This window comes from Strix uralensis, chromosome 7 (assembly GCF_047716275.1).
Source record: "Strix uralensis isolate ZFMK-TIS-50842 chromosome 7, bStrUra1, whole genome shotgun sequence".
NCBI classification, from domain to species: domain Eukaryota; kingdom Metazoa; phylum Chordata; class Aves; order Strigiformes; family Strigidae; genus Strix; species Strix uralensis.
This window is the reverse complement of record NC_133978.1, coordinates 23,732,878-23,804,966: the sequence shown is the minus strand read 5'-3', so window position 1 is coordinate 23,804,966 and position 72,089 is coordinate 23,732,878. Positions and strand designations below refer to the sequence as shown.

The 72,089-nt window shown below is 41.7% G+C and overlaps 2 protein-coding genes across 4 annotated transcripts; one reads left to right on the top strand and one right to left on the bottom strand.

The window, feature by feature from the left end:
- The first annotated feature begins 39,581 nt into the window (after positions 1–39,581).
- ANKRD1 (ankyrin repeat domain 1) lies at positions 39,582–47,766 on the top strand. The gene is made up of 9 exons (XM_074874908.1): positions 39,582–40,010; positions 41,626–41,805; positions 43,585–43,722; positions 43,813–43,920; positions 44,590–44,688; positions 45,814–45,912; positions 46,057–46,155; positions 46,321–46,419; positions 47,641–47,766. Exons 1-9 carry the CDS (start codon positions 39,984–39,986, stop codon positions 47,749–47,751), a joined length of 960 nt encoding a protein of 319 aa, XP_074731009.1. The 5' UTR covers positions 39,582–39,983; the 3' UTR covers positions 47,752–47,766.
- A 3,125-nt stretch (positions 47,767–50,891) lies between these two features.
- Positions 50,892–69,837, bottom strand: RPP30 (ribonuclease P/MRP subunit p30). 3 transcript variants are annotated; one of them, XM_074874909.1, is made up of 11 exons: positions 69,708–69,837; positions 68,678–68,733; positions 68,302–68,358; positions 67,860–67,934; positions 67,238–67,309; positions 60,732–60,821; positions 58,502–58,618; positions 54,944–54,973; positions 54,481–54,518; positions 53,286–53,404; positions 50,892–51,347 (listed from the first exon to the last, which is right to left on the bottom strand). In XM_074874909.1, exons 1-11 carry the CDS (start codon positions 69,787–69,789, stop codon positions 51,238–51,240), a joined length of 846 nt encoding a protein of 281 aa, XP_074731010.1. In that variant the 5' UTR covers positions 69,790–69,837; the 3' UTR covers positions 50,892–51,237. The 3 variants fall into 3 exon arrangements, with proteins under 3 accessions (XP_074731010.1, XP_074731011.1, XP_074731012.1); XM_074874910.1 differs by having other exon boundaries at positions 53,286–53,365; XM_074874911.1 differs by lacking the exons at positions 50,892–51,347; positions 53,286–53,404 and having other exon boundaries at positions 54,487–54,598.
- Positions 69,838–72,089: the final 2,252 nt, after the last annotated feature.

Below are 72,089 nucleotides of genomic sequence, written 5' to 3'. Positions count from 1 at the left end.
AGCACTATGCATCAGCCCAGTCCTAATGAGCATTTGTTACAACACTGGGCAGGAGCATTTCAATAAAAGCATATTCTCTAGCCAGGCTATGACATGGGCAAGTGCCAGAGCTATGCAGTTAAAAGGCAGCTCTTATGCACCTCGAATTCTGGGAGAAAAAAAGAAACAGCTAACATTGCCATTCCCTTCTTATTACTGTTTAAAGGCAAGTCAGGAGGAGAGGAAGAAAGACACTTTCATCCCAAAGTGCTTTTCTAAAGTGATGTCATCTGAATATGGAGGATTAAATCCTCTGCTGACATAGACTGACATAAATCAATTGCCTTAAGACATTGTAGCTGCATTAGATCTGGCCCAGAGCTTCTTCAGTCTTCTTTTGGTCATCAGATAATGTATCATTAGTTACTTTTGACATCACTAGGACTCCTTCATTTCATTCCCAGGAGGCAAAACCTGATATGGAGTTACACAACTGTATAGGCATCCTCCATGTGATTTACTACTTTGTGATCACTGAACACTCGATGTATGAGCTCTGTCATTCTGTTAGTTTTGGCAGAGTGAGCTGCCATAAAACTCAATAGCTGAGACAAATTTTATAATTATGGAATTAAAATCAGGAGGGAAACCTTCCACAGTGTCAACAGGAACCAGTCCAAGGTAATAGCTTTGGTGTTTGGTTTTTCTTTAAGATGTACCTCAACTGCATGGTTCTTACCTTTGGGTTTGATTTTTTTTTTTTTAAAGCTAAATAGACTCACACTGCAAGGGCTGTTTGCAGAGTGCTGGTAATGTCAAGGATGTGTCTGATCACTATGCTGGGAGCATACTAGATGGCAAGGGGTTTATGCATCTCAAAATGCCCCAGAAGAACTAGCAACTTACAGCCCAAGAGGGCAGAAATCATCCATTTAGTAGAGCTATGTAGTAAATTCTGTAGACATGACATGGGATATCCATCACCAGGGGTTTCCAAGGAGAAGAAGATAGGGAGAATGTGAGCACCAGCAAGCATATAATCAGTGGGGTTTAAGAATGTAGTCTCTCCTGCTTTGCAGAGGAAGAATAGTCTAGATTCCTCATGATCCTTTCTATCTCAGTTGTTTGTTGTTTTTAAATGGATCAGGCCTAATTTATTCCCTTAATCCACAGCTGAGGAGCTACAGGCTCCTCAACAGTAAATCACAATTCCTTTTGTGGTGGTTTTCTGGATTGGTAATTACATGTGGAAGAAAAACAAGCCTCATGAATTATACATAGTTATTGGTTTGATTTCAAAAGCTCTTGACACTGAGGGTATAAGTAATCTAATTAGTCTTTTGTACAACAAACCTTTCCTTTCTTCTAATGAGGATAGGGCATTTTAATTATTGTGTTACTAAACCAGACCGAAAATTAAGTAAAACCTGATGTAGCTGGTTGGCAATGTTAACGTGGTATTTCCATTTAATGTAAGCACATTAATGGTTAAGTTTGGGTAACATGTTCTGCATGCTCTCTCACAATTTCCGCCTCCTCTTCCACAGCCAGAGCCATGAAACAAAGTGCCTTTCTGTTAAGCAGGGCAGCAAGCATCCAGGAGACCTTGTGCACTTGCAGGAGTCTGTTGTCTCCAAAGGACCTTTCTTCTGTAGTTCCCTAGAGGGAAAATAGTGGTGATGTATCAGGCTAATCTTCATACTAGTCATCTGCCTTTCCTGCCTGTGAAGGATATATACCACCAGACACTATTGTAGTCACAAAGAGAACTTGATAACATCTCACTGACCTTTGACTGTAGTTCTTGCATCCTTTTCCGATATAAATAGTTCACTATAGTTGATGGTTGGCAGGTTTTTCTTCACTTAAATATACAGTGGAACAAAAAGACCACCCTCCCCTTGTCCTTACAGTTAATACTTTCAGGGAACCTCTTATTTTTCTTTGAGGTCATAACTTATTAATAATCTGAAAATACAAATTTTGTTTCTGCTGCCTACAGCAGAGAATGCATCTTGTGTCATCCTCAGCTTTGGAACTCCTTTGTGTCCCCACCAGGTGCAAAGCAGCTTCAGTGTTGTTTTCTACCACTAAGTAGAAAGGAAAATAGATTGGTTGGCAATCATTTATAACAACTCTCTAACAAGATGAGCCCAGGGACTATTATTTCATAAAATTAGGGAGCTGTGAAGTTAAGGGCTGGTCTAGCAAAAAATTTGTGCTATGAGTTTACAACTCTAAACCATGGGTTTCAAAGCCTCTTGCTCAGGGTCCTGAATTTTAAAAGACCTTATGCAGTTTGGCACAGTCCAGAGTGCTTGGGAAAACTGACATTTTATGTGCTTTCAATCTAAATGAGCAAAGGAGAGGGGGGTTAAAGCTGAAGGAAGAAGCTATGTTTTGGGTTTGGTGGATTAGGAAGACTGTGAGGGCAGGACAGACTCTCAGGTGGACCAAAGCAGGCAGAGGAGATCACAGCTTAACATGCAACTGGATCTGCTGTGAGCAGGTAGCAGGTAGCCTAAGGACAGAGCTGATGATGTAGTTAGAATTTAAGTTACCCAGAACAGTGAAGTTATTTTCTTTGACTATCAATGCTGTTGTGCAACAGTTCCATATGGCAGCTTAGCATTCACCCTCCCTTTAACATCAATGGTAAGGCGCTTCTGAAGGGGCTTTCATATAATACTGAGAGCATTTTAGAACTTTAAGGGATAAATCTAAACAAACAGGAAACCCTCATGCAAAGCTGATAATTTTGGAATTTATAGAACAGAAAATCTGTTCAAAAGTTTCCTCTTTCTGTTTTACCCATTTTTTTTAATAAATGCTAAAATATTCTGATGTGATATACTTCATAGTTTTCCTAACTAAAATTCTGTGTCAGCCCAAGTTGTGATTTTAACCTTCTTCCTGAACTGGCAATGCTAAAAATTAAGTATTTCAGTGAATTTATTATGTCAAATATTCCACACCTACAATTCAATATTGAAAGAAGTCTGTAGTTTCCTCACATTATCTTGTTTCGCAGTAATTATCGGAATACAAGAAGAATTATTGAATCACTTGGTTTACAAATTTGGCAGCCACACCAATGAATGCATAAAGCCTTGTTGTTAAATAAAAGTTAGCACTGATTAAAGCAAACAACCCTTTTCACCACTAAAAACTACATATACATGAACTCTCTCACACATACACTTCTCTGTTGTCCTAAAAGCACTGAGAAGAGTGCTTTGGGAAGCACATAGCAAGTGAGCTGGGACTGCTTTAAGGGTTGCACAGATGTGCAAGCTGGGGACTAAGGCTGTGGACTTCCATGAGATACCAAATATTACTGTACCACTGTACGAAAACTGGAAGAAACTACAGCTTGGATTCCTGTGTATGAAAACTTCAAGGAACCAACATCTGACCTGAACCCAGTACCTGGGCCACATCTTCAGCCAGAATCAGAGCAAAAAAATCCAGAATATAGTTCAATATGCTTGATCCTGCTGTCCCCCAGATCCAGAATGGATGCACATTCAAGCCACAAAGGAATCTGAACTGACTAGCATCTCTTTGGGCAGTCATCCTAACACACTGGCAGAAAGAAGATGGTTTGAATTTCTGACCTCTCCTATCTTCCAGGGCCCCATAGACATTGTAAAGCTGGTTCTGGACCAGTCAGCACCAATGCTGCATGCAACTGTTTCTGTGTTTACTTTTCTTCATCTAACCTGCAGCTCTTGTTCAGCTTCCTACACTACAGGATGGCTTAATCTGCTACAGCGATGGGCATAAAGGGTGTAGAGAGGGCAGGGAAATGTGCCGTCTTGCCCTTAGCAGAACAGCACTGTCAGCCTCCATTGACCACTGAAAGTTTCAAACAGGCATTTCTATCCCTGCCAATCTGCCCTGCATGCTTGAGGAGAGATGATTTTGCCAGTGTTTACAGGGAGCTCCTCACCCTCTTTCAATCCTTCCTTCAAGCCTCTCTTTTGCTTTTGCAGCAACACAAAGCTGAAGCTGTTTAGCACCTGGAAGCCACTGCCATTGCCCCCCATGCAGTGGCTGCTGCCCACCATCCTGCAGGCCCTGGCTGTTCATCTCCCTCACCATCACCCATCTGCATGCCTGGAGAGGCCATTCCACCTCCTTGCAGCAGGGACCAGCTTTATTCTCTGGACCTGGGCAGTGCTTGGTGCAGCAGGAACCTGGGCAGCAATACCAGCTCTGGGAATGGTAATGCCAGCCCCATCTGAGGGAAATCAAAATCTTTTATGGACCAGACTCTTAATGTGCAGAAAAAGAGCTATCTTTAGTCAAGTGGGGGTCAGTGGAGGTTGTTTGAATTCATCATACTTGGGACAAAGATTTCAAACCTGTTCAAAGGCCACAAGACCTACTTCTGCCTGGAGTTCTGCAACTGAAGTTGAAGTTAAGTACATTTCAGTAAATATTTTGTTGAAAAATTCCTCTGTTGGGAAGAGAAAATAGAGAAAGCTTTCATGAATTCAGTTCAGATTTAACGTGTAATGGTGCCAAAGAAGAAAAAACGGGAAAGTCAAGATCCTTTAATACTTAGCTGACCTTTGTTTTGAGAATTGCCAAATGGACACTAAAACAAAGCAAACTTTCTGCTTTTGAGCCAAGTGAAACAGTCACATGTAATATCTCTTCCTTAATTTACCGAGAAAACAAATCCAATAGAATTTCACTTTGAGTCAACCCAAAGTTTTTTGTGGATATTCCAGCTTAGCCACTGATCCAAAAGCCCCTGCTTATTTAGGCAGCTCTAATTGCAACTCACTCCCTCCGCTTGTTTCTAGAAGTAGATCTCTGAGGAGGATTTTGTTGATACTCAAAAGGGAATGTTTCATAGGCTAAGTTGTAGGAGAAACTGCATCAGTTAAAGCAAAAAACACACCTCCGTGTGCTATTTAAGAATGTAAACTAAAGTTATCTTTTAGGTCACCCTAGTTGTAGAACCTGTTTCAGCTACCTGGGCCTTCAGGAGACTATTCCTCTACTGCCAATGACATTTGTAGACCTGAATGAGGATTAAATGAATAATCATTTATCAATAATAGAAAAGAGCCTTCCAAGTAGGGTTGACACCTTTCTTGCACAAAATATTATTTTTCTGTAATTGGTGAAAAGGGAGGTAAATCATTGTTTCCACAACCCAAATTTTATTGGCAGAAATAATATTTGTCAAGAAATTGTATGAAATCCTATATCCTTAAATCTATCCTTTCAGAATTAAGATGCTAATTTATTTAAACTCCAAAATTTATTGGTTTGTCTGAATTTTACCCTGATAACTTAATAAAGTCTACTTGTATAAACCATGCACTTGTTTAAATGTGAGGCTACAAGAACAATTTCGGAATAGCAAGAGCTGCCTAACATTAAAAATAAGTTTGAAGAGCAAGAGAATTTATCAGTCGCTGTGATAAGAAATGCTGCTGGTGCTGTCATGCATTACTGAGGCATTTTACTGCAAATCAAATTGGGATGAGTGGTAATTATTCTGACTTTGGAAAACAAAGAAGATGATTTTAACAGCCGATTCAGATCCTATTCTCACTCCAACTTGTAAGACTAGAAAGGATTTGACAATAAATCAATAATCCTACTTAGATGAGACACCTGTTGAACTGGTAATTTTATTGCAGCTTCTGTGTCTTCTGACCCTAATCCTTTTTCATGATTTTGTTGCCAGCAGTAAACAGATAAACTAATTGGCACCAATAAAGAAAAGTTTACCTTTAACTGTGAATGTCCAACAGCAACTAAGTGCACTTGACTATATGACAATTTTCAGACAAATGAAAAAATAGCCTTTGGAATGGAGAAGTCAACTCTTCTGCTTCTATTTCTACCTCTCAAAATATTTTTACTTGTGCATCTAGAGCTGGATTGTGTGAAAGAATGGAAGAAATTTTGCATTAAAAAGGGGAGGAAATGCTTGAAAAGCTCAGATCTAAAAGAAAACTAGAGTGACCATTACTGAAGTTTCCTATTTAAATCTTCCTGCTCCTACCACAGAAATTCACTACACACACATTTGTTCCCTGTAGCTCTTTTATTGTACTCTCAGCTATATCAGCTGGTGCTTGGGTGAGCAAACCTGTTATTTTGAGGTGGCAGCCTTCCTCATTTGCTGAAGTTAACATGGTTTGAATGCATTCCCTTTCCCTCTGCATCCTCTGGCTTTGGTTTTAGGGGGTGAGGAGGAAGAAGAGTATGTCAGTTGGGCTGCCGTAAATTGGTTTAAGAAGTTACCTGAAGTATTGCTCTTTTCTCTGCCTTTCACTTTTTTGCCTCAGGTTCAAACATAGTATTTAAAAAATAGAAGACACATGACAACACAAGCTATATTTTGTATTATGTATTACCAACAGATGAACTCCCAGCTGTCACAAACAAGTAACACTAAACAAGTAACACTTAGCATCATCTTTCCCAATGAAACTACTCATGATTACAGTTTTAGTATTTGTTTTCTAATCAGATTCTGAAATATTTATTTAAAAGTCACTTTTTGGTAACCATTCCTGGCATTAAGCACAGATGCAAGGATAGCTGCACAAAACCAAGAACAATGTAGCCCTGAATTTACGTAGTAGTGGGTTTCAGAAGTGAGTGACTGGTCACAGAAGCCTGCTTTGCGTCTTGCCTCTCACTTCAGTTTCAGGGGGTGTCAACACAAGCCTGCAATGCCATGATGTACTTTAGAATGAGTTTACAGCCATGTTATTTTTAGGGAATTGCTGTTGGGTATTAAGTGAATTTCCTACTCCAGCCAGTACTGCTTGCTTTATTTAAGGGAAGGGGCTGCTGTGAGCTCCAGTTCCAGTTCTCTGCCTGTGCTGTTCCACGTGCACCCCCAACTTCTGTTGTCTGTTTTAATGCCCTGCAATTTGTTTATAAATTTGAGATCTACCTAATTATTCTGAATTACTCATTAAGAAGTTTATATACCTTTCACAATTAGTGCAGGGGCAAGAGTCTTGGAATGAAAATACAGAATGAAACATGGAAACGCTGTTGGAGGACACTCAGCTTTTTTGTCAGGACAGCCTGGGAAAAGCAGCAACTATTTTTTTTTCTAGTCTAGGGACTGTTGCCTTCAAATAGCTACAGATGCCATGCATGAAGTTTTATCTTACATGGAACTGGAAGAGAAACTCTGCATCTTTACTGTCAGCATGGGCCACGACCCTGCAAACAGGTAAGTACTCATACTCCCAGAGCAGCCAGTGCAGATGAAGCTAGGCAAAGCTACAGTCCTTCCATGACAAACTAGCACTCATATGGCTCCACTCTCCTCTATCATGCCATGATAGAATGCCTGGCACAAATTTTTTTCTGGCAGCCTTTATATTGCAACCATCACAGGTAGAAGGCAGAGTGAACTCTGCCTTCTCAGCAGCCCAGTAACTAAAATTCAGGGGGTAGTGATAATATAGTCCCATTCTTGCTTGGAGGTAAATGTTGCCTGCAGGTAGTTGCATTATTCTTTTGAGACTGTTGCAATGACTGTGGCTTTGTGGACTGGAAGACAATTACTTCCCTTGCTGAAGGGTAAGCCCTTTCCTCTCATCCTTTTGCACACTGCCAAACTACATAAGAGCAGTAAGCAACAGATCATCAGCACAAATCCATTAGAACAAGTTTACATCTATAATTTTATGCTTTACTTGTTGATGACTTACTGGAAGGGTGGACTGCTAAGACAACATGCAGATCACCATGATAAAATGTAGTTACTTATTTGTATTACTTTAGTACCTGAAAGCCTCAGCCAAGAATTCCTGTTGCAGTGCCCAAGGCCTTATTTGAGGGATTCACCCAGCTGTCAGCTAAGTGTTATTCCTTAGTGAAGGTAAGCATGGTTATTATGTGCATCAGGTTCAAGTGAGAGTAAATTCAAGAGGCTGGGACTATATGTAGCTATAGATGCATTAATGGATTGGTGCAGCAGAGGGTTGCAAGATTGCACAGAAAAAAGTGTTTACAGGGAAGCAAAGGGCAGAGTCAAGGGAGTCATCACAACAGTGAGATGAGATTTAATTACTTTGGCAAAGCATGCTTTTTAGGTGGTTTCTTAGCTTATGCTCCCTCTTCTCCACTAACACATATAATAAGGAATGAAGTAGATGTATAGTGTAATCATGGTAGAAAAATATTTCATTTCCAGGACTATGTCAAATTCTTCATTGTTTCCTTTTTCTTTTAATTTTCCACTGTGATTGTTCTTGCCTGCTCATCTCTCAAGTTTGTACAGTATCTCAAGTGGAACACCTGCTTATCACTCACATTATCTTTCCGTCATTTGAGTCGGAAGAACAGCTCAAAACAGAAAAAAGTCTTTTCAGTTTTAGTTTATGGAAGGAATACCCCCAGCTGGGAAAATCTCACTTTCCTAAGAAGGGATCACTTTGGAGTACACCACCTCAGCAGATAGCCAGGCATGCATCAGTGGATTAAACCACCTTCCTCAGTTATCTGTACTTGCTGGAATCTTGTATGAACATTTAAACAAAGAATGAATGCCAAACCTCATATGTAAATAACATTAGATGCTTTACATTTCTCATCATATCTTTAAAAGTATTTTTAATTGATAGAAGTACTTCCAATTGTTCATATTTTTTTGTATTTTATGTTTATTGCAATACTTTTCCTTGGCAGGAAAGCAACTGTTATTTGCACAGAAAGACAAAGCTATTAGAAGCTATTTATCCATATGAGCATTTATCTAGGTATTCGTATGGCCCCTGGCTACATGAATGTGCTCTTATACAATAGGATTTAGTAATCTGGAAACAGATTTAATGAGTGCCAACCAAGGGGTCCCTAAGGAAACCTCCACGCATGACAAATCAACTATACAAATCAAAAATAGAAACACAGTATAACGTTAATAGAGTTTTATGGGGGAAAAAACAACCCTCTGTTTTGTTACATAAATCCCTGAAGAGTGTAGGAACAGAGGAAAATGCTGGATAAATGGGCATAAAATTTCTGTCCTGGAATAATTCAGTGACTCTGAAACTCACCTGAGACACCACATACCTGGGTTCACAACCTTACCGTGTCCTATTCTGACAAGAGCTTTCAACCTGTTTCCATTTGGGAGAGAAAATGTCCTAATCAGTAGCTATTTCCTGCTCTGCTTTTGTATTCTGGTAGTGGCAAGAATTTAAGGAAGAGCAAGTTTCCACGACAAGATAGAGTCTGTTTTAGTGAATCAATGTCTTTTTATTGAAAGCTGATATACCAAAAAAATCCTTATCAGTTCTACTCCCAGTGACACTAGGGGACTTTGGAGCCAGGGTGTGCAGAGGAAGGCTCTGCTTGCCAGGCACCCTGCATCAGCCCGAGGCTGGCAGTGCAGCCCCTTCTGCAGGAGGGTGTCTCTGCTTTGCAGAAAGTGCCTGTGAGAGAACAGCCAAGCAGCTTTGGGATCCAGCTTAGAGACAGTGGCAGGAGCAGGCCCAAAGAAAACTTCTCAGGATGATCTAAACAGAAAAACAGCATGAAAAGAAGATATGTAATATGAATCCATCCTAGTGGATATTTAAGATCTGAGGGACTGCAGGAGAGAAAAAGCACCTACTTCTTTATTTGTAAGTAATAGACTCATGTTACTTGAGATTCTGCAATTTGGATTTAGGTTTGAGAGAAACAGGGGTGGAGAGAAGATAACATTAAGACTGAATTGTAGCAGAGCAAGGTTTGAAAAAGGATGAATAGCTGGGTGGCTGCTATATGAAATTTACTGTAAGCAGAGGGGAAAATGGAAAGCAATCAAAGTGAAATTGCCACATGTGCAGCAGCAGAACCTAAAGCATGAGCAATAGAGGCACAAGGAGGAGAATAAACTTATGTTGGGTGAACTTGGAGTTATTGGAAATTGGAAAACTAGAGTCTTCAGGGAAGGATTAGCCTCAGGATTTTAAAATGAGAGCAGAAGAAAATGAGAAATTATTTGCAGTAGAAGGAGAGAAATTGAAGCACCTTCTCTTTTACAGAAATAAAGAAGGAAAGCAAGGAGTAGGAAAAATCAAGGAGTAACACACATTTACATTAATGATAAAGTCTTAAAGAAAAAAAGATCATCAAAACAGAATAAGAGCAGCCTGCAGATCATTTTCTGTGAAGATTTTAAGATCTGACATGACCTCTCACTCTTTCCTTTGGACTACTGATGGTTCCCAAGCTCCTGCCAGCCTTGAATGGGGCATGTCATTATCATAAAAAAATCCATGTCATCACCATAAAAATTACTTTTCACTTGACCTGAAAACAAACAGGACTGGTTTTTACTGGGATTGGTCTTGCAGTGCCTCAAAGGTTGACAGCAAGAAGTCTTGTCCCATCTTACTGTCCTGGTTTAGCCAGGATAGGGTTAAGTTTCCCCAGCAGTGGGGGGGGAGCTCTAGCCGGGTTATTCAGATACCATGCGGAGGTCACATCCTGGCAGGTCACATTTTCCTGGCGGGGAGCGCGCGGTGCACTCGTGGTTTTGTACATCGTGCTTCAAACTGCTGTATTTGGTAGCTATTTTGCTCTGTTCATTGCTATCACTATTACTGTTATTGTTATTGCTGTTGTTTGTTGTGTTGCTATTGCATTGTTGTATTAAACCTTTCCTTATTTCAGTCTTGGGGCTTTGTATTTCACTCCCTTTGTGGGGGAGGGGTAGCGGCCACGTGGTCTCAGACCCCGGGGGGGGGCTAAACCACCACACTTACTCAGGGACCAACAATTTGGGACAAGCATGTAAAAGTTTTTATCATCACTCCGATGAGTGTCACAATTTTAATACACAGCTTATTCACATAATAGCAAGGGACCTTTATTACAAGATCACCAGCAATTACTGCTGGAGTCAAAAAGGGGGTCCATAAGCCACACATTAGTGCACACTTGAAGCCTGATGTTGGCTGCTGTATACTCAGCAACAGTTCAACACCACTGAATTGAAGGAGTCAGACTGTCGCATCAGTACAGTAAAGCAACAAGATTTGTCCAGGTGGATATTGACCTTTAGGATGAGAAAATCTAACCCAGCATCATGGGACATATGTAAACTTAAGCTAACCATTACTGTGTTCTCAGTCACAGAAAGACTGTAGGCATCCAGACAAAAGCAATGCCACAAGAAGGATTGCACCATGACAACATGAGTTCTCAGAGCACCAAGTAACTGCATCACACTTGTATTTTCTGTCATAACCCTGAACATCTCTTTTCCTATGTTCTGTATGTGGCAAGTATAAATGCACAAATTCAGTTCATTATGGGATGTCTCTGATACAAGACAAATAATTTCAAAACATTTCCTCCTATAATAATCCACCAGAATATTTTCCACATTGCAAATCCTTGTATCGTCTAAGCTCTGAAGCCTGTCTCTTGAGAATGAGAAAAATTCCCAGGAATGTTTGTCCCGAGATGGATATTGGCACGCAAAGTTTCAGCCCAAGCAGTTGCTTATAGTTTTCTTAAAATTAATGTTAAGAGGTACCTTATAACTGCTATTTCACCACTAATCCTCTGCGAGCCAGTTGGCACAAGTTCAGCACTTTCTTACCATATCTTTACCATCCACAGAAAGTACCTCTATGCCATTCGTTTCTCCTACCTATCACATCTGGTCTATGCCAGGTTTCAAACCCCCCATAATATCATGAGGTTAAAGAATGGAAAGAACAAGATGAGTTGTTCTGACTAAAGAAATAGGGACAGGCCAAATCTGTGATGAAGACTTTAAGGTAAATATTTTCATAGCCAGTTGTTCACTGTTTCAAATGACTCATCCTTAAGAAGATGAATCACTAGGTGTTACAAACAGGTTGAAGGGAACCTAAAACACAATTTTTGCATCATGAGTAGCAAGTTGACTTCTCTGATAGTTACTGTGCCCACTCTCTTCTTCATCGCCGCTCCCATTTTAGACACCTTCTAACCATAGTCTTCACAGGCAACTGTTCTCCTCTCCACTTTTACCACACTCGAGCCTCATTTAAAAGTGCATGGGTGAGTTCTTTCAGGAAAGAACACCACATGGGAAACCACATTGCTCATCCCAAGGTAATACTTGGAAGCGTGCTTTGTACAGTTGATGCCCTTGACCCAGATCCTTTCCATGTCCACCCAAGATCAAGATACCCCTGAGAAATCTTACTTAGCATCCAAGAACAATTTCAGAGCTGGATCAACTCTCATATTCTGGGTTTTTTTACTGAATTTCTAAGAGGACTGAAGCAGACTGCTTAATGCCCTAGTAACGAAAGGGCATTGATCCATGGAAATCTCTTCAGCACTGTTCTGTCTAGATCCCTATATCCAGCTTATCAGCTGAGCGCCTTCCAGCCTGGCATTAGAAAACACAGCTAAGATCTGTCACATGCTGTTTGTTCCCATCTCCCCCCCCGCCCCAGCATGTGCAGTAGAGTGCTTTTTTGGTAGGTTTTTTGCCCTGAGAACATACACACTGTATGTTTGTGTTATAGGTTGGAGGATGCATGCCTTGTTCTTGCTATTTGTTTTGTTGAAAGCTGCAGTGATTTCTAGATTGTGGAATAGTGTGTTTCACTGTCTTGGAGACTGTCCCAGGAAAGATTCATCTCCTTTGCAAACTTGCACATGAAAGTGCACTTACTGACCATGAGAGGAGGCTTGACTGACAACTCACCAGGATGCCAGTGTAGCAGTGGGCAATAGGTTAATTGAAAGAGTCTAAGACTGAAATCCCTGTCCAGTGCTACTGTTGCTAAAGGTGCTACAGGCACAGCTGCTCTGTGGCAGGACACAGGAGCTACCTCTGTGACAGCTCTGCTGGTGCCTCCAGTGCTGTGGGACAGTGTAGATGCACAGAGCCAGATGAGCTTCACAACTGAAGCAATATCCATGCAGGGCAGCTCCCAGATCAGCTGGTGTGCTGCTTGCAGCCCTCCAACAGCTCCACTACTTTTGGATTCCAGGTCATGCTGCACAGAGCTGCCCCATATAAAGTCCAGAGCATAGTCAGTGATAGCTGAGCATGTGTGTGAGTTAACTGTGCACTCTTGCATGAAGCAGACATACCCTTTGAGGACAAAATAAGGGTATCTGCATCTGTTCCCATCACAAAACATGACCCCCATTCAATTTCTGAAACACTCAGAGGAGGAACTACTAGGAGTTTTGCATGTTACAATGAGGGTCTGCAGAAGCATTGCCATGTAAAATGTGGGTGCAGCAAGAGGATCACTGCCACCCTCAGCAAGCTGGTGTTGGAGAGGTCTCACTTGCTATACAGTGCATTGAGATATTTTATTCATGAGGGGCCCATTTAATAGGATTGTTGCTGTACCAGATGACAAGGTCGAATAACTTCTCATCCCCAGACATTGCTAACTGAGCTCTGTTACCGTTTAGTGCTGCTTGGTGAAAGCCTGAGCCATTTTCTCCAGCAGGCTATTAACAGGAGTTCCTCTTCCTCTTTCACTGCTGGTTGGGATGCAGGGCCCTCCTGCCCATGCTCTTCTCTCCTGAAAAGCTCTGCAGAGCCCAGCAGGGACAGAACTTCAATTTTTCTGCACCAGGAAGCTAACACCAGCAGACCTCACCCACTCCCCAACACTGAGAAACAAGAGCATTTTCAGCACAACAGCTAAAATCCTCTTTCCTCCTCAACTCCTCAGCTTTCATAATTTTTTCCTTGCATTGAGGTAATAACAAAGTTTTCCACTTGCCAAAGTGTTTTCAAATTAAACTGAACTGTCTCTCCCCTCCCAAAGCCATCCATGAAGTCTTTCTACTTCACACAGCAGCACCACAGGGCACCAGCTCAGCTCTGCTCTTTTAAGATACCCTTTAAGGCATCTTCCTGCAGATGATTGAATCTGAACTCCAGATGTCTGCAGGCACAACCTACAGTGGCAGATAATTAAACTACCAAGCAATACTGTACGGGTTTGAGTACAGACCTGCAGGATTTCCTGGCCTAAAGCCAAAGCTGTGTAGGCCCTGTCAAAGATGAAAGCAGAAGTTTATGCGCTCAGTGGTCAAAGCTGAGGTTGGAATCAGAGACCGTTTAAAAAGTAAAAGTCCAGTTTCTAGTAGGGAAACAAGTAAGAGGAATACCACCACCATGTTGCCATGAAATGAGTATGTTCCCAGTAGGCATACTCAAGAGGCAAGTACCTACCCAAGACACAGACCACTAAGAATCAGTCCCATAACCCCCCAGCTACCCTTTTTCAGAAGTGAGATAACCAATTCACTCTCTACAAGCCTCCAAGATGTACAACCAGTTGCACCAATAGATGCTCTCTCCCCCAGAGCCTCTGGGCAAATTTACTTAATAAGTAAAAGCAAAACAGATTCCTTTCCCTCTCTTTCCTCTTGTTCTACCTGTTAGAAGGTACAGAAGGTACGCCACAAGAGTTTCTCTGACGTCTCTTCACCCCCAAATCCTGAAAGCAGGTCATGACTTCGATGAAGTCCCACCAGGACCTTAGAACTGCACCTGATCTTCCTACCAAGGGAGCTATCAAAGATGCTACACACAATGCAAACTTGTTTGTAGGCCAGTGGTTTGCCTTCAGGAAGGCAGACACCTAAAGGACTGCAGTCAGACCAAGATGGCTCATTTCAGAGGGACATGCTGGTCTGTCAAATTAGCTTCCTCCGAGCAGAGTACATCAGCTGGCATGAACATCTGCCAGCCTGCACAAGAAACAAACATCCAGAGCAGCATTTTTTGTTCTCCTCTGCAGCTTAAGCACACTCCTGCAGATATTTCTTACCTCTCATTATTCACAAGGATCCCTGACCAGTTACATCATTATTTCTGCAGCCTGTCACATTCCTTTCTCCCTCACCATCCCTCCCTTTGCACTCACCATTATGGAAGCACTGGACTTCCTTGCTTATCTCATAAGTGCTTCCAGTTCAATCCCCTGCTCATCTTGCTGCATCTACTCCAATGCCTTGTAAATGGCCTTTTCCTGATTGTTTTATGTAAGCAAATCACCAGATCATTCTTACGGAAGCTCCTACAGATATGCCATGTTTGGAAATGATGATAGAGATGTAGCTGAATGAAAATGGGTTGAGGGGGTTCACCATTTCCTGAGGTCATTTATGTAACAGAGTTCAATATCCCACTCTGCTACAGAGTTTTCCATTGCAAGACCTCAAAGCAGTGATTTTGAGTTAGAAACAGCTGTGAGGTGAGAACTCAGTTAAGGTAACAGAAAGCCTCATCTTCCTATTTCTGCCACAGCCTCACCCTGCAACCTCTAGGAAGACTCTGAACTTTTTAGTTTTCTTGTTCAGCTCTGCTTTACATGTGCCACCCCAGAAAAATGGCAGAGAGTTAGTGTTAGCAGCAGAGGATGCTTTCTTTTCACGAGGCATGTTGAACATAAGCCTTAGAGCAGTAAAGGCAGATCCTCCCCTTCACACTTATTTCAGGATCCAATACCTGATCAGTCTAAGGCTGTGTTTAATGTGAGTTTTTACTCTAACAAAACAACTCTAAAGCCATCTACCACTTGTTACCAGTGCTGCCAAGCTGAGTCACTTTTATTACTATCTTAAAGGGTAGGTGGAAGATCATGTGAATCTTTACTGCTTCAATAAAAAGGAATTTTATTACAAGCTGCTGTTGCCTTTTTGTTCTCTGTTCAGCATATGTGGCAATGCCATCTGATGTATTCACAATTAATTTATTCATTTCTGGAAAAGAGGTATTTTATTTTATAGCCTTGACACAGACACATTGCATTTCTGTGAAGAAAACTGATGCACAGGATAAAACGAAACAGCTTCCAGCACTGGTCTTCTAAAGTCATTGATTTTAATTGGAACTTCCTTCCACAGAGCTGCCTTCAGAAGCACCAGCAAGAGGAGATCTCCATCCTGGAATTGCACATGCTCTTCCTCTGCAATGTTTGCTGGGCAGGCACTGAAACATGGGTCCACAACTGCCATATCTCAGACCTGCCAGGAGAGCTGGCATATGAACAGAGCAGATGTAGCTTGGACAGAGTAAATTAAAAATTGTACTTTCTCTGTAGAGAAGGAAGAGTGAAGAGAAGGCACTCATGTCTCACTTCACAAGACCCCCTGCTCCCAGCATACACCAGTCTAGACCTGGCTGTCATCCTATTCTGATTCAGACTCTCAACCTCCTCTGCTCTGCAATAGATCAGCTTAGAATAAGCAACCCTATGAACAAGGACACCTTCAGATGATCATGCTGTGTTAGACATTACATGTCTCTATGTGAACAAGTCTATGCAGAAGAGAGAATGGAAGATGACAAGAGAGGGAGGAGGGAAAGATTCCTGCAGAGGGAGATGACATTGAACTCCTAATGGTTCTTGCCCAATTCTCTTCAGAGAGAAATACATCCCTCAGTACAATACTTGTATGGTTGCATACAGTATTTCAGCTCATCTTTTGCCTTTTTTAAATTCAAGTTAGCAGGTAAATACATGCTTACAGGACAATAACCTGATCCTAGACTAAGGCAGCCTGTGTTAGGGCTGGATTCAGCCACACCACACCTGCCAAGGTGCCCTCAGAGCCATGCTCCTCACATGCCAGCATCGAGGGAGAAGATGCCTGGGGCAGACAGTGAGTCTAGACTCTCCTGCCCTAGGGTATGTGCAACCCTACCAAGGCCATGCTGAGACTGCTTAATCCTGTTAAAGCATAAATTTGGAGTACATGATACTCATTTAAAAAAATAGCTTGCTTTGTTCCTGAGATCTAAACCCCATGGCAGCAGACACTGTGGGATAGCCCACGATTATTGATCTCTGCAGGCAGGGCTTGCCATTCCCAGTTTCACCACCTGGAGAAATCCCACAGCCCTGATCTTTGCTCCCATATGAAGACACAGGTCTAGGATCCTTACACAGCACAAGTGCCAGAGCTAAAGCACGTGTATTTCTAAAGGTGATTTGCAGATACAAGAGCCCAGCTAGTCCTCCAGCTGCTGCCTTATGGGCAGCACACAGAGCACACACAGAACCTGTACAGAGCCAACAGCCAGTTGTCACTGACCCCACACTGGCCTTCTCACTATTAAAGTGCCAAACAGACAAAAATAGGCATGTTGTCTTTTACCCCCCCATGCTGGATGTTCCTAAATCTCTCACTGCTAACTTTGGACGCACACATAAAAGTTACAGCACGCAACCTTCAGACTGGGGAAGAATTAAAAAAAATTTGGCTGGTTGTGTAAGTCAGCAAATAAGTCTGGTCAGGAACAGTAACCATTTATCAAAAGGTGGGAAAAAGGTCCAGGAAGATGGGCTGTGCAAACTCTTCCAGGTTTCTGGGCATGAAAGGCACAGGAATTCCATAGTACATGGAGCAGTTTTGCAGCATCCAGCTCAAGCACGGGATTCAAGATTTCCAGTGGTTTTAGCTATCCCCAACATTAATAAGTTTAACACATTAAATCAAATATCTGAAACATGAAGAAATTTTCCCCTTCTAAAACTGCTTATTTTTAAGATACTTGTGCTGCAGTGCAGCACACTGAGTTCATTAGATACCACCTTACTAAGGAAGTGATGAAATCAGCATTGTTACTTTTATTCATTCCACCTATAATGAGTTGAAGCAATTCCTCCCACTCTCATGCCATTCAGAAAGACACAGCCATGTGTATCCAGGTAACCACTGCTGGCACTGCAGAGCTCGCTGCAGATGCGTGCCCAGGGACACATCTCCCTGGAGCTCATGAAAGGACCAAGAAAGAAGGGGCCAACCCTTCTGAAGTGGTAACACACCTGAACATACAGAAGCCAACATGCTTGTCTGCCTGTCTTCCCCAGAGAAGCCTGGTGAGGGTGTCCAGATATTGGACTGCTTTGTGTATATATGGAGCTAGGCAACAAAAAAACCCAGCAAGAGAAGCAGGAGGACAACAGCAGCAAGGGGAAACACAGATATATGCATGTAAACAATAATCAAATGTTTTCACTCCTTCACATTTTCTGTCTTGTTTCTCCGCATCCCCAAGTACTAGAGCATCATCTCCCTGTCTTCTGATAGCAAAAAGTCTGCCCCCCAGTAATAATCATAAAACCTGTCATTTCAACAGACTACCAGCTGATCCTCCTTCCCTCCCCCCTCAATCAACTAAGCTGTCATTCTCCCCTCCCCCTTGATGCTTGCCTCAGGTAACTCCCCTTTAGATCTTCACTAGAAGTATTAATTCACTGTGCTGCAGAAGAATCACCGCAGATCTTTCCATGCTGTCTGCATTCACTAACAATTTATGTAAAGCAGAAGTCTCCCATTCTTTATACACAGAAATTTGTTTTACAAAAAGTGGTGTTGTCTAAACCAAAACATGAATATAATATTCTTTGCCACCAAAAAATAGCATTACACAACACTTTCTCCAAATAACCGGTTGTGAGTGTTTTTTCAGAGCCTGCATAGTCTTATTTCTTAAGAAGGTGCTTTATATGCTCTCTGAGGCAGTGTTCATACTATCCCACATATCCTTGCTGTTGCTATGGAAATCATTCCTCTGTAAGCTGATGTGCAAATGCAGGTCTCATTGCTGAGTACAGAGGCTAAAGGTGTGCACAAGTCAAACTATTTGCTGTGCATTATTCCTCTGCAGCCTCGCTGCTGCTGGGGGACAGGGGGAGGAACAATTAGTGTCTGTAATGAGAGCACCTGTAACAAGGAGCTCTGGAGAGAGTTAGCAGGGTATTAGCAATACTAGATAGTCACAGAAAGGGTCTGGCTGAGAACTGCAGCCAAGCACAATTTAGTCATCCAGCTCACCTGCTCTGGATGTAATGGAAGTGACAGGATTCAGACACAGGAGGTACAAAGCATCATTCATGGCTTTTTCAAACATTTGAGGGGGAAAGTAAGTCACAATGCACCATCGTGGAAACAAGGCAGACAGTATCCTTCCCTGTCTATAGATCTGTAGCTACTTGGAAAGGTCAATGATCAAATTAGGCTTTTGACAAGGACCTGCTGTTGGCTACAGAGAGACAGAGACTACAGAACTGCCTGGAGAGCCATCCACTCTAGTGAAGCCACAAGACCAAAATGGAGAAACACCTACAAAAACCAAACTCCTTTGCATCCACTGTGTTTGGCAACTCTTCTAAACATGGTTTTTGCACTCCTTGAGACCTATGAATAAGTACTAAGGTGAATATTGGAGCACTCCCAGTCAAAACAGAGCTTGATATCAGCAGGCACTTTTCAGTAACCACCTCTGCCCTCCCACAGTGTGACAGAAACAGAGGAATCTGCTGCCTCCAGGACTAAGCAACCCTTTCCCATCAGTGGAGATGAAGCCCTTAGAGCGGAGGCTGTGGGTAGCCAGCTGCAGAGCTCCTCCATGCCCCACTCCAGCCAGACACAAGCACCTCTCTGCATGTGGGAGTTCACGTGAACATTTCAGCTTCCAGAGCAGACATGAACATCCCCCACTCATTTCTTTCACCCTGCCCTGGAATACCTGATAGTACTTTTCATAGATGTACTGCAGCAAGTAGTATGTCTCAGGGCAGCTCTCATGCCTTGCTGGTTTCCTAGTTCAGTATCCTACAGCCCTTCTGCAGCCTGGGCGGGGAACTGGCATCAGGGAGGGAACAAGGGGTATAAGGCACTCAGATTTATAGGGGGTTTTTAAGGGGGGCGATGGGTTTTTTTGACAAATATGAGAATGGCCATCTGAAAGTTCAGTTGTTTTTTTCTTCAAATGAGGAACTAGAGGCTGCAGCAGAGAAAGGCAGATTCATCAAAAAAACAAAGATGGGATTTTTTTTCCTCCACCCCATTGAAAAAACTGTTCCTGCAAAAGATTAGCAAGTGGTCCATCACACAAGCTGAAGGATTCAATTCATATCTTATCCCCTTTCTCACTGTTCCACAAGAAACACAGGTATCAAACCCATCCTCTCTTCTTAACTGCCTTCTGTCCTAGACCTTAAGAAACTCTTAAAAGTAGCTTGGAGTTACAGTCACAGAAGTTAATGAAGCTTTTACCTGACTTTTTTTTTTTTTTTTTATCAGTCACCCTGGGGAAAGGCAGCTAGTTGAAGAACAGATTCCAAACACCCAAACAAAATCTGAACATCTACAAAACATCTCAGATCACATGGGCAATAATCTCAAAGCACAAGCCCTTTGAGGCACCATTGTATGTGGCAACTAAACACAAAACACAGTAAACAGGCTACAGCATATTACTGTAAACAAAGCAAGCAGATCTCCCTCAACTGTAGTCCAAAATAAAGGTAGCACTTACTTCAGTTCAGGGCTAGAAAAGGGACCACTATCACCCAAAGTTGCTCCACTCCAGCTTGCTTTTCTATGTGGGACCAGTCTGCTCTCCTCTTCTCTCTTATTAGCTACCTGCCAGGAGGTCAGCCAGTCAGTGGTCCCTCAAAACACCTGCTAGTTCATCACAGCTTGTTAGCAGAGTGCAGGGATGGCTGGGATTTAACACAAAAGAACACAGTTAATGATTCTTTATAAAGTTTGTTGTAATTCTAACTATCCATAAGCTGTAATGGGCATTTTTATATTTCTGATTGTTATATATCATTGTTATCTTTCTGATTAAAAGCAACTGCATTCAGACTTGATCAATACCATGCTAGCATTCTAACAAATTGTTACATTATTTTATGAAAATACAATAATATGCAAATGGCAGTGTTTCCCATTGCTTTAAGAAGATATGGTAGGAATGTGAATAAATTACATTAAATCATGCTGTCATAGAGAAGTATCTTGTGATTTATAAGTACCTACCATATGTAAATTAACACCACACAATTCTGCAGCCCTGTGGATAGATGTCTTTTGTGTCATGGTATAAACACACATACTATGCCTCAAAAGCTTCCAAACGTGGGTGGGAGTTGGAGAATACAAATGGCATAAGAAACTAAAGGGTTTTATTTCAGGAACAGCTTAGTATGCTAGAATATAGTATCAGAGATCATAGGTTATAGATTAGAGATCCACTTTCACTGTCTTGTTAGAAAGGATGTAAAAGAAACAGTGAAGCAATAGCAGAGGAATAGCAGAGAGCAATGCATACATTTGTATTTATTGTAATTAATCACCATTTCTTTTATTTTTAGTATAATGGTATTCACAATGAATCGTAATATGAGCGTAAATTTAAGAAAAGTAATTGTGAATGGATTTGGTACAATCTGTTTATGACATTCATAAGTGCAGAAACAATGCCATTACCAGAGTGACTGGGAAGGATTCTTCTCAAGTACATGAAAGCCAAAACCTCAGATCCTCTATAAATTTAAACTCTGAACAAGTTCTTGGATTTGCTAATCCATTAGGGTTATTTCTTCCTTCCCAGCTGCATCATTTAATGTAAACTCCTTGTTTCTTCACATGCAGTTCAGAAGGTCAGTTTGAGCTAAAACACTCCTTAAAAATATTTAATACTGTTCTGTAAAAGGTGTAAGTGAATTTAGCAATCCAGATCGATCAAGTGATAGATTGGCTTCAATAGTTTTCTAAGATCATTTCTTCAACAACAAAAACCCAATCTAAAACCCAGGTCAAACTCAGAGACCAGATTCTTGCAAATGTTAAGAAACCTTACACTTTGCAGGGATGGCTTCATTATGAAATGATATATTAAACTAGTACATGAAGGGAGGATGCACATCAGAGAGAGGAGAAGAGGTGGTAATGACTCAAAGTTGTGCTAACTTTTAGTTTTCCCTTGGGACAGACACTATTTTCCTGCTTTGCATCAGAAAAAATTATTTCAGCTATGGCAAAATTACCCAAAAAGGACTTTTACCTCTCATCTCTCAATCACAATTGCACCTTAATTTATGTGTGTGATGACAAAAGGGGACACAAAATATACATGCCAGTGCCAAATTCTAGAAATAAACTGCAGGGAAGAAGGAGGGCTTGTCAGGCATTTGAGAAGCAGGATCCTGTACATCACCCTCCGCATGAGGTGCACCCTAAGATATCAAAAGCTCTCAGCTCCTATTAACTCCCGCGGGAGTCTAGTGGCTCAGCACCAGGCAAAGGATTTCTGCATTTTCAGGAGGCCATTTCCCTTCTTGATAACAAAGATTGCAGTGACTCTTCATACTGATTCTTACACATAAATAGACTCTAGTAAATCTCATCATCGATACATCAGATCAAAATTGGTGCTCTCTTGGCTGAACATTATGCAACTTGGCTTCACTTGACCAGCAACACACCCTGAGATACAGATATAGGAAGGATATTTTCATCTGACTAGACTGTTAGTGAAACCAAATGCTATTCAGCTTTCCCCACCACTCCCCTTTGTTGCTAGATTTATTTTGTGAGAACATTTGTCCTGTAAACAAGAAAGAAATCATGTGGTTGTTCTTGTAATTTTAAAAATAATCCCAGAACCTTTTAAAGGTTGATAGCGTTTAATGAAACATATCCTGTCCTTTCACAGGAGCAGAACTGGGCTCTAGTGTTTTTTTTCTGTTATAAAGCAAAGAAAGCAAGAGATATTTCCTTCTCTTCTGTATGAGCCTTTGGCTCTGAGTTCCAATCTCCATCCATCAAGTCTAGATTTAGAGCTGGAGAAAGACAGACAATCATATATGATTATCAGATGCACCAGTTCTACTGGTATTACTGATACTGGCAATATGCAACCTGCCACTTCAGGAGGAAACCTCCCAGTTATTTGGCTGCTGAACATCAGGAGATCCGAGCCAAGTTGTTGCTGTGCGCACAACGGAGTTGTTCTAAATATTTTCACTAAGTCCAACATATCCAGGATGTGTCTGAACACGATACATGATCAGGTCAACTGTGCCACCCACTTCTGTTTGGACAGAAGTGACCTGAAGGCGCTGGGAGCCACACAGCGCTGGTGCAATGCGTGGGATACATTGCCCTTTCTGGCTTGCACTGCCATCCCTACACCGAGTAGCAGTTTCTCTGTGTGCTTCACAGCTCATCAGGCTGTTTGTGGCATTTTGTATCTTAACAAAACTATTTCTAACAAAAAGCAGATTTTTGTAAGTTTGCAGAATTCTGGGGTTTGGAATATTGATTGATTCATGGAAATATTCTTTCAGATTAGTTCTACAGTGTAAATCTGTAGAAAGACATGTTCTTCCCAGAAAACTGATTAGGAATTACTTGAAGAAAGTAATTTCAGAGCAATCTAGCAGAAACTTCACTTTGGTCAGCAGCAGCTCAGCTCCCCTCATTCATCAACAGAATAAATCCTCCTTGAGTTTTCTCCCTATGATACCAAACATCAGCACAAAAGGCATGCTGCCTTAGGAAGCACAGACTTGCAGGGACTCTGGAAGGGGATGTGCATGTCCCTTGTCTTGCTGTAACTTGGAACCAAACCTGATTAAAATGCAAGCCATAGACAGGGCTACTATAGTTACATTTCCTCTCTTGCAGTGAGACGCAATGGCAGCTACCTGGTTCTGGTATATCTATAATGTTAGAAAACAGTAACTTGATACAAAGAAGGCGTCAGCAATGGTCAGAACTTACTCCTCAGCAACGGCAGTTCCTGGTCTAGGAGGACGGCTCCAAATGATGTTAGGATGACAGCTCAGTATCCCAACTGCAGTGAGGAACACACAATTGTCCCCATGTGACATGAAAGGTGACACTGTCCACAGCACACAATTTTAGCCATTAGACATTTGTTATGAATACCTAGCAGCTGCAGCTGGGAATAGTTTCTAGTGTGAAGGGCTTGCGTTCTCTGTACAGAGAGAGTAGAAGGGAGAGTCAGCAGCTGCTGAGGTTATTAGTCCTCAGCCAAAACTCTGCAAGTTTCTGACCCCCCATGTTTTCCCTGGACTTGGTGGCTCCATGAACATGCAGCTGCAGAAACTGCAAAGGTGTGTTTTGCACTTGATCTGATAGGGAAGTATGTTCACAGCTCCATGTTCAGCTCCTCAGAGTAGCTGAGTTTGTCCACTTCTGCCTGATCCTTCTAACAGTTACTTGATTCTTCTTTCTCACTTGGGACTATTATGACTGATAAATACCTCATGTCATTTTTTAAAGATACTATTAGCAGCTACTCCCTTTCATCCCTCATGCTCAAACCATCTTAATGAGGTAGGAAGTATGCTAAGCTCGAAGAGTTCACTACACTAGTTCAGCCTAGCAATAATCTTGCAGATAACTGTCCTTGCAAGCTGGGAAGAGATGACTGTGGAAACTCATCTATTCTCAGAACAAGCAGCACTTGGTTAATTTTTCAGTGAAGCTGTTTCCACTTCTCTCCTGTGAGCAGAACTGGTATTAATAACTTGTTCCTGTCAGCTGGGAAGTCTAGGGGTTGAGTTTTTATGTTTTGTTGACCTCAGACAAATATTGTCCTGAAAGAGAGGTGAAAAGCCTTGACACAGAGACAAGCGGTGCACTTCAACATGGTAATGTTTGTGGTCATTTTATTGCATCTAGCAATGCCTTCCATATGGATGCTCTGCTTTGTGTGACAGTTCTTCATGAGCCATCTCACTGGCTGACAGCACACAGCCCGTAGGACGTAAGTGAGATAAATTTGCTGTGTTCTGGTCAAAGAGAGGGTAAAATGGCTGTTATCCTAAGTGAACTGGGGCAACCAGGGTCAAGTCCGGTATACCTATGGCACAACCTTCTGCAAAGATGCTGAAGGTAATACCTATTTTGTGGTTACTGGGTTTTCAGGAGGCATTGTAGACTAATTTATGATTTTGGGATTTCTGCTTTTAACTGATGGTGCTCTTAGGTAGCAATGGAGTAGATCAAGGGCTTCTATTAACATAATCTCTGTTTGGGACATATTAGCTTCAGCCAGCTGGTTTTTAGCCAGTTTAAGGTAAGAGCTGATTATGGGGGAAGCTTCAAACTCATCTATGGCATCTCAGGAGACTATGGATTTTAGGCCATAGCCTTCAACTCATATTAAGTTATGAAACTGAAGACCTTACTACCTGGAAAGAGAAATAGAGAGAATATCCTGAAATACAGATAATGCATGGGCAAAACTTACCAGTTCATTCTAAAAACTATGAATTATTTGCTTGAATGAAATGTTGGAAGTACAATTTAAAATAAGTTGAATTGTCCAATCAAATACATTTGTAATTTCTGGGTTTGAAGTAACTTTTAAACAAGATGTTTTTGACTACTCTGACACATATAGAATTATAGCTCCTTTCAGCAGGTCTACAGCCATTAGATATTCAGTATCTATAGCATAATAATGTAAAATAAAACACAGGCTATGCCTGGGATAACACTTTTCTCCACAGTGAATAGTTCATTAGGTCTTGTTATGTTTCAATAACCTATATCCCATTAATTCATTTACATTTTATAGACTCTATACACAGATTGAATTTATGTAATTTGTGCTCGTGGCTATTTCTGTCAAGAAGAAATTGGCAGATCCTTACACTGTGATTAGTGTTCTGTATTTCAAATATCTGCCAGCAGGCAGTCAAAACTATCAGCTCATAAAGGTCTGCCTCTGTTACTGGCTCTTGCACAAGGACATGACTTGTGGTTTGCAACACCAAACTCATAATAACCATAGAAACAAAGTAATTCCTATGTGCAGAGTGGGTTCTCCCCTACCTAACTCTCTCAGCTGGTGGCAAGCGTGTATGTCCTACCCCTATGTGTTCTTGAGGTCTCTCTGGGTACAGTTACACTGCCCACTTGGTGTAACAAGCATGGGGAAGGGCTGGGGTACAAGTTGCTGCAATGTGTTATGGCTCTGGGGCTATATGACCACATCACGCCTTTACCAGTAATGAGGCTGCCTGTCATGTCACAGCGTGCATGGTTAGTGTGGTGGCTGCTGGAGGACCTATGCAGGCAGTGAACCCCTCTCCAGGGCTCCCTGGTGTGTGACTTGTCTCTGACCCCACCAAGGGAGGGACTGCAGGACTCCAAGTATAGATGAAGGGGAAATTTACCAAAAAGAACCCCTCCAGCACAATAAATAACTCATGTAAACAAACCCTAAGAGAGGTACGTGATGGTCTGTCTGAAAGTGTGCTTCCAAAGGAAGACTAAAAAAGAATTAGGAACTGGCACCTGACAAAACAACAAACTTGTAGCACAAATTGTTAAAAAACCAAACATTTCTCAGAACAGATTTTATTCCTTAGCAATTCTGGGGAGAACATGAGTCCAGATTTGAGTTCAGCCTGGAAGTAAACATTTAATGTGAACAGTGCATGTTTTCAGACCAAAAGTCAACAGAACATAGCATGAGCATGTATTAGTCCCCAGTTTTGTGTCAAGAAATGCTGTGATCACTGAAGTAACTGCTTTAAAGAAAAAGCATGCCTAAGAGAAAGTACTCATTAGGCTATTCATTGTTGGTTGCTTTTTTTCAATACAAGATTATTTCTGCTGAGGCCGGATCATCCACTACCTCACTCTATCTTCTCAAGCTCTATTTTCTTGACAGTTGTCTCCCATATTGCTTGCTTTCGTATGTATGGAAAAGTCAACTGGTCATGCTCACTGGTTGGCCTGGTTTTTCCTCAAACAAGTGCCTGTGTTGAAAGAACAGGATGAGGCTGATAATGCAGAATTGTGGAGTGGCACTTGGCCTGTAAATCCAAAAAGGCAGTCTCTACACAAAGCAAATGAAAAGTGATCTTTCTGCAAGACCTGAAGTACACCTCTTCCTCTGGCTCTTAAAACTACTAATGTTAGCTGAAGCCACATGCAAGTGCCCTCCACAGAGAAGCCACCTGAGTGAAAAGCAGGTGAACAAGGTGAGTCACCTGTTGTCACAAGTTCCAGCCTTGACCAAGCCTCCACTCTACAACACTGATAAGAAACAGCAACAATCATGTGAGATAGAAGTGCCAAAGATGAAACAGAAGTTCAAATGCTGCTTTTTTCAACATCTGGACACCACCACCTATTTTTCAAGTTTTTATTGATTCACCTGCAATGATGTGATAACAGTTTTAAATAACTTAAGGATAAACACTGACTCATCACTAGGATAGCAAGGAGACTTCACTGGATTTCAAAATCTGCTGTGTATACTTTATCAGTCACCTGTATGTTGTAACTCTGGAAAGAATCTATGTTACCATGGAAAGGGTGAAATAAGAAAAACTCCTGCATGGCAATGTTTCTTTAAGCTAAGATAATGTGCACATCTTCATATGGTGATTCACTGTGGGGTCCTGAGGAGCAAGGAGAGGTCACAGTCCAAAATAACACATTGGTCTGCCTGACACTGGTGTCCTAGGGATACCTATGTCCACCGTGACTAGGTTAATGTGGTGCAGTAATTTATCTTAGTCATAGAATTGCTTGAATATTCATCTGTTCGGTTATGTATTTGTAGGTTTATACTTTCAAAAAAAATCTATAGACACCACATGGACTGATTCCACCCAACTGTAACTTTATTATGAACATGGAGATGCACTCAGGCCAAGAATCTGCAAGTTACATGAATCTGTTTCCAAGTTGGCACCCAAGTCCCTCGTGATTTCTGATGGCTAAGCAATTGCCACAAGCCACTGTGCTTGGGTTCATTTTCAGTAAGAAATGGGTACATTAATCTCTGAATGTATTAGATACCATTTTCAGAAGTGTATATTTTCACTGCAGTACTTCTGTGCTGAGCCAATGGCTTTGGGACAGTCCATCAATGCAAAATGCCTTATGTGTGTAAGGAAGAGCAGCACTTCACTGCAAGTACAGAATGACTTTTTTGCTGCAAAATCGTCCAGGCCACTTACCTTGGCATTTACAGGCGGCAGAGGTTACACCATTTCCCAGCTCAGTCTGAGGTTCAAAACCTTCCCTTTTAATCTTTTTTTTATAAAAATGTCATGTAGATGTCAATGAAATACTATCACTCTGTGAACACTGCTACCACATGTCCCTGTCATTATTCTTAGACAATAACAAGCAAGAAAATGTTTATCTTTTCCCCACATTTTGAAGGCTTCATTAATATAGACAACTGAGATCTTCCTGAGTAGCAAGTAATCATATTGATTAATGAACACGTGAAACAAAATAGAGAGAACATATACTCAAAGATATTGTTCATGTGTATGTGAGTGCCTGTAACTCCAACGGAGGCAAATGAGAGATGCACGTACAAACAAAAGGGTGAATACATTCACCATGCTGGATGGACAAAGGCCGGCCTGGAACAGAGTGGAATGCATAGAGGGATTTAAAGCAGGATTACAGATGCCTGTGGCAACTGCTCTCAATATATTATAGTCAGATCAAAGAAAAATAGAATGCTTTGATAAGAGATTAATGAGTGCCATTCTCAAATGTACAGCTGTAATTTAAAAAAAAAAATTATATTTTACCCCTTACTCAAGATACTATGTTTTTGTCTAGTTTTATTTATGAATGACTACTGGTACCCAGGAATAAAGACAGCTTTTTCGATGTCTTCATTCTGTTACAACCAGCCACCAAATAAACATGCAATCATTATTTTTATGCATGCACCAAGAGTTCTGATACAGGACATGGGCTTGGGGTGGTGATGGTGTCAATTTTAGAAAGACTATGTGACATATTGCATCAAAACGGTAAAGAGATAATCAGACAGCAAGACTGCTGTTTTCCTTGAATTAGCTAAGTATTTACCAACTTGTAATAAAGAAAAGCAAAACTGGATTTTCTTTTGTCTATTTTCTAGAACCATTTCTTGCCCTAGAACATAATGAACACATGCACACTATTGCTCACTCAGCTCAGTAAAAAAAGTAGTTCTTTGAAAGGTCAGTGGAAAATTAAGCAGTAAAGTCATAAGTTATTACAAATGTGAATATCCTTCCATCATCTTGTATGAAATGTAAAAGTCGCTTCTTTTTTTGTTACACTTACAGCTAACATGGGAAGATGCACTCTGACTGTTTTCTTTCAGCATTAGAAAAGTGGGAAATGTAAGACACTTTCTTCAGTGGCTCTTGGACTGCAGAAGTATTTGCAGGTGCTTGATGCTAACTTCAGAGCAGAAAGGGTAGGACTTCTCCAAATCTGAGCATTTTACTGCTGCAGTTGTCTAGAATTTCTGTCTTTGGAAAAATCACCTTCACATGACTATTCCTCATTTCTGAAAAAAATGTTCAGACAGTAAAAGTCAAATCTAGTACTACAGCCTTATGATTTCATATCCAGGAACTGCTTCATCTGCACATTTTTCATCTGAAGGTAAAATTTACCATTTTCTCCCACTAGTTCCTGGTTGTGCAATTCATAAGTAGAAAGTCCTCTGCACTTGCAAAGTGCATTTAGCAGTTGACTTGACTTTCTCAATCAACTGATACTGACAGGTCTAATATTTTACTTGGAATTAATTTATTTGGTTCGACAGCCTGGAGGTCTGCTTCATTGCTATATGTGTGCCTGTGAATGATACTGTAATGCCTTGAGAGCTCATTCTTCCAAACATTCATTTCCTATGTCAAGATGCTTTCGTCCTCTCATCAGCAATTTATGGGTGATATAGAATGTGGTGCTCTTCCTCCCTTAAAAATCCCTAGCGAAAGCAGCATCATTTCCAACCTCATCAGCACTAAGCTATACAATTTTCCATTAAATCTGAGGCATTAAGCTGAGGGAAGCATGGATGCATACTCTTGGGATTCATTTCTTCAAGTTTTACTAGAGGTGGTTTCACAAATTCAGTGTTTGAAGTCCCTGTGTTTGTGCTTCTGGGAAAGAGGCTGCACATGGCAGTAGCCCTCGAAAATTAAATGACCACTGTAGGATGTAGAATACACCAATAGTGTTCTTATTGCTGGGTAGATATCCAAAGCATGTGGTAGTGATTTATTTTGGCTTCTTTCAGAATATATTTTTTCTCTTGTTGCTGATTTGTTGGTTGACTAACTTTTGATCAAAGCAACAATTCTTATATCTTCCATCTGTGCATGTCTCTAGGTCACCTAGTAGGGATTTCTGATAGGAGGTGACAAACGTCATATACCTCTCAAGTGAATTACTTTTTTCCCCTCAAAAGAGAGGGAAAAAATGTCTCCTGATTTCTATGATCAAACACTAAAAGAGGAAACCCCAATAGGAAGTTGCAAGGATGACCACAAATTCATCTACACTTGGCTACAAACTCAGCAGTCTGGCATGCTAAGCCAGCATGTGCAAATATAAGAGTTTGACTGTGACCGTGAGTTTGACCTCTGACAGATAAGGCTCAAGAACATTGAAAAAGAAAGGAAAAAGATTTTCTAGACCTGTTGGGGCTGGAAATCAGGAAAAGTTGTTGTCAGCCTGAGATGTCCTATACTTCCTTGCTTCAGGAAAGCTGGGAGCCCCATGGAATTTAGATGGACGTGCAATGTTTCAATATTTCTCTTCCACTTTCTGCCAAAACTAAGAATTGCAGAGACTTTAAGAAGAAGACAAAATAACTCACCCAAACTGTGCTATGTTTCACAAGCTGCAGTTTCTTGGCAAAGATCCTGGTGATTTCTTATTTCCTCCAGACCAGTTCTCCCACTTGTACTGCAAAGCAGGGAAGCAATGCCCTTTCCCCTTCCTCATCATGCAACGTGATACAAAAGCATAAGGTTTCTCAGCTGAATTGAATGGCCATCACTTGAAATAAAGACAACACAGTGGTCTGAGTAAGAGTGTCAGAGAAGGCAGCAGCCTCTTCGTTCCATTCAAATGGGAACATTAGTGAATGTAATCACCTCTGCGGTTGCCTAGCAAGAACCCTTGGCCATCTGAAAAGTTGGGCATAGATAAATGAGAATGCCCTTCAGTACTCTCAGCTTCTTGATTTTTTTCTTGCATCCATCAGAAAAAGGAACATATGTGTCTGTTTTTATATTTCTTCACCATGCAATTCAGTGTTTCATTTGAATTAATGTTGTCCTGTATCTGCCTCCTCAGTGCCCTGAGGGGAGGAAAAAGAAGGCTCTCCCTGGTGTTTCTATCATGTTATAGTGAGAACAGTCTACCCCTACACTGGCTTTGACACACAGATGGTCTAAAAAGACATGAAAAAAAAGCAAAGCTCATAGAAAATTTCTTACAGAGTATGTGAGTTAGATATGGGCAGAGTATGGGCTTAGTACAGCCTCAGTAAGAACTGGCTAGTCACAACCTAGTCACCTTTCTAGCTCCTTAGTTTGGCTAAGAACAGATTTTTTAGGGAAAAGGCCTACCCCATGGTCTCCTTATCCAACTGGCTCTGGTGTGAAGATGCCTTTGCTGAGAGAAAATAGCTATGGGGGAGATTTTTGGTATTTTCTCTTGTGAAATAACAACTTACTAAAAATAGTGCCTGCAAATGAATACACTGCAGTTTGCAGGCCCAGAGAAACCAATTTAGATCATTCATTCCTCTTTCCTCCTTTTTCATGCATTCCCTACATTTTTCTCCTGAAATAAAACGGGATACAGAAATCCCATGCCAAAGCGTCGTAATGGACTCCTGTAAAACTTCTGTGTGTTACAGAAGAGCACAAGGTTTTTTCCAAGTTCATCATCTGACATAAATTTGCCTCTGATTATGACTTTGGAGGAAAAGTAGGGTTGGGTTTTTTTATGTTTGTTTTCTGTTGGTTTTCAATTACTTTCTTCTCTAAGATTAAACTCAAATTGCCTTTTTAGTATATGTACTGTACCTGTAACAAATTGATAAAAAAGAGAAAATTGATTTTTCCATCTGTGTTTGAAGTCACAGAAATATCCTCTAGCCCCAAGAGGATGACCAACATAACATGATGTAATGTAATTCCAAAGTTGCATCAATGTTTTTCCACCCTTACTGGTATTATGGCAATCAAAGGAGATATTTGTTAAAAATAGCTTGGATGCAAATCCAGTAACATCTCATTGCCAATGAAACCTCATCTCATGAAAGGGGGGGAAAAGCTTTTCAGCAAATTTAATGTGAAGCAGATTTATGCATTTACATTTTAATTGCAATATGTTAAAAGCAAAAAAAAACCATAAAAGTGTTGTTTTTTCCAGGTAATAGCAATTTTCAAAATCTCCTCAACCTGTTTCTAACATTAGAGAGGATACGGTTTCAATAAATAAGAGAAGCTGCTATGCCTGAGTGCACATATTATACCAGTGTTGTGACATACTATTGTTTTGCAAAGAGATTACAAAATCAATGTTCTATGAAAACATTCTCATATTTTTAAGCAAAATCCATCCATTTCTTTCTCACCTTGATTCCCTCAGCTCTCTTTTATGCACAGGATGCAGGAACCTCCCTGAGAGAGAGCATCCGCTTGGGTTGCATCCAAAGAGCTCACAGGCCAGTCTCAGTGCCAGTAAAGAAGCTCCTTTTTTTTTTAAATTTTTTAAATTTTTTTTTTTCTTTGCCTTAGCTCCCAAGATATTTCAACTGGCTGATAATGATGAAAGAGTATAACAAGCAGGCTGACCTGACTCTGTGCCAGGAAAACAGGGGGAAGGGTTAACCAAAGCTTTATCAAGAAAGAATCGGACATGTTACATGCAGCGAATGCCAATCCATGTGGCTGAATACAAAGCAGATCTTTTTAAACAAGTCTCTTTCCACAGGATGAAAGGTCTGGTTGAGAGTAGCATTCATGTTAATGCAGTTTACCTGGGTCTTGCCAAAGCATTTCATTTCATGGCATATGTTGGTACAATTAAAAAGCATGCATTATATGGAATTAAAAGGATGCACTTTGGAAGAACTAAAAGCTGGCTCACTGACAGATCGCAAAGTGGTGAGAGAAATGAGTGGAACTATTTCCAGCAGATTCCCACAAGGATCAGTTCCTGGTACAACATCGTTTAGTATTTTCATCATGTGTCCAAACAATGATGTAAAATGAGTCCCAAGATGGTTGGGGGCTGGAGCACATATCGTGTAAGATAAGTGAACTAGACTTGTTCAGACTGAAGAAGACAAGGTTTCAGGAAAACTAAGAGCAGCCTACGAGTACGTTAACAAAGAAAGCAGAGCCAGGCTCTTTACAGAGGTATATAGGAAGAGAATGAGAGACCATGATCATAAATTGAAACAGGGAAAGTTTCAACTGTATATAAGGAAAAAAAAAATCACTATGAGGATACTTAGGCATTGAATCAAGATGGCTAGGGAAGTTATGAAATCTCTGTCCTTGGAGGTTTTCAAGATCTGACTGGATGAAGCCCTGAACCTGAATTAAATTTTGACATTGTTTTGAGCAGAAACTTGTACTAGACGACCTCCCAAGGTCCTCCTTGTTATTGCATGTTATGACTGTGATTTCATCAATTCTGCCTGGAGAGTGATTTAGGAATCCTGTTAGATAACTACTTCAACATGTGCTGTAATGTAACACGACAGGGAAAAGCAATGATTGGATGTTATTTGGCCACTCCTGGTAAGCAGCTCCACATAAAACTTGCCACCTTTTCAGAGTGGAATTCCCAAAATTGAAGCAGCCAGTTGTAAGTGACCATTCCTCCCTCATGAACAGCCCATGAAGACTGGCACTGCTGCCCAAGGGAGCCCTCCTATGTCTCCTGAGCTTCTACTTTTGCTATTTAAGTGGAGAGAAGGACAGCTAGGATCTAGATTTTTTCTGCATAAACAAGGAACAGACCTGCGCATGCTATGCAGCATTTCAGAGGGATGTTTGTATCACTCAAAACTATAGCATCCCCTTACATTTACACAGCAAAAAGGCCGTGCACTACTGGGATGAGAGGGAGCATTTAGGAGCTTTCAGGCAAAGGTACAGCAAGATTGAATAACTGGAATCTTTAAGTTAGACAATGTGAAATTCAAAATAAAAATGAAATAAAAAATAGTCACAGCTTATTTGGAGTGAAGCTGAATTCTCACTTGCCGCTAGGCAAAAGCACTGGCCATGCTTTACTGCAGAGCAATTGGCCAGCGTAGAGGTACCTGTTGGATCATGACTCAAGTGACCAGGGTTTGCAGGCATGCTCTCACTGTAAGGATAACTTCTTCTGCAGTTCTCTAAGCACTTTTCCTTTCCTGACTGACTTGGAGTTGTTCTGGAGTATTTATGAATGGCAGAAACTTTTAAGACAAGTCCACATTGATACAGAGAGCCTTTTTGCAGCAGCTGAGGGAATATTGTAATCCCTTGACCACACAGAAATGTAATCAAAGGTTATGTGAACATAGGCACAGGTGTGCTGGAGCAGCAGGACCTTGACCTGTATTGCTGACTAGGAAGGCCAAGTAGCCAGTAGATAAACTCATTTGACCACAGATAACAACCCTTCTGGTGTTTTGCTGCACTTGCTTGTTAATTGAGACCTATTAAGATAAATTAGCCAGATTCATGTGTCTTACAAATGCCATCACGATAAAGCTCAGGGCTTCAGATAAATTCAGATCCCTTGTTTTTAAATAGAAATCACAGGGGTTTTTTTCTTATTATGTGAAATCCCCAACACTAATGTGGGAGGAATTTGAGGAAGGTTTTTTTTAAGGCCTACAGTAAGTGATGCAACTATTGACTCATTGCTGGTTTGAGTTTTGACACCAGAGGACTGTGCTGGCCAGACCAGCAAACTGTCAGACTATGACTTTGATTCTTCAATAACAACTGATCTGAAGAAATGGAATTATAGCCTCATCCTTTAACTTAATAATTTCTTATACTATAATTTTGTACTTAAAACTAACTTTATATTGCTAGGTGAAATAGTTTTGGGGTTTTTTTCCCCTAAGAGACAATGTGTTTCTCTTTAGCAGTTTTATGCACAAAAATATACATTGATAAGAAGTCCCCAAGTTGTTTTAAACAGATGATGTAGCAATTCCCTGATCACTTTAGAAAAAGCAGATGTATATATCGCTATGTTGAAAAAGCTAGAGCATGAGTGGTATAATTTGCATATTATAGTTAACTCATACCCAAACTGCTTTTTGACAATAAATATCAAAGTGTATGTTAGACAAATAAAAGTGTTTCCTGCCTTTCATGGAAAACAAACAGCTAAAAAAGAGGAGGAAACAAATACAGTTCTTGCAATATACTATTACTTGCTGCTCTGTTGTATGTGGATATATGTAAGGCATGCTGGATGCTCACACATACTGAGAAATAAACAAGCCATTACATACCAACACATCACTAATCCAGGGGGAGTAAGCTATGGGTTATGGCTTCTTGCGTGTACCTTGGGTGTGAATTTATCCTTGTTGCACACACATGGAACATAGTTTGCTGGACTAATAGCCTCTCAGGTGCATAACCACTCCCCAGCAACTGATTTCTTCATACCTTTACTTATTTAGCAGCAGGAGACAGACAGAGACAGCCAGGCACAAGGGCATTCCAAAGGGCAACATCTTCAGACGCAAGGACAGAGCCAAGGACAGAGTGCTGGAAAATGTAAGTTAGCAGAGTACAGCAGTGACGGCATTGAAAACATGATGGTAATACACTTGACAGGAGGTGGCAATATCATCTATATCACACATAATGCTTTCACTCTACCATTAACCTCTTTAAAAAATTAATTGCAAAAATTCTTTACACTATTCAGACAACTTCTCTTTTGACAGCAGGGAACAGGGTGTGCCATATAATTTTATCTCTGTCATGTTGAGTCTACTGCCCTTTTGTGTTTTTCTCTGTGAAGTTTTTTTGTGGCAATATCTGATTGCCTTACACCTTGCAGATCATTGCTCTGCCCTTATCCTTTAGCAGAATGGCAAGAGTTTTTCAGATTCCCATTACACATCTCCCACTAACCATCTGCTATTACCACCTTAATGAGAAATCACTTGTTGAAAGGTGATTAAGTGGTTACAGTCCAGCACAAGGTAGCAAGCTAATTATACTACTTCCCCCTCCAATATTAAGCAATAACAATAAGCATCTGGCCGAGAGTCTGAGCTGATATGAATCTCTGCATTTGTACTATTTCAATATGGTTACCTTGGTTTACATGACATTTAGCTTAAAAGCATTTAGGTTAATTCAGATTCCAGCCTTTGGTTAAAGTGTGTTTCTTTGTGCCACCCTTTTCACAAGAAACTCAGGACAATCAAGAAAGACTTTTTCTATTCTTTATTATTCTTTTAGTCATCAGGGATGGGATGTTTTAAAGATAATTACTAAATCATCTCTAAATAAACTGGGGTTTTTTGGTAGCACTCATGATGTGAGAAGTGGGTTTGTGTTTCCCCTCAGAGCACTGAGGTTTCCTGTAAAGCTACTCTAGCTCTGGATTTATGTATCATTTGCAGATGAAGATCTATCCACTTAAACCTTCCAGTGTAAGTTTTGCTGAGTAAGTTTTATATATCAGGCTGTTTAAAAAAAAAAAAAAAAAAAAAAGGAAAAGTAAAAGCTGTTTTTTAAAAAAAAGAAGTAAACTTCAAATACAATGGGTCCAGAGGTAGTTCACAGCTTCTTAAACAGTTTTTGGCCTTAAAGCAAAGCCCTACATGTCTCTTCCCACATCATGTCTCTGCTGTGATCTGTTTCCACTAAACCAAAAGCTGTCTTTGCAGTTGTCCTGTTAGGGCTGTGGATTTCAAGACAATTTCCCAAATAAGCATCACAGAGCAAAACAGGCTGAGATAAGCTGTTACAGCACATTTGTAAACAAGAATGTATATATTCTTGTTATATATATGCTTACATATATATAAATACATTAGCAGTAAAAGGAGGGCTGAGGACAATCTTCATCCTTTATTGGATGAGGGAGGAAACAATAGTGACAAAGGCTGTGGAAAAGGCTAAGGCGTTCTTTTTCTCAGTCTTTAAGAGTAAAACCAGTTGTTCTCAGGGTACCCAGACCCCTGAGCTGGAAGACAGAGACTGGGAGCAGAATGAAACCCCCATAATCCAAGGAGTCTATGGGGCCGGATGGGATCCACCCAAGGGCACTGAGGGAGCTGGCAGAAGTGTTCAGTAAGCCACTTTCAATCATTTATCAGCAATCCTGTCTAACTGGGGAGATCCCAGTTGACTGGAGGTTATCAAATGTGATGCCCATCTACAAGAAGGGCCAGAAGGAGGATCCAGGAAACTAGAGCCAGGGAAAGTTATAGAGCAGATCATCTTGAGCATCATCATATGGCACGTACAGGACAACCAGGTGATCAGGCCCAGTCAGCATGGGTTTATGAAAGGCAGGTCCTGTTTGACTAACTTATTCTCCTTCTATGACAAGGTGACCTGCTTAGTGGATGAGAGAAAGGCTGTGGATATTGTCTACCTAGACTTTAGTAAAGCTTTTGACACCGTTTCCCACAGCATTCTCCTGGAGAAACTGGCTGCTCATGGCCAGTTGACAGCTGGTCACAAGTGGTGTTCCCTAGGACTCAGTATTGGGGCCAGTTCTGTTTAATATCTTTATCAATGATCTGGATGGGGGGATCAACTGCACCCTCAGTAAGTGTGCAGATGACACGAAGTTGGGCAGGAGTGTTGGTCTGCTTCAGGGTAAGAAGACTCTGGACCTAGGTAGGGGGATCTAGACAAGCTGGCTGGATGGGCTGAGACCACTTGTTTGAGGTTCGACAAGGCTAAGTGACAGGTCCTGCACTTAGGTCACAACAACCTCATGCAACATCACAAGCTTGAGGAAGAGTGGCTGGAAAGCTGCTCAGTGGTAAAGGACCTGGGGGTGTTGGTTGACAGCCACTGAATATGAGCCAGCAGTGTGCCCAGGTAGCCAAGAAGGCAAATAACATCCTGGCTTGTATCAGAAGTAGTATGGCCAGCAGGACTAGGGAAGGGATTGTCCCCCTGTACTCAGCACTGGTGAGGCTACGCCTTGAATACTGTGTTCAGTTTTGGGCCCCTCACTACAAGAAAGATACTGAGATGCTGGAGCGTGTCCAAAGAAGGGCAACAAAGCTGGTGAAGGGTCTATAGAACAAGTCTTATGAGGAGCAGCTGAGGAAATTGGGGTTGTTTAGCCTGGAGAAAAGGAGGCTCAGGGGAGACCTTATCGCTCTCTACAATTACCTGAAAGGAGGTTGTAGCGAGATGGGTGTTGGTCTCTTCTCCCAAGTAACAAGTGATAGAACAAGAGGAAATGGCCTCAAGTTGCACCAGGGGAGGTCTAGATTGGATATTAGGAAAAAAATTCTTCACCAAAGGGGTTGTCAAGCATTGTAACAGGCTGCCCAGGGAAGTGGTTGAGTCACCATCCCTGGAGGTATTTAAAAGACCTGTAGATGTGGCACTTAGGGATGTGGTTTAGTGGTGGACTTGGCAGTGCTAGGTTAACAGTTGGACTTAATGATATTAATGGTCTTTTCCAACCTCAATGATTCTATGATTCTATGATTCTAAGAAAAATCCAAACTGAGCTGCGTCTTATCATAGAGACATATAGCAGGAGTACAAAACTGCTGTGAAAAAATGCACAGCGGTGTGATTCAGGACATACCACTTGGGGGGAATGGTAGCCTGGCTGTACTTAGGTTTGGAAAAAAATGTTCTGAAAGGTTCTCTTGCTGCCACATACTCTATTTTAGTTCTGGGGCTCATCTTCTAATGTCATATATATTCTGAGTAGTAAAGGAACCACCTGATGTACAGCTTCATTTCAGGGAAAGGGAGGGCATAGGTATGATGGGCACTAGAAGACAAGTTTGGATGTACTCAGATTACTGGGAGATAGTTCAGAGGAGAGACACCTTGAAAGGTCAGTGTCAGGAACGCAGCATGCTAATGATGCTAATGATATAAACAACACCCAAGATAGTTAGGTCTTGATTTGGTGAAGCACTTATGTACATGTCATACTTGAAGCACCTGAGCAGATGTATTTATTTCAGCCAGGTGACCTGGATGCCTACAGCCAGGCTTATACCTCACCAGACAGGAGCTCCAAGCATTGCAGAATGACAGAACTGATTTTTCTTGACATTTATCCACTCTTTAAATGCAAAAATTAATGCATCTTCATTTTATAAAATTGCCTTCTGCTGGTGTTCTTTCTCCTGCTTCCAGGCTACTCTGATTCACGGCACAAGAAAAGCTTTTCCAAAGGACTCAATAATTCCTTTTCCCCAAAACACACACATCATCTGTATATATTTGTCTGTATCCCATCTTATCTCCAAAAATGAACAAATCACTTCTTCTATTTTCTCATATCCAAAAGGAAAATATTGCCTGAGAAAACAGTATTAGTTTTACTTTTTTTTTTTTTTTTTACAATAGGACATAATTTATTATTCTGCTTATGATCACTGACAAAGTCCCAGAAAAATGCAAAGCTTGCTGTTTTGAGATGTTACACTGATTGTAACTTATCATGTCATAGGCCCTTTTAGCACCAGAGACATCATTCTGGCTTAGTAATCCCTTCAGAGAATTCGTTCCAACAAATATAGAAGACTGCCATCATGATGAGAAAAATCCTTTCCCCTAAAACTGTTTATCATCCAAGAATAAATAGCAATGAAAAGAATGGCTTTCCGAGACTTAAGGGGTCACATCCATTTATCAGGAAGGTATTACTACAAGTATTGTATGCAAGCCACTTACCCTTTCCAGTGTCTTACAGTCATCTGAATGTCAGTTAAAAAAAAAAAAAATTAAAAAAAAGAAGATGAAGTTATAATGCTATATCAACAGACAGCTGTCCTAGTGGGCACCGGGAACACAGAATGACTCACATTGCTGAGCCATGCAGTCATTGCCAAAGGAATGATGAGCTCACATTTCATTCCGATTCACATACTCGGTGTGGTTAGACTGTGAGGCTCACCCTTCCTCGCCCAACTGACGCCCCCCTCCCTGCCTCGACACCAGATCTGGCTCATTAACATGTCTGGAATGAGCTCAAGCCTACCTCTCAGCTGGCAAGCCCAAGGGACATACTTGGATTCCCAGGTTGGAAGATTATCTCATTCAAGCACAGTTCTCCCAAAGATATATAAGCAAAGCTAGCGTGGTGGTCCCTGCAGAGCTGGCCTGAGCACTTGGGAGGGAGTTTCAGTCATACAGGAGTACAACCTTCAAACACCAGCAAATATGATGATGATGAAAGTAGAAGAGCTGGTAGGTACAACCTTCTTTCATTTATTCATAATTTTTTTTCTTTTTAGACTGTCATTATACCAGGCAGAGAGAGACAACCTTTATGAATTGTGATTTATCAGGTTACCAGCACTGCTGTGCTCTAGGTGCAAGCCCTGTATATAGTGTATGTTATTCTATTATGTTCTCACTTCAACTTTTCCTTGGGAAGGGGGCTTACCACTCATACAACAACATAGCTGTTTGGATTTTGCATCAGAACATGGTTCACCAGGAAGAAGAGACTGACCAAAATTTAGCTATGTAATTTCCTTTGACCTTGATTTTCATTTTTATTTTTTTGGAATCTATGAAGTTTATGATCACACTGAGTAATCTGTCTAGTAAGGGACTGGGAGAAGGTATCAATGCAGGAAAACTGAAGTGTTTTCTAATACTAAACAAACAGTTTAGTAATAGCATTATTTTCTAATAATAAAACTAACAGTTCCTACACTCACTGCTGTTCATGGTGCAACAAGCCTTTAAAAAGTAGTCTAAACCAGATCACAAGTAATAGGACACCCCACTGCAGGGTTCAGACTAAGAATGCCTGATTTGATCAATAAAATGGGGAAACAGGAATGATTCAGTAAAACACTGTAACGTTGTGCAGAAACTGCTTTTTCTCCCAGATGGCTATGTTAAGATGCAACTGCCATATAGCCTAACTAGTTAAAACTGTCTTAAATTCTTTGGCAAGGCCCTGACAGTTTCTCTAGTGTTAAACTCTGTAACAAACACAATTTTACAAGGTGATTGAATGGAAAGGCAGTCTAGGCCACGTGAATTTACTGAACCACTCTCAAAGTGCACAACAGCCTCTACCAAGTTTAACAAATTATCTCTTTGTACATACTTAATTGAACATCATAAATATTTCTGAAAGCTACTGAAAGCTATGCTGTCGCACAGCATCACATAGCTTCTGCGCAAGAACTACCTTCTGCTATTTTGCTGAGTGCTATAAATGGGGACTTTGGTACTAACAGCGATGGGTAAAACTAGCTTTGAAGTTACTCAGCAACCCGATTTAACTGCATTGGATGTGTTTCAATAAAACTGTAAGGTCCCAAGGGAGAAAGCCTCTCCTCCCACTCTACCTGCTCAGTTCCCCTGCTCAACACTTGCAGGGTGCTGGTGGCTGGTCAGGGTGGCTCTTTCCACCACAGCCTTTTACAGCCTTCTGATGAGTCTGATACATGCTGCTGAGTGAACAAACAACAAAAATCCTGAGCAAAAACAATGCTCTTCCCAACTCTCTGGCTTTTGTCAGTACAGCAGCACCTCAGCCCCAGCCAGGTGGGGAGTTAGACTGTGAGTTGGCCTCATGGATCTTGATCCAAGCCCTGAAGATGCCAAGGGGGGGTTGCTGCATGGATGTGGGAGATCTGCCTGCAAGCAAGATGGCTCTAGCCATTCATATACACAGTTAATCCAGGCACAGGCTCAATGAGGTCTGCACTCTGTCTGTCACACACTCCTAGAGTAGGACAGGAATGACATGTGATTAGCCCCTAGGTAATCCATGTTCCCAGGGGGTGGCTACTGCAGTTGTGAAACTGCTACATATATTGTATGATATTTGCTTTTACAGGTGACTGGGAAGAAAGTTGACGATAAAGAGACTGGCAGCTTCCTCCCTGAGGACTTCAAAAATGGAGAATATGAAGCTGCTGTAAGACTGGAGAAGCAGGAGGACCTAAAGACAGTCTCTGAACACTCACTGACCCGAGGTGATCTGGCTTATGAGAAGGAGAAAAAAATAGAAGCAGAGGTAGGCTCTTGGGTTTTGTGCTTGGCTTTTTATCATGCTGTGTGCACTTTCTGCTGCAGCCCCTGAAGCTTTGCCTCTTTCTAAGATAGAAATACAAGCATGATGAGCTAGATAAACCCTTGGGAGATCACCACCAAACAAGGTTGGTCTAAAGTCCTCTGAAGGCCATGAAGATCTGCTGACTCCTGTAGCCTATGGATGCAGGCAGCAACACTGTGAAGCAGAATCCCAAACTCCCCCTATAACGTTTGACTGAAACCCTGGGGGCTCCCACCTGCCCACAGTCACCTGCTGCCAGCTGTCAGTGAGGCGGGGAGCAATCATAGCCCATAAAACACCTACAGCTTGCACACCTAATGACTGCCACCAAAAATAACTAACCCAAGAAAGACATGAGTGCATTTCTGAAGCCAGAAGCCATGTCCACCATGAAAATGTTCTTTTTATGAAAACACTGTATTATGCTTAGTAGCACATTTGGGAAAAACAATTACAAATGAAAGTGATACTGGACTACAGGAAAGTACCATTTTGTATTCCTGGGCATGACAATTCTCCCTATATCCCTAAGAACTGATGCTTTTTTTTCCCCAAAAAATTATAGTAGTTGTAACATCTTAGATTGCTTAAAAAATAAGCAACTGAATGAAAAAGTTTATCTAGCAGGGGGCAAAAGACTTTGTTCTAAAAAAAAGAAGGGTGGGAAAGTAAACCTCAGAAATATTAAAATAAACACCTTCACCTTCAACAGAATGATCATTACTTGCCACAGAGGATTTTTGAGTTCCTTCAAAACAGGGTTCTAAGAACTTTTTAGGTTTCCAGTTGATCCACAGTCCACTCAGCCAACATAATTATTTTCCATTAATTCAGTGATCTACAGATCAAACCCTAAATGCAGAGAACAATAAAAAGAAAGGGTGGAAATAACTTGAATAAGAATTCAGTTGAAAAAAATGTATACCATATGACAGGGTCTCACCAATGTATTTACCCTTAATGCTACCATGGGACAGAATCTGTCATCTGTATTCACCCTGAGTTACCCCTTGTTTGTGAATCCCCCTTCTGAAGTCAAGGACACCTCATGCTACTTAGGATCTCAGTTCAGGCAACACATTTGCCCTTGATGTTAGTAGTGTCCCATACTGACTCCATGCAGGGATGCTTTTTACAAGCAGGCTTGAAAAAGTCTTAAACATTTATTGAATGGCCCCTCCAAGGATACTGAGGACATTCTTTGTAGCTTACCAAAATGTAACACTTGCTGACTGAAATGCTAAGACGGGTACAAACCTTGCTCTTCACTTACTTTTCAGCAAAGAGGATTACAATAAATCAGGGGCTGCTTCATAAAAGTGGTTGAAGAAAAAACGCTTGGTGGAAGTCAGCTGAAACTGCAGCAGCTTCCCAGCTCTCATAAACTGCACATGAGATTTCTTAAAATTGTTGGGCCAGAAGGGACTGCAGTGCTGCTCTGACTCCTGGCTTAACATGGACCAAAAATTCATGCTATCTAGCCCACAACATATGGCTGAAGCAGCATTTTGGAAGAGGTCCAATGGTGTATGAAAAACTATAGATGTAGAATTCCTCACACACTTAGTAACTTATTCTAGATGTCAATTAACCATAGTAGTAAAAAAAAGACAACTTATTTCAAAGTTGTTCTAGTCTTAACTGAATTAACCTGAATAGTATCACATGCTGTCCTGCCACTCTGAAAGGCAGAGGTGGTCACACTCAGCTCAACTTGTTGGCTTCCCTGATTTGTTTCAGCTGAAGAAGAAGAAATTAGAGGAGAGGTCAAAACTTGAAAACTTGGAGGATCTTGAAAAAATTATTCAGCTGAAGAAGAAGAAAAAATGCAAGAAAGTGAAAGTCCCTGTTTTAAAGGAACCTGAACCAGAAGTTATTGTAAGTTATTTCAAAGTACCTTCTTCTGGGAAAGCATTGATAGGGTTTTACACCACACACACTTATGCCCTGTATATTTCTTTCCATCAGACAGGACCAGTGGATATACCCACATTCTTCAGAGCTGCACTGCAGAATAAGATGCCAGTAATTGAAAAATACCTGTCAGACAAAGGGGATCCAAATGTCTGTGATGAGGTACAATCTTCCTTCTTACTAACGTCTCTACATAAGAGAGGTTATTACAGAGCAAAAATAACTTTTACCACTAGGTTTTGTAGCTTCCACACATGAGGAGAAAAAAAGGGGGGGGTGGGGGTGTAAGTACATAAACACTGGAAGTTTTGTATATCAAGTTTTCCAGTGATAAAGGGGCCACTGGGACTCTTCAAAGTAGCATTACATCAGAAGAATCTTTATATTTAAAAGCAAGCTGTTGGTGCCCAGGAGACCCTCATTTTCTGTAACATGTGATCTTCCAATGCTGCAGATGAAGAGGTAAAAAATTTGTCTGCAGAATGACAAAAAAAGCGATGCTGCCTGCCCTCATACTCCATAATGCGTAAGCTGCATTTGCAAAATGCAGCGTAGCATGTTGGATGGGGAAACTCAACAGGCATCATTTTAAAATTGAATGCCATACTGCAGATATTTCTCACACCCTTTAAAATGCTGGGTAGGCAGCTCTCAGCTATCAGGATGCTATTAAAATTTAGCAGATTTCAGGTCTCAAAAGTATTATCTCTTGAAAATGAATCAGCACAAAGTATGTATTTGCCATCATCCTAAGGAGGAGGGGAGAAAAGATTTAAAGATATCTCTTTGTGCCATATTTAATATCTGACTTTGCACTGTTTTAATTGCCAGTACAAACGCACTGCATTGCACAGGGCATGCTCTGAAGGACATCTAGAGGTGGTGAAAAAGTTGGTGGAAGCTGGAGCTCAGCTTGAACAGAAAGACATGGTATGCACATCAACTCAACACTTCTTTTAAAAAACTGCTCATTGTTTTATAAGTGCCAAGAGAAGCACTTATAAAAGTGCTTCTTATAGAAGAGGATTATTAAAAGGCCTTACAATGTCTTGTAAGTTTATCCTTAAAATAACACTGTTGAGAAGAGGTTTCAGGAGGGGGTATCTGCCTCCTTTTGCCAAAATGGTTGCTGTAAAACACAGGAAGTGGAGGAACACATTGGCCAGTAGACTGCCACAAACAACAAAGCCTAACATAGGGTAAGAGAGCTGAGGTCAGGCTACTGCTTCAGCCTGCTAGCAGGTGGTGGAGATACCGCTGTCCCACACATGTATCCAGGGCTCAGCACAGCGTGTACGTTCTCCAGTGGGATTTCAAGGCTCTGCTCGGCAGAGATCCCTGCTCCTCCGAACGCCAGCCACAAGGGTAGCTGAGTATCAACGGCTTCTGCAGCTGTGTTTTTGCTTCTCTGCTCCTAGGTCTTTGTCTCTCTGCTAAACCGTTGGAACTGGGCAGCCTTGCTGCCCCTCACTTAACCCAGCAATGCTCATGAAGAGCGTAAGAAACAGGAGGAACAACAGGCAGAGCAAGACCTTCAAGTGACATTCCACTTCTCACAGCAGAGCTGTGGGCAGAGAACCTGAATCTTGTAGAGCAAAATTCACTTTGTGGACATGCCTATATTAATTTTTTTTTTTTAAAAAAGAAAACTATTCTTTCCCTTGAGCTTCATTTTCTTCTAATTTTAGAACCCAAAAGGCACTGAATGAAAAATATTAACTAGCACATACCAACCTCATACCTGGCTAAAGATAACTTCCAAGTTCACAGAATAGACAAACCACACCCTCTCTCACAGCAGCACTGCCACAATCTCTGTCTTTAAGAGCAATATGCAGTGAGTGTGAAGAGTGAGAAACTCACAGTGTTGAAGATATTAGGGCAAAATAAGAAAAGCTGTTACTAGAAACAACTCAGTGATCACAGTGAAGTGCTTGAGGTTAAATTGCATGAAAATGATTTTGGATTAATTTAGAAATTTGATCAAAATGGTTTAATTTTTTTTAAAATAGAATGATGAATTAAACTACTTTCCATTTGTTTTTCCTGCTGCAGCTTGAATCTACAGCCCTGCACTGGGCGTGCCGGGGGGGGAACCTGGATGTTCTGAAATTCTTACTGGACAAAGGGATAAACAGAAATGCAAGAGACAAGGTATGTACTTCTGGGACTCTGCAGCCATTTAAATTGGAGATGAAAGGCTAACCCTTACTCCAAGTAGATAACTTTTGGCAGCTGTTCTTAAAGCCGACTTTACCTGTTCCATGCCACTGACTGCTTCCTCTTCCCACCTCTCAGCTGCTCAGCACCCCTTCGCACGTGGCTGTAAGAACGGGTCAGTACGACTGCGGGGAGCACCTCATCGCCTGTGAAGCAGATCTCAATGCCAGAGACAGAGTAAGTACCAACAACTTCTTACCCATCAGCTATCAGGTAGCATCAAGCTGCTGTCTGCCTCGATAGTTCCACTTGCCTGTAAAAATCCCCAGCTACACGGTTCGGGCTGGACCACAGCATTACACCAGTGGGACTGATGCTGTGGTCCGTGTCTCGTGCCTCTAGGAAGGAGACACACCGATGCACGATGCCGTGAGACTGAACCGCTACAAAATGATCAGGCTTCTGATTCTGTATGGAGCGGATCTAACTATAAAGAACTGCGTAAGTAATGGCAAAAAAATGTAATTCAAACTGCTTTAGAATAAGTTTCCCTTCAGAGCAGTTTCATAGGTTTCAAGGCCAGGAGAGACTATTGCGAACAGACTTAATTAGATCACTTCGAGTTAATTAAAGCAGAGCTGACACAGGGAAAGTATAACTTGGGGGAGGTCACAGAAAAGAGGAAAAACTAGTACCTCTTCTAAAACTGTCAGCTGCCACTTAGAACAACATCACATCTATGATTTATTTTAATTACGCGTATCGTATATTGAAAAGATACAACGTACAGACGCTTGCTTTCTGCACAACTCCCGGGCTTCAACCACCATTGAGACAACAAAGATGTTAGCTTGTCAGAGAGTCTCTGTGCTGTTAAGCCCACAGCTGATGGCGAGCCCCAGCACTACCTCTGGATCAGGCTGTTAGCCTGACCACCGGGCAACAAATCCCTGTGGCTCAGCAGAGCTTCAGTTTAAGAATCCCACCTGACTCTTTACTCATAGCCACTGCAGCAGCAGGTACATTGCTGGAGCTTTGTGGCCACTTGTTAAAATACAGTACATCACCAACACTTTCTCCCAAACCCAAACCAAGCAGCAGCGGTACGGACAAGTGTCTTTTACCACTGCCAGTCGATGTTTTTGATTTGCAATCAGTCAAAACTTAAGGGCACAAGGAAGAAACCAGTCACTGCAGCGCTTTGCACTCCCTACTCTCTGCCCACACACTCCCTCATCAGGGTATGAAAACAATGAAATGTACAGCCCCAAAGGCCAAAGACGCTCTCAGGCTTTGTCTGCACACAGAAGTTGCTCCTGTTTAATTTAGATGTGGTTCATAACCTAATTAAACCAGTACAAACTCTTATCTGAATTCTCAGTTAAACAGAAGAGTGTCTTATTGAGGTTTCATCTAAATGCACTTCTAATCAGTTTAAACTAGATCAAAAGAAACACCTGCATGCTCTGCTAGTCATGGTATTTGCTAATATGGCTTAGGCCCACTGAAACCCAGGGAGATTTCATGAGTCTGACCAGGACTGGGACTAGATCTGTAGGGCAAAAGGACTCTGATCTTAGGGAGGTGAGAGTAAGCCTGGCCCCGTGCATGCTGAAGAGTCACCCATCGGGCAGATGCACTGTACATATATTTATGGAAGAACGAAGGACTTTATAATCACTGTCTGAAATTAAATCTTGCTTCCTCTGTCTTTTTAACCAGCAAGGGAAAACCCCTATGGATCTTGTTCTTCAGTGGCAGAATGGCACCAAAGAGATATTCAACAGCCTGAAAGACAATTCCTATAAGAGTGTCCATCTAAGCAAGTTCTGAAAGAGAAAACAGATCACTCTCTTTTTGCTGCTTTTAAATGCTTCATATGAACCTGGAGGAAAATAGCCCTGAACATAGTACTTTTACTGAAAATATTCATGGTACTGGATTAGTTGAGGTACCTTCACTGAAAACTGCAAAACAAACAGGCAAAAAAAATATTTTAAGAGGCAGGTTGAGTGTTAAAATTCCACTGGTTCTAAAATGGCTTTATTTATTACTATTTATTATTTATTTAAAATGTAACTTTTAATGATTCCTAATATTATTTGTAGCTTTTTTTTATAGAGCTTTACATCCTAATGAAATCTTTGCCAGCAACATAAATCCTTTTGTCTTAGATGGCAGAGTTTCCAACCATATCAGCAACTTCCCTCAAGCCTTCCAATAGGGCTAAATAGCAAATACTTGTAACTGTTGCCTCATCTCTGCCAAATTCTCACTATTAAAATATTAAATGAGTGGTGTATGTGGAAGAGCAATGGAAGGTGTACTGAGGTGCGAAGTGGATTTAAAGAAGCAGTTGAGTAATTGGGGTTTACACAGGGTTTGGCAATCACGGTTGATAAAGAGCTCGAGGACAGAGCTCCAACCATCACCTAACGGTTTGGACTGTGGGATTCAGAGGCAATGTTATGAAGGTGAAAGGAGACAGGATCAGGAATGTGAATTTTGTTTTAAGCTAGACTACTACAAAGTCTGATGACTGAAGAATGCAAAACCAGATTATGTATATTTGTAAATTTGTACTGCTTTTTCTGTACATTTTGTACTGATCTATTTCAGATTAAATAAACGATGTTTCTTTTTATTTGCTGGAGTGGATTATGGAGTGGTGAGCATGCACAGAGAAATTCTGTCTCTCTTTAAGTTCACATCTTGGCCTCTGTAAAATTCTTAAAAATCTCAAAAATAGTCTCAGCTGCCTAGAGCAGTCAGCCCTTGAGCTACCTCCCTGCCACTGTTACATAAATGCCATCTCTTACTTTGTTAAATGGAAACACATATAAAAAAGCAGAAGGACAGTACTTGAGTAGTTAGTAAAACAAAGTTAGTGTTTTATTACTGAGTTTGATTTAAAATCTCAGCTATGTGGAGCACATGAGACAGCTTCAGTTATCCAAGCCAAGGGAGATGCCGAGTCCTGCTAAGAAAGGCAGGCACCTCTCCCTTTGCTTTAGCAGAAGCAGAACAATCTCAACAGTGCCATCAGCAGGGGCATCAATGTCTGATTTCACTGGGACATTACAAGCTGCAGACAGTTAAAATCCTAATGCCCCACAGCACGGCCTCCCAGCCAAATATGCCAAAGGCTCCCACACACCTCCACCAACCCATGTCAGCGACCTTCTAGCTAGCAGGTTCTACAGTCTGGCCAAAGCAGTGTCCTGGGCAATGAGGTGGGGTCAGGAGTGGGCAGCAATGAAGAGTTGTTATTGGAGTGCCAATTCTGAAGACTAAGTGAATTTACAGTAATACCACATAGGAGCAAGCCAAAGAAACGTCTGTTCTGTCTGCAGCCAACTATCCTAGACTGAGGCCAACAGCTTTAGACAAATGAGACTTTTCTCACACAAGGACCATACCTCGCAAGTGTCACCTTGCCAGCCATAGGCTTTATTTGTGAACACATTCTCCTCCATAAAAATTATGGCACACCTCCGCTCACTGCCCTTCTCTGCAAGCCACTACTTCAAAACTTGTTTCTGCACAATTACCTGGACAGTGAGAGGATGCCTTGCAGGAAACAGAAATGACATCAGTGCTGGCTAACTCAGTCTGTTTGTCATCCTCATCGAGAAGCAGTTCAATTGTTCAGGTACCAAAGTGGCCAGAACAATGTGCTTCAGGAATCTTGGGGAGAAGCAGCTTTTCAATCAGTTCCTGAAGCACTGTATCTACCTAAAGGGCAAACATGCAGACTGTAAATTTTTTAAATCAAGTCAAACAAACAGCAAGAAGGGTCTCTAGGATTCAAAAGCCTCTTTCCATATGCTAGTTTCCAAACAACTTCTGCCATGCTCAAAGTAGGTTACTCTCCGGCCAAGGCAAGATAATGTGTCATTCAGAAAATTGCACCAGACAAACACATTTTGCTTCTTCTCTGGTTAGAGCACTGTTTTGGAGGCAAGTCCATAAATTATAAACTGCCGTGTGTATAATTATATATAAAACCAGACTCAAATCACAGTCAACAAGTAATAACAAAGGAAAAATATTTCATTATTTGTTGAATGAAGCAAAAGTTGTTGAGACACCAGCATTATACAGAACTGTTAGTCCACTGCGAACTTCATCTATTCTGCTCAGTCCCATTACCAAGAGCTCCGAGATGACCCACTGCAAGATTTCTGCAATATTTCACATGCTGTAACTTCCACTTCTCAACCTATTGTCAGATGCAAATAGAGAACTGAAATATTCACAGTAAAGCTGGCTCAAGAGTATCTTGAATATACTAGCTTACATAATTTTTATATCAGTTTAATCAAAAAAACCAAACTTCAGCTAACATTTGAAAGAGCTCTGAAAATGCTCTGCTGATTATAGATCTGTTATGATTGCTTTTTTGGCAGCCAGATTAGGTTTATTGAGGCATTAACAGGAAGGCAAATGGAAAGGCAGGAGACAGCAAAATGAACACTTTCATAGACGACACTGCCAGACCAGGACATAAAGAAGAAAATGATGCAGTAAAAATGATGTGACGTGGAGACTGCTCAGGCCTAGGTGAGACAGCTGTTATGCTGCAACTGCAACATAGCATGCTGAGCACACATTCAGAGTAACCTTGGGCTCTTCCTTCCCATCTGCAGTAACAATCTCATGTTACTGTTTGGTTTTAAGAACTGCAGGACAGGGATGGCCTTTGGGATGTGCGTCTGCCAGGTCAGGTCAGTCAGTCCTACTGTAACATAAATCCAAGATATCTCCTAGCAAGTGACAGATCCTGGGATCTTCTTTATAACTAACTATTGATGATGAAACAGAATGGGAAGCAGAGTTGGTTTTTTTACTGCACTATTATTCTTCACAGGCCACTGAAGGTAAGCTTCATCTACTGGCTTGCGGTTGTAAGGTTTAGTACAGGGATGTGTTTAAAACTTGAGAAACCATGAGAGCTAGATTTTGAAGGCATGTGTTTTTAAAACCATTTTTAATAAAAAAGGAATGCGTTTGTACAACTGAAAATTTCCATATGTTAGAAACATTGTGTTAAATTTGCACTAACTCCAGAAGACATAAGACAGGGTGGACAGACAGTCTCCTGACCTTGGTCAGAAGCCCAGCACGACCTTTCAGATATGGTGAACTACCACTCGGCAGTCTCATTCCCACAGCTTCCCCACTTGAACACCAGAAAAATAATTTTTCTCCAGGCTAAATAAAGTAGTAAGGGAGAAACTGGGCTGGCTGGAGCATGGTGGAAGACTCAACACTGGGTAAAGATGGGATGGAGGCTCCTGTTGACAACTGGTTCAGTCCTCAAGCTTGAGTCTTAGCTTTTTTGCAGGCTGGCAGTGTTGTTTCTTCCTCCTCAACCTTCCGAGGCTTCTTCACTGTGTACACTACCCCACAGGCACTCTTCCGAGTTTCTGGAATATACAAGTAGAAGCTGCAGTACCTCAAATAAAGTGACACTAATGCATTTAATGCATACTCATTTCAGATGTCCATGCCCCAAAGCACAGTTCAACATGTTTAGCAGCCAGCCAGTTATTATATGTAGCAGGTAAGCAACCTGCATGGGCAGGAGCTGGAGATACACTGCATTATGGAGTGGGAAAACTAAAGGGAAATCTGATGGTGGGTGTAGAATTACAGCAAACATTAGGAAAATTGAAGTCAGCAGAGGTTGAGGGGTTACAGACACACAAAACCATAGGAAACCAGGTTTAATCAGTTCTGTAGTCACAGAAGGCCACATTCTTGAAGCACTGTCAAAAGCACTTCTGAGCAAAACATACTGTTCTTAAATATATTAAAAATGTATTCACATACCCCAGGATTCTTAAACAGACTATGCTGGCACAGCTATGTTGGCAGAGGCTCCCCTATACATACCACGTAAGTGGCTTTATGGTATTAAAAATATTTTATTTACAGAACCCTCAGCATTACCATAAAATACTACCGTGTGATGTTATCAAACTCCTCACATGTTTGCCAAACAACCTAGTGAGCCCAATCCAACTTCACAACTACTGGTGGGAGGCTTCACTACAAAATTTGAGGTAGAAGAGATTCCATACAAATACTCTGTTAGCAAAGAGGCTCAGCAAGAACTTTGCCAAAATATATTGACTTATTCTGGGCTAGTATTCTTTGCAGGACAGGGAAATGACATCTGTTATTTAATTTCACAAGACAGACAGACGACAGTCAAGAAATTCCACATAAACTTGACAAAAACTCTTCCAACACACTGTCTCTATGTAGATAAGTAGCAGGCTGAGGGAGGACCCTGTTCGCAGAAATGCCCTCTCCAAGAGATCAAAGCTACTTGCTGTGAATTATAGCAGGTTCAAGCCTCACCTCTGCTAAAACAAGAAATGCAAACCAAATCATACTGTGTGTTTGAAACTTAAAGCAACTCAGGTTGTTGGGAGGTGTCCAGAAATCATACCTACCCAACAAATCTTGACAGAGGCAGAAATTAAGAGCTAGATGCGACTGCTCAGTCACAAAGTTAAACTGCCATCAGAATAAATAACAAAAATCAAGAAACACTAAGAACCAATAAATAATCATGTGAAAGGGAGGGTAGAGATGTAGAAATTGGTGCTACAGTGGAAAGCAAAGGCCTAAATTGATTGCTGGAACACAAACTGTGTCATCTCTTTGCTGCACTGACACCAGGAAAGCTTTTGATTTCCAGTGCAAGGGGCCACAAGTTAAATTTCCACTTTCTTAATATTAAAAACAGGCAAGTAGAAGACAGCTACTGTAAGCTGTCTCTGCTGAGAGAATAAGGAAGCAAGTTTTGCTTCACCAAAACACTTCAAGCCATTGTACACTACACGAAACTTTTTTTTTCTAAGCAGCAAGCACTCAGGGTACTTGATTTTGCATCGTTTGAAATGGTCCACATTGAAGAGCAGGTCAGAAATAGACCACATAATGAAGCATCAGAAAGGGATGTGGCAAAGGTTCCTTCTGCAATCATGCTGCAAGAGGGTAAACACAAAACACATAGATCCTGATTTTCTTGAAGTCAATGATGTAGTTTCTACTGGTGTCACCGAGATCAGCATTCAACCCTTTTTGAAACAAGGGACAGTTTCACTACAAAGCACAATGGGCAGATCTGTGTTTTGGCTAAACAGTTTTTGCCTTGTTAATGTGGTTAAGCAAGTACTCCAGTACAAACAGCACCATCAGTTCATTTGCTAACATGGCAACAATGGGAGCTAAAACCCTAAGCTGACTTGCTCTATAAGGTCTCAGACCTTTTGGAAAATATGCATTAACACAAACTTAGTTTAACCAATGCACGTGTTATGTAGACAAGTTTGCATGTGCTTTTCACTTACCTCCATGAAGCATGGTGGCTCTGCAGTTGGTAGACACAGCTGCCTTGGCTTCGCCTTCTGACAGGCCAAACAGCAAACCTCTGTCACCTTTGCTCAGGATCAAAATGCACAGAAAGGAACAAACAGAATAGGAAAATCTGTCTGCATGTTAGGTTTGCTTACAAGTAACTGGGAATTAGCAAAGCTGTAACTCACAGTGACATTTTGCATAAGGTTACCCAGAGGCAGGGAACTGAGGCACTCAATTCTCCTGGCTGCAATTTCCCAGCCCTCCTGGAAAGCTCCTGGCAATGTTGCTTTTTCCAGGCAAGGAGCTGTACTTTTGAAAATAAAAGTCTGTCAACACGGGAACATTTTTATATGCATAATCAAGCAAAAAAAATACCCCATTGAAAATTTCAGTTTTAGGGAAATGACACTGGCTGAAACAAAAGCATTACGCTGGAAAGTTCCCAGCCACCTTGACAGGGATGACACCAGATTACGTATGTTAATTGGGGTTGAGCCTGACTGCTCTTTTTAAAAGGGAAGGAAACACTGCACATAAAATCCTCCCAGGCCACACACCCTCCCACACAGTTCTCACCACTCAGAGCACACTCCTCCCCTTCAATGGACAGTCCAGATACGTGCTTGTGGGGTGGGGAGGGGGCAATAGTGAAAATGTATCTGAATTCCTAAAAGGGGAGAAAAGGTACTCTCCTTGGTTTCTAAAACACAGCCACTTACTTAACAGTAGATATGTAACTAAGGACTGGAAAATTCAGACCAGAAGCAACCAGCACTAAGATAGGAACTTTTTCTTTCTTAATATAATTTTATCCCTTCTTCTACCAAAGATGTGGCACCTTGGAGATCATAAGTAATATTTTCTGGTTCAGTTCACAGTGTCCATAGAATTTGTATGGGTTTTATTAATTTCTCTGCTTACACCCACACAGTATCAATGCATAGCACAACAAAACATACCTGTAGCTGAACACAGGCATTATTATTTACAGTGATTGCTCATGCCACCCCATGACCAAGATCTGTTGCTCCTTCTGCACCTACTCAGAGCCCTGTCACTGAATTGGTTGCCAACAAGCATCACTGTGTAAAGTTCAAGGAGTGTAAAGGATGGAAGTATTTCAAAACCACTTTGAACTTTCATGTGTTACTATTAACTGCTGTCTTTGACTTGGAAAAAGGATACAGATTAGCCACATCGTAAGGACCTCGTAGTTCTAGAGGCTAAAACAAAACAAAGAAGGTTGGACACGTGCATGCACTTCTCTCGCGGGCTGACAAGAGTGTGAGCAGGCAGGACAGGGCTATCAGAAAAGCAAGATTAAATGCTGTATAACAGCAAGCTACTGAAGATGCACTAGGAAATCAAGTAAATACTATTATTTTGGAAAACAGAGTCCCCATTTGGGAGAAAACTGTCTTGGAAAATACCACAGCAGCAAAAAAACCCCCACCCAATCAAACAAAAAAAAAAAAAGCCCCAAACCCCATAATACAATTCTTTGGTAAAACTGATTTAAAAAACTCACAAGATGGCAATCATATTTAAAATTACAATTTTTGTATGTTTAATATATAATTAAAGCTGTATTTTCAGCCACAGATAAATCCTCAAATTGTTCTGACTTCAAAAAAAATCTGAGACTTACCCTTTCAGCTGCACTAGATATAACAATGTTCTGGAAAACAAAAGAGAACAAACGTTCATCTGTCAGACAGCATCAAGAAATGAAAAAAAATCAGCAAGCAGCAAAGACTTCATAAGCATTAACTAAGTTCAGGCTCAAAGCCCAATTAAACATCACAGTATCTGATGCCCTCAGATGAAGTGAACTCTAGCAGTGTGTGGATCTTAATTTGGGGACATGAATAAACCCAAGTCATCTCCCTGCCCCCTAGAGAGAGAGGGGCACAGGGACAAGTGCTCCCTCACAGTTACAAACCTCTCATACAGATGTGAGTTGAATAAGCACTGCATCTTTTGGAGGGATAGGCTAAGTGGTATGTCAGAGCGATGGCATTAAGCAAGCACCTATCAGCCTGTATCTCTCATAGTGGACTTTAAAGGGACCTTAGGGTAAAGAAGAAATGCAGAGTTGCACAGACTGTTAAGAAGCACCCTCCTTTATTTACACTAGCTGAAAGAGACCCCACACAAATGACAACATGGCCTGAGCTGTAACCGAAATGGACTTAGACTCCAGGATACCCCAGAAGCAGCTTACAGATAGTGCCTTTAGACAGTCTGGTGCTCCCAAATTTTCAGCCTACTCTGTGTTGCGGTACAACTCAACCCCAACCTCAGCATTCATGTCAGCCTTAAACACACACTGGTTCTGGAAATCTGTCTGCAGCTAGGCAGTGGCTGCCAATGCATGCTATACACTCACTTCCCGTAATACTGGCACCCCCATGAAAATCACCAGGCAGAGACACATCCTTCTTCCTTCTCTCCCAAAGGTTTCTGCATAACAGGTACGTGACTGCTTGGGGGCTGGCAGATACCACAGCTCAGCTGCCAGCATTCTGATGTTAAACCTCCAAGGATGCTCACCCAGGGGGAGACTGTTTTGCACAGGTGGAAACTTTGCAGCAGCAAAGATTTCTTGCACCTTTCATTATACTGAATAAAAGGCTTTGGGAATTCCTGCTTGAGGGGGTGGGAATGAGAATTGTACTGAGGCAGCAAAAGACTTTCCCTCTCTGACATCAGTACCATCAACACATCTCACCACCTTCGGTTATGAGGTGGGGCTTTTGATCCCTTCCCACACTGCTTTGCTTGTCCTGCCACCTCCCCGGCACAAAGAGCAGGGCTGACACTGGAAGAAAGTGCTCTGTGCAGCTGGAACTCAACACATAAAAGAGCTATTTGCATGGAAATGACTGCATGTTCACACTGTGCCCAAGGTTTCCTCATGTGCTGAGGAGGAAAGGATGGAACAGACAACTCTGCCTTAGCATAAGGAAAGCCAGAAGCAGGAGCAATACATACATCAAAGTGACTTAACAGCACACGTTATGATGGAGCCTAGGATATTTCTTTCTGCATAGTTCACCTTTAAAATGACTGCACTACAGATCCCAAGGGGGCTTTTCAGCTTCAGTGGTGCTGACTGCAAGAGTTTGCTGGGAAAATTCATCTCCTGCTCTGAGCTGTAGCAACCAATGCCTGTCTCCCAGGCTTGGAGAAGGTCCCAGAGCAGCTGTGTGAGCCATCTTGAACCAGTGCGGGATCGTGGTTCACTGCTGTGCACTGGAGATATGCTCCGTCTGGTTCAAAGGCAACTGACTTGCAGTTAGGGGATGGGTAAGATGGGAGGAGACAAGAGCAGACAAGAAAAGCACTGCTAACAAGTGAAGGAGAGACAGGCAAAGGCAAATCCAAGGGAAGGGCTAAAGGAAAGAACCCAAAGGCAAAACATTATCTCCCCAGGTAAAGAAGCAGCAGCTGTTCACTACACTGCTCCAGGCACAGTACCCACACTCAGTTACCAAAACATGGGAGGTGAGGGACTGTGGCTAATACACACCTTCTGTCTGGCAAGGCAGGTGTGTCCCTCCCTCATTCCCTGCACATTTTAACATGTCTTAAGGACTCTGCTCAATGCCAGCTCTGAGGACACCAGTAAATTTCTAGAAGTTTCTCTGCTCTACTACAACAGAGGAGGAACAAAAGGATCCAAAAGCTGCTACAAGTTCAGCAACTATAGGTTACAGAAGGGGAGAGCTGCGTGCCAGGTGCCAAGCAAGCAGCCTATGGACCAGCCATCCCATGTCTCGCTGAAGAAAGGCCTTTACATAACTGATGGAGGCGAACTGCCAGTGAGGGCTAATAACCATCTCTGCTAGACCACCATGTACTGAGCCTGGAGGCAAAAAATAATGGCAAGAAATAAAGACAAACTAGCAGTCCTCTCCCAGCTCGTCCAGTGCCTAACAACAACTTGTCATGCCCAGCTCCAGCTGATTTACCTTCCAGGCACAGACGATGCACTAGATTGACAGATGCAGAAAGAAAAGGCACTGTGCACAGACTGAGTGCCCAAACATCTCACTGTTTGTGACGCCAACTCAACTAGTGTTCTCCAAATCAACAACCACATGAGAAACGTATCTTTAACTGCACAGAGGAAAGAGGAGCACTGGTAAAACAGAATCCCAAAGGAAAGGGGGTTTGTGTGTTTGTACATCTGCTCCAAGTTAGTATTTTGTGCAATTAACTCCCAGAGCTGGACTTCTCAGGAAAGGCTGTGCAAATACTCACTTTCTTCTGTAGCACCAAGGGAATTAATCTGTCTGACCCACTCTGCTGTCCTATAAAATAGGCTGCCATGTCTGAGGGGAACTGAGATAAAGACTGATCTGCTTTTAATTGGCCTTCCAAGCTGTATATCCCACTTCAGACTAGATTTGCAGGGTAATGTCAATTTTGGCTTCTCTGGACTAGTTAAGTGTGGCAAAGGCCATTTCCAATAAAGGTGGTGGGAGCCACAATCTCTTTTAACTTGGATATGTATTATGATATGCTTCCCTGTTAAAAAAAACATGGCCTGAGAGGACCCAGCATGACAGGCAGCTTAGCCTGGTAGCCTGGAAGGAGGTAAGGTATGAAAGCAATGGATTACAGGCATCTCAGCTGCAAGCATTACTTCTTCCTTGGGTTTCAGTAGCAGGGAAGGATGCAGTTGATCTGACTGCAGTCCTGGCTGATAGCCAGGTAGCTGTTGGGTTTGTTTTGTACACTAGGAATTTACTAACTGTTTAACAAAACAAGATTTCTACTTTTTTCTTATTATTTTCTATCCCCCATATTCAAGGTATACTATCAAAAAAGAGATTTTGGTCAATCAGAAATAAGAAATGGGGTAAAGATATGCATGGACTTCAGTTCTAATGCAAACCTTAGATCTCTAGCACTTCCCCCACCCCCCCCTCCTTTTTGTTTTGGGTATTGCATATCATAACGGCAGCTAGGTTGTTCTGAAAAAAGAATCTAACAGTTTGACAACTTAAGAAGAAAGCATGCAGTGGTGCATGGCTGGAAGTATCTGGAGCTAGAATAATTGTGTCCTTGTATTAGTAGGCAAAGATTGTGTCACAGCTTCAGAAATCCCAGCATCAAACTCATTTAAAATGGCTCAGTCTGTACAACTCCAGAAGAATTTGAACTGACTTAATTAGCTGCTTTCACTTTGAGAGCTTACCTTCCCTTTGCAGATCTGCATCAGGCTGATCGCATTTGAAATTGTGTATCTTCTCATTGTGGAGTCTTTGATGGCAGGCGTGTAAAGAAGTTCAAAGTAAATGCCTCGATCTATTGCCTTCACATGAAAGAGAGTGATCAAAAATCAAAAGGAGAGAAGCATAACAATCTAACAACTGCTGTCTATTATTGATGTAGCTTATTCTCAGCTTAACTGTGTTATATATGAAAAAATTAAGGCGGAATTGTTCCAGCAAGAACACAGCATAGCATGAAAGGGGCGGGAGGGAAGGTTTCACTGTATACCAAATATGTGTACTGGAATCTTGGGATGACAGATAAATGAAGTTTAACAAAATCAGCCACTTATTATTTATAATTGGCTTTCCATTATCACAGAGTTGAGGAGACAGGTAACTGCTGCTGGTCAGAAACAAGTCTTGAAATTTTGAGGACTCTCCTCCCCTAGCCCCACAGCCTGCTGTAAGGAAGATCATCACTTCCCACAGTACCCACATCTTGCAGATGAAAAACCTGTTCTTGCATAAAAACAGCAATGAAGACCCTTCTCTCCTGTCTCACAGCACACTCTGGTATTTGTGACAATGTTAAGTAACAATGAGTCACAGAAGAGGTTCCAAATAGCAACACTGATTGTATTTTCAGCTGCTTTAAAATCCTTTACTACCTGTCAAAGTACCTCACCAAAAGCCTAGTATTCTTGTTTTTGCAAACACACTGAGAAAGGTTAAGCAACTTGCTATAGGACACAGTGAGCTAGTCATAAAGACACAATTCAAAGCTAGGAGCCCTTTGTTCCATGGCCTATACTACATTCACCTGAAATGTCACTCTATGCTTTATACATATATTATTTAAAAATGCTGCAATGTTAATACTGTAAGAGAGTCGAGTAACTAAATACAGATGGAATTAATCCAGCTCCCACCCATGCATGACCTCTGCATGCAAGCACAACAGAAGCTATGTACACATCAAATGTTTTACACAGAACTTGTCCGACACCTGCAAACAAGAAGAGAAGCCTGAATTTATCAAAACCAAAGCAGGTGATGGCAATACATCAACTTCCAGTCAAGCAGATTTTTAACCTCATGCCCACCACTTCAGCTGCCTGCCAATCTGCCTGTCTGGCATCACAACAACCAAAACTGACTGCCCCAGGATGCACAAAACCAGTCTGACTGACAGACTGCCTTGAAGCTGTGAGTGTGGAAGCTGTGAAGTAGCTTGTAAGGAAAATGTCTCCAAACACAGGGCTCCAAGAGCCACCCAGCTCCTCAGCTGGGTCAGGCTGCTGGAGTTTTAGGCAGCTAGGGTACTTTCAAACAACACTTTATAAAAAATTGTTATTCCAAATGGAATGCTGGAATTCCAAATCTATAGTAAATTCCAAAGTATTACTTTCGTTCTGTTTCAGGATTCATTCTAATTAATTTTTAATTTTCATTCTAGGACAAACTTTCTGTAGAACAGGAAGGATTTCTAGCAAATTCTAAATTTAAATTTTTATGCACTAAGGACTACATCAACCAAGAATGCCCATGTGGAATAAACCTTGACATATACTCACAGGAAAAAAATTGTTCACCTAAGAGCATGTTCAGATTAAGCTTTCTGGCAAACCACTAACAGTGGGCAGAATTGTATTAGCAAAATATTTGATCCATGCTGATAGTCATCTTGTGTCCCAGATATTTAGCAATTCCATATTTAGTTCATTTACCAAGACATTCCTTTGTCTAAGTATGGATCCAATACAGTTGTCCTCCAAATAGCTGGCATGACATCCTTTTCCCAAATTAACACTGTCACTCACATTCTCCTGTCTTTTAAATCACAGGGCTGTTTATCTATTCTGACACAGCTGTACCACTTTTGGTTTGGGAAGCAGCTTAGTCAGCAACCACACCACATCTCACTGCTTATCATAGTAGTGGCCTTAAGGCTCTGTTTCCATTCCTTGGAAACACCATTTCTGCCTTCTTAAGTAGAGGACAGGAAGGAGAAAAAGAATACATCACTGTGCATTAAATACTGCAGTGGAGGCCTTGAAGTGAAGGACATCTGAAACAACACTATACATCATGCAAGAAAATAAAAGAACCACTTGGATGGGAATGGTAGGAAGGAAATGGTAGGGAATTCAACTCAGACTGGTATTAAATACAGAGTTTAACAGCAAGAAAACAATTTAGATGTAAATTTACCATATTCACAGGGGGCCTTCGGAAGTAGAATGGCAGCTTTTCTGTTACATTTATGCATACCAGATCCACATCTAGAGTTGTGCAAGCAATCTACAGCAAAGAAACAGGAACAGATTATTAAATATGCCAAAAAATGCATAACCAACTTTAGGTGCACTAATATTCTCCCTCATTTCTTAATGCAACAAATGTCTCTCCAGGGTGAGTTCAGTTTTAAAATGAAGAGGTGCTATGCCTTGCCTATCAGTAAAACAGCAGGCCTACAGGTGCACAGCTTGAGCATTGTGGGATTAAAATCCAAGCTGTCTCTCACTTACAGAACTACTTTTCCAATAAAATAATGACCAACCCAAAGGCAAGACTTATTGCTTTGTTTTTATCCGACACAGGACATGCAGAAGCAATGCTGGCTTTTGGCAAAAGAACTTGCAGCTAATGAAGGACAACCTCTGTTTACAACTGGAACAGCCCAGGAACAGCCCCTTACCCCACCACTCTTTAATTCCAGTGTAGCAACTGTTTTCAGGATTAATTATTTTTACCAGAAGCAACTGAGAAAAGACTGAAAGAAAAGCAGAATGTTAGACAGTAACTGGTGGTGCCTCATGCCCAGTACTGGAGGATGATCCTCAGGGCCTCACTTTTTTGGCTGGGTGGAGAATGTGCAGTCCTTCCTGAAAGCCATGTCTCTGGTGGAGTCTGAAGACGGCACTGAAGGTTATAGTTTAAAAGTTTAGCTTTGAACTCACACCACAATTTACAGCTTGAATTGAAAGATGGAAGGAATGAACAAAGGGCGGAGAATCTCCACACTGACATAGAGAAAATCAAGTGCACATAAAAGGGAGCCCTTGATTTATATGTAATCTCACGCACACAACGTATATAAGAATTGTATATGCCTACCCCATAAAGATGATTACACAGGGCCAGATTAATGTCTGTAAGCAGTGTTGTAACAAAGAAGATAAAATAGGCTGAAGAAGTTTAAAAGGAATTTTAACATAGGGGAACTCTCTGCATTCAGAAACCTGCCAGCAACAGCACCAAATACACCTGGGCCAGGCGCCAACCATTCATTCCTCCTCGTACCGGCACAAAAGCAGTAGGGGTGCTGGGCTACTCTAACGCAGGGCAGGCTATTGCTTTGTAAACCAGTCTTCTACTAGTCTGTTCACAGGAAATTTGGATGGAGATGAGAGCAGAGGCCCAGCTTTAGGAATGTTTCTTAGCTATTGATAGCACCCCCTCCTAGACAGGTGAGCCACAGCACACATGCAGGCAATTCAAAGATCCAGCAAACCACAAGGTTTTTGATGTTAAAATGTCTCTACCAAGCCATTCAGACTAAACTTATCTTCATGCCCTACCAACTCTGTTAGGCAGGACAGAGCTGGAATCTATTGCATTGAATTAGACTTGCATGTGTAAGTTTAGCCCTACTACAGTCAGTTTTACTCCTTTTCTTACATGGAGTCAAGCTACCATCTAGACAGAGGTGATTTATGGGAGCATCCACAGAGCAAATAGTGCTGAATCATGTCCTAGAAAAGATGTCAGTGAGGCCATAGGAAATTCAGGAAGAGAAAAAGCTGAAAATGAAGGAAAGCAAGAATACACATCAGAAACATGCAAGTTGCCCTATGTGATAACATGCCTTCCTATCAGCTTCAGAAACACTGGAAAACTCTTTTCCATTCTGCAAATTAAGCACAGTGTGAAAGGGAGTGACCCAAATGGCAGGGTATCTACAAGATTTCAGCGACAAGAACATTCCAGACAACACCACCGAGGAAAAGCAAAATCAAGAGTCATACTTCCCCATCAGGAGGAATTCCTGCACTGCATGGAAAGTTGGAGAGGAGATTTCTCCAAACACTCCAATGTACAGCCTAGCTTTGGCTCCTGGACAAGTCACACACACAGGCAAGTTAAGGTTAGCCTGCCTGCTGAAAGTATCTGAAGTGCAAAAACTTCATACAGAAAATGATATGCAGCAGTTGCACAGCCCAGCGCCTGCCCGGCCGCACCTCAGGCAAGAGCCCCATCTACTGGGAAACTCCAAACAGCCAGAAATAAATAAATTTGCCACTGCTTGGATGGCCTGCAAGCATTTTAGGAATAAACATTGAAATTTGGCTTTGCACTACATCCTCAGACTTATATAAGCAAGTGTTTTTTAGATACTGGTCATCTGTTAATTGCTTACAAACAGCAGGCAGAACTAACTAATATCATTAAAACAGAAATCTTAAAAAGCAAAATTTTTGAAAAGCAACAGGCACAGACCTTATTACTGGCACAAAGAGGATATTCCTGTTGCAGCCCAAAACAATCCTCTTGGGAGACTTAAAGGAGGAGCATGCTCTACAATTATCTTGGCAAGCACAGCTTCCTCATACCCCTGAAGACGAATTATTTGGAGGATCTGAGTACATTTTTCAGTACATATCACTGCCACACTCAGTCACAGAAAAGCTTCTCTGGCTCATGACAAGAGTGCACAGACTGGTTTTGGGCCATGCTAAAATTAGAGCACATCTCCAATGGTCATGTATTTCTTTTACAAAAAGATGACAAAACCTGTTCTATGAAGAATAATCCAAGTGCCAAATTGTTGGTAAGAAAGATGATGCTCTCGAGATAGCGATGAGTTACCAACAGCCAATTTTAAAATATAAAGTTAATTTGTGGTGCAAGATCCACCCTAAAAGGCTTTATCCTTAACAATAAAAGATCCACAAGTCGTAAAAGCCAGAGGTATACGCTGAAACTCCACATGTAACATCACTTGTGCCAGACTCCCTGTTGATACCTCTACAAAATTGACACAACTCTCCACAGAGGTAGAAAACCTAAAATCTTTACACGAAAGACAAACATACAAATATGCCCTGAACGTGAACATGTAAGGATGAAGTCTTTCACCTCATGCTGTTTGCAAGAAACATGTTTGGGTTCCCTCCCCAGCTCAAAGTGCTGCCAGCATGGAAGCAATGAACATGGTCTCATCGACAATCCTGCTTCCATCCTAAAAGACTGTCCATCAACTGCTAGAGTGTCACTGTCTGCATTGGCCTGTCTAGAGCACAGCCATCCTCTTTGTGTTGGCACAACTATCTGCGTGGCTGAATGCTGAATCAGAGCAGGAGAGCAGATCTGCCTGCAAAATAACTTGGCACAAACTCTGATTACTTTTCAGCCAAAGGTGTATTCCTCAAACCAAACTGCCATGCAGCTAAGCAAGCAGCTCCTCCAGCAGAGCAGAGACCTGCAGAAACGAATGGCTGTTTATGCCAGTTTAAACACTGTCACAACTGGATTTCCAACTGCAGCAGAACTCACAATAATGGCTGAAAATAAAAAAATACCCACCCTTAAATCAGGGAGAGCCCCTTTCCCCCAAAACAACAGCATGCCCCTGCTGATTACCTGGCTTCAGATGCTTGTTTAACACATGATAAATGAATTGACCTCACTTGAGAACTGAGATTTTACATTGTTGCCAGAGACCAAAAGAAAGAGGTGGAGAGTGGCCCTCAAAAGTATTTTACAACTATTTGCCTCTCTCACACCCCCAAGAGTCCTAAAATCTTACAAGGAAAATAAAGCAGTCAGAAACGAGCTTCATTAAGCTGCAACTGTTATAATTAATGCTTGAAATCTTCTGCTAAAAAAATTCTTTGAAGTTCACCTTCTTCTACAGCCTCTTGCTTTGTACTTTGCTTGGAAAAGTTTTCCAAAAGGAGGAGAAATAATTTAGAAAAACAAAACAGAAGCATATCATTTTAATGTGTCAAACCAGGTACTCAGCAATACTAGAAAACAGCTTTAACTTATTTAAAAAAAACCCAAAACAGACTCAGTTTTATACTGACAAGCTCTCTTTGAAAGTAAATTCTGGCATTCCTCCGAAGAGTCACATTTGCTTTTGGTGTCCCTGTGCCTTCTTCACACTGCTTTAAACTCCATGCCTGTTTGCTGCCTACCAAGGCTAACAGAGATGCGATGCTTTCACCTACCCTTCCAGTTCAGAGTTAATGTTATTTTTTATGAGCTTGCAACAGGTCAGACATCACAATTTTGCGTTTTGTAAGAAAAACATCCTGACAAAAAGATAACTTACTTCCAGATGCTCCACTTGATCAGACCACTCACATCAGCTGTTACCAAGTATTTTTGATTAAATTCTTCTCAAGTACAAGAGAGACAGAGATAATGAACACTTATGACCCAACAAGCCAAGCTGAGATCATACTGCCTCGGATGGTGTTTTAAAACTAGGCATTTTTCTGGTAGAAAGGGTCTATTCAAGATATAGCAGCTATGGATAAAAGTCGAAAGACAATATGATACTTGGTGCTGTTAGTTAACAGCTGAAGAATTACTGCACATCACTGTAGGTATCACCTCTAAATAATAAATGTCTTCTTCAGTCAAACACCAGAAATGGACCAAGCCAGTTCATGGTCAAACAGTTGCAACACCTTGTTTTTCTAAAATCATAGAAGTGACAAAGTATTGGGGTTTTTGTATTTCTACTAAGCTAAAACAACATGAGAAACAACAGCATTGGGCTAAGGTCACAAATGAGTCCTAACTAAGGTTTTGGAAATGATTCACACCCACTATTTTCTCTCACTAGCATACTCAGAGTAGTACCACTGCTACAAACATCAGCATCTGTTCAGTAACACAAATTTTGTGGAGGCAGTTTTCAGTTGCAAGTTTGCTCTGAACAGCCAGGATAAAATCTTAGAGTGAGAAAATGACTGTCTGCCCTTCAAGTATTTCCCCTGAGGCTGCTCTACTTTTCTACAGCCTCAATGGTTTTCTCGGCAGGCAAAGTAACAAACATATCATGAAGTCACAGAAGTGCAGCTTCTTTCACTCAGCTTGAGCATCCAAAACACTCAAAACAAAACAAAACCAGAAATCCAGCAATGGAGCAAGGGCTGTTATGTTTAAGCAGGCATGTTTAATTTTGGAAATTTGTGCTGGGCTTTTGTGTACGTGGGTTTTGGTAGCAGGGGAGGGGGCTACAGTGGTGGTCCCCTGTGAGAAGCTTCTCAACACACCCCTAGCTCCAAGTCAGACCTGCCTCTGGCCAAGGCCAAGCCAATTAGTGATGATGGCTGCGCCTCTGCAATAACGTATTTAAGAAGGGGAACCTGAAAGGAGGAGTGAGAGTTGTGAGAGGGAGTTACAAGAAGGACACCTATACCAACACCAAAATCAGTGGAAGAAAGGAGTAGGAAGGGGGAGGGAGAGGTGCGCCAGAGCAGAGACCCGCCCTGCTGCCTGTATGAGACAGCAGGGCCGCACCCTGCCACTCGTGGAGGTCACTGGTGGAGCAGACGCCCACCTGCAGCTCATGGAGGATCCCACACCGGAGCAGGTGGCTGCGCCCGTAGAAGGACAGGACTTTGTGGGAAGAACCAGCCCCCGCTGTTGTAGTTTGGTGCCGAGAGGATTGCAACATGTTGGGGGGGACCCACACTGGAGCATCTTGGAAAGAATGCATCCTTTGGGAAGGACAAACGTCAGAGAAAGTTTGTGGAGGACTGTCTCCCATGAGAGGGACGCCACACTGGAGCAGAGGAAGAATGTGAGGAGTCCTCCCCGAGGAGGAAGGAGCAGCAGGACTGAATGTAACCCCATTCCCTGTGCCCTGCACTGCTGAGGCAGGGAGAAGGTAGAGAAATCAGGAGCAAAAGTGAGCCTGGGAGGAAGGGAGGGGTGGGAGAAGGTGTTTTTAAGCCATGGGCTTTTAAGACTCTGGGCTCAAACCACACAAAGTTTTACTTTATCTGTTCACAAGATGCTATGACAACCAGAACTAGCTGTCTTGTAAGCTCTTGCTCCTCTTTTGATTTCAAATAAAGAAATAAAAGGAAAAAATGAAGAAAGAGATATCAGCTATTAATTTGGGTGAATTTCCAAGAGACCTAATACTAAAAGGAAGACGGTAACTCTCAGAACCATGTTAGTTCTGCTTTAAAATCCTCCCACTTTCCCTGGCATTTCAGAGACCAGGAACAATTAGTGCTAACAGAACATAGCAAACGTGTTTTGGGAAAGCTGTCACTTTGAGAAGTTGAAGTTCAAGACAGAAATTTTCTACATGCTAATAGTGTGCGTATGTATATATGTATATATACATATATATTAGAAAAAAGATAGATGTTGTTTCTTCTCACTAGAGAGAAGTACTCAGTAGAGTACAAGACACACAAAGGAAACCACAGTGCAGGGGCACACAAGTCCATTCATCAAGTAGATGTTTCAGACTTTAACCAGTCACCTCAAGGCCTTGCAGCCTCCTTTAATCCCTCCCAGCCTTCTCAGTTTATCAACTGACCAGGCAGCCTATGTTGCTTAATTATCCCCATGACCTGCAGGCCTGTAAAAAATGGGAAATAAAGCAAAACAAAGTATGTACTCAAACTAGCCCAAGGCAATAAAAGTTACTGAATGAGCATTACAGATCAGATGATTATACTTACATGGAATAGTTTCTCAGTCTTCGGAAACACTGCTATGATGTCATATAACCTTATATTTGCAGATGTTGATCTCTACAAAAGGAGGAAACAATTACTAACTTAAATTCTGACAGACACCAAAGCTATACACAATGATTATGACCAAAATAATGAGAATAAAATCCCTTTTTCACTTTAAAGTACTAGAACAAAGCTAATAATCACCCAGTTACATAGGTTGTCTCTGCTGTGAGCCATACTGGGAAGTCATTCATTCTCATTTTGAGGCTTGTCCCACACACCCACTTACACCTTTTGCTTCGATCACATAGCACTAAACCAAACAGACACAGGGCTTGTTCATGGTCTTCTGGTTTATGCACAGAAGTCCAGAAATCAAAGAAAAGAACAGAGGAACAGAACTGTTGTCCCACATTGACAAGCGATTAACAGAAGCCATATCCAGTCTTATAAGTCTGTATCTCTTCACAATCACGTTGTTTGCTAAAGATATGACCTGAGAAACCACTGCTGAGAGTCCTATAAAATCCACAAAGTTCTCCCCATACAATTTCCCAAGTTTCATTTGTTCATTGAGAAAAGGAAATAAAAATTGGAAAATTAATATACTAAAAGTACTTACCAAGAGATTACAGTGGGAAGGATCAGAAACAACAAGTGTTAGTCGGGTTAAGACTTTAATTCTTTTAGATGTCCCCTACAAAAAAGAAGTAATACAAAAGACTTAAAAAGCTCCAGAGCAAAAAATTGTGGTGACTTTTACTCTGTCCGCTATAAAAAGAAAATGGTGCCTTGCTCCTCTAATTATTCAACTACATGTATTTATACTGTAATTATTCAACTACAAGAAGATTTGAAATTCACATGAAGCGATTTAATAATTTCTAAAATAATGAATAGAGCCTACTCTAATGCGAGTGTATTGTTCTGATGCTGGGAGTTTTCACAATCAAACAATGGACAAATTTATCTTTTTTGATTAACATGGAATACACAAAATCACATATACACACACCAAGCTAAAAAACTCAGAATAATAATATATATAATGTACATAGACATACTTGTACAATAGGCAAAGATGGAAACAACTCTGAAGGAGATACTGGCTTGACAATTTCCTTAAAAGAGAACAAAACAAAGTTACTCAAAATGTCAAGGATTAAGTTTATATTGTAAACAAAAGCTGTGTTCCAATCCTAAAAAGACATTTGCCATGCTAATAAAATATTTCCCAGGGACAATACACAGACCATATTAAAAGTTAACTCTGGGGCAATTATACTGAACTATAAAACAGGAGATCCATTACAAATGCAGACATTTGTACTTGCGTCTAGTTGGGCATTCTGCAGATAAAGCTATCTGGGAACATGTAATAAGGCATGTAGGTTTACAAGAGAAAACACTCTAAGAACAAATAACCTCAACAAAAATTACCTGTTTCTTTTCTTTAAAATCGATGACATGATTAAGAGCAACTGCAGAATATCCCACTGAAAAAGTAAACACATAGTAAGAATATCTTGTCCAGTAAACAAATGGAAACAAATCCAAACAGAAACCTCTTAAACACTTATCACCTAAATGTCTCAACATTAATAACCACATGCATATTTACTTTTCACATTATTTTTTTCTGAAGATTAGTTCACCAAAAAAATACCTTAAAATAAAAAAAGTTCCATTTGCCTCTTAATACACCCAGCTCTGACAACATTTACTTGATGGCAGAGCTTTATGAGCATGAATACTCAGGGTTGGGGTCCCCAGATATTTTGCCCTAGTTTGGTCCTGTTGATGACTTTCTTTAAAGAATATGGTTAAGGGCATTCAGGACAGTTGTTAAAACAGCAGACAACACAGAGCTGGGAGAGATACTGCTATAGAAGGCAAGGTGAGCATTCAAAATGATGCCGACAAAAAGGTCTGGTCCCGCAGGGATCAGAGGAAGATGGTGCACTTGCCAAAGAGAAATCACGCCCCAACACTGGACGGGCAGCACCTGGCTGTACAGCAGTGCTGCAGAGAAAAGACTTAGGCCGTAAGAAACTGCAGCTGGAAAAGTGTGTCCACGTTGGGAAAAAAACCCCTGTTACACTGGGATAAAGGGGCAGAGGCAGAGCCCACAGGACGCAACAGGAGCTCTCCTTGCTGCTCAGCACTGGGAAGACCTCGGTCCTGGTCACCCCACTCACAGGAAAGCGCAAGTCGAGCGGGGAGAGCGGAGAGGAGCGAGGGGAACGCGACCCGCCGGGGAAGCCGCCGGCGAGGTTTCGCCCCCAGGGAGGGACACCTCCGCCCGGAGACTCACGCCGTGCCCACGCCGGCCCGGCGGGGCTGCCGCTCGCGTCCCGCTGCCCTCCCGGCCGGGCCCAGCCCTTCCCAGCTCAGGCCCACCGGCTCCGCACCGCAGCCCGAGCCCCGGGCCAGCCCTGCCGCCCTCCCCGCGCCCGGGACACCGACTCACAGTGCGCCGCGGCCTCCAGCAGGCTCTGCAGGGCCTTCTTGTCCGGCCCCTGCGGGAGGTTCAGGTCGGCGAAGCCGGCCATGCTGTGCGCAGCGGCGGGGCGGGCCGCAGCCGGGCACGGCACCCGCCCCGCCCCGGCGGCCCGCGGCAGCCTGGGGCTTGTAGTCCCCAGCCGTCCCGGGCCGGCCGGGCCCGGCGGTACGCGCCAGCTGCATCTGCAGAACGGCAGCAGCCCGCGAGGAGCGTGTTTCACATCCCCGCGGGCACTCCTCGGTCGGAGGTGCTGCACCAGAGGGCTGCGGTGAGCCAGGGGAACGGCTCTGTGGTGAATTGCTCAGGTCTCAGGCGGGGCTCTGAGGAAGCTCAAACCTAGTTCTGAGGAAGATCAAACCTGGCTCTTTGCCACTCTACCCAGCCGAAGCAGAGCAGGCCGCGGCACACCGCTCTGCGCAGAGCCCCGGCTTGTACCCACCAGGTGGAGCAGTAACCTTGCTGGACTGAAGCACTAGCGTTAAACTAGTTGAGCTCCATCTGAACACTGTCAATAAAAAAAAAAAAAAAAAAAAAAGGAACCCTTTCTAGTTATTGAAAGGTCTTCTCTTTCCTCTGTTAGCTAAAAAAATGTGAAATAAAGCCCCGAGCTGCCATGCCAGAAATACCCCCAACATGCAAAAGGTCTGAGGAATCGTAATAGACCAGTAACCAAATACATATTCATTGTGTAGAGCTGTTAAAAAAGCACAAATGCCATTCTACCATTCATAAATAGCACAGAATTTGTAAATTACAGGTGGTAATTACCACGAGGGTTTTTTCTGTCCAGGGACTTATAAAACAGCAGGTCTGCGATTCCCATCCAACTTCGGGTGGCACTCCAGGGCCTCGGCTGGGCTGGGAGTCCTCTGCTTTCTCTTTCTTCAAACTGGGCTAAACGTTCACAAAGGGAGATCTGTGGGGTATGTGGAGCCCTGAATTCTTAATGAGGCAAAAATGCTCTAACCAAGGCCAAGGCATTGATGCTGCCAACTCCTGGTACATCCCTGCTTACAGGGTCTGCCCCTGGTGCAGCTTGTGCCAGGTGTGTCTGGGGATTTGTGGCTTATTTCTACCAAAGAGATCACATGGTTTACAATGGATGACCGAGATACAATAATGCCTTCTCGGCATGTTTCTGGCCTTGCTATCTGATGAGTTACAAAGACCTGGGGTGGTGGTGACAGAGAAGCTACTTGTGGGGCTGCAGAGACTGGACGAGGAGCTCAGGGCAGCTTTGAGGGCTGGTAGACAACAGCCTGCCACATCTCTGTGACATGGAAAAGACGCATCACTCTGAAAGGGAAAAAAAATAAACAGCTGGTAAACCATCTTTGTTCTTGCCACATCTATGGCAGCATTCTGTTCTTGACAATAGTGGGTCAAGATATTTCAGTAAATGAGCTCTGTTTTGGCCTATCTGTGTGCGTAAGGTGCTTGCCTATTATATTAGATCAGCCAGTACCGCTTCTCTGCCAGTCATTCGAACAAGCAGTGTAGCCTGAACGGTATTGTCAAGGCTTTTCTTTGATGTGTGTGAAAATGAATGTGTGAAAGTCTTAATGAATGTAAGAAGCAATCCATAAACATGTATCAATTATTTTTGAATGGCCTTACTGCAGCAGTGTTCAGAGACATCAAACAGGATTAAGCAGTTTTGCATCTAGCAATATACAAGCAAAACAAACCCTTCCTTGAGGCATTTAAAATGGATAACATTTAAACAGATCTTTGTGCAGAAGATCTGCAGAACCCTATTTGCTGTAATGGTGTAAGAATCTGAGTATGAAGCACTTTCACCATCAAGTACTATGAATCATGTACTCAGACCAGCGTACAACTTTATTTCCTACACTAATTACTCAGATCTTAATACTTTTGTTTAGGCCAGCCCCAGTGATCTACTGAAAACTTCTTTGTCGTCTTCATTGTTAAGCCACAAGTTTCCAATGTGCTTTCTTTCATAGGTGTCCTGGACCCCTCCTGGTGGAGCCAGATCTCCTCCCTCCAGGTGTTTTCTTTATCAATACACTTAGATCTCAAGGCAGTCCTTTCTGTAAATTTTTATGCAGAAACCCTAACAATTCTAATATGTTTTCAGTGGGCAGCCCATGGTGGCAACTATTAGATTTTTTTGCTTTAGTTCTGCGTTTAGCGCTTTTAGGGAGCTAAGATATTATTTGGTACTATCTGTCTCAGCAACTCAGTAACATGAATGTCATGGTCACTTTTATCATAACTTCAAAACCTCAGTAGCCTCCTTTGTAAAGGTGCAGATTGAGTTTCAGGGATGGTAGCTCTGTTTTTCTGAGTGATACAGAATTTTTAGCATAAATTTCACCTTAATTG

Bases quoted from the DNA above. Each gene is read 5' to 3' on its own strand.
- RPP30 (XM_074874909.1), bottom strand. From the start codon at position 69,789: ATGGCCGGCTTCGCCGACCTGAACCTCCCGCAGGGGCCGGACAAGAAG. The intron at 67,935-68,301 runs GTATGTCTATGT...TCTTTTTTGTAG, and splicing joins CATCTTTGCCTATTGTACAA to GGGACATCTAAAAGAATTAA. The intron at 53,405-54,480 runs GTATCCTTTTTC...CTATTCTGTTTG, and splicing joins CCTTACGATGTGGCTAATCT to TTCCTTTCTGTGCATTTTGA.
- ANKRD1 (XM_074874908.1), top strand. From the start codon at position 39,984: ATGATGATGATGAAAGTAGAAGAGCTG. The intron at 41,806-43,584 runs GTAGGCTCTTGG...GATTTGTTTCAG, and splicing joins AGAAAAAAATAGAAGCAGAG to CTGAAGAAGAAGAAATTAGA. The intron at 43,723-43,812 runs GTAAGTTATTTC...TCTTTCCATCAG, and splicing joins AACCTGAACCAGAAGTTATT to ACAGGACCAGTGGATATACC.